Source organism: Coenobita brevimanus, chromosome 30 (genome assembly GCF_032717465.1).
Source record: "Coenobita brevimanus isolate Jiangsu-jjx chromosome 30, ASM3271746v2, whole genome shotgun sequence".
Lineage (NCBI taxonomy): Eukaryota > Metazoa > Arthropoda > Malacostraca > Decapoda > Coenobitidae > Coenobita > Coenobita brevimanus.
Genome location: NC_136983.1, coordinates 20,965,850 through 21,037,938, shown reverse-complemented (window position 1 = coordinate 21,037,938; position 72,089 = coordinate 20,965,850).

The window sequence follows — 72,089 nt, the reverse complement described above, 5'->3', positions numbered from 1 at the left end:
ATTATTGCTACATATATTCAGTAATATTTTTCATGGTCGTTGATCACATGTTCCATCACACTTCTGTATTCATACTCAGTACCGTCTCTGTCCATGAACCTCCCATTCTGGCACTGAAATCTCCCATTACAATCACCTTTCCTGATCCTAAGGTGTGAGGAACCAGATCACCATACGGTGAGTCATCTGGGGGCACATAGAAGCTGCCAAGTTTCAAGTTTGGCCACCAAGACATCTCTATTCAGGTCTGTCTTTCAGCATCAGTGTCTATACGAGAAATCTGTTCATTTAGCCTACAACTAACAAGCATCACAACTCGTCCTCTGTGCTGGGGCCTTCTTGATACGGTATGGTACACATTAAACCCAGGTACATAAGGTGGAAATATTTCTTTGTTTCTAATAACGAACACAGTATCGTAGTCAATAATAAATTTGAAGATCCTCTAACATGTCTTTCTGTCCACCGATATTTCATGACAGCGGTATGTTAGCCCCACTGAAGCAGTGATTTGTGACAATCCAGCTGTCAGCTTATGGAATGCCAAGTAACTTGTCATCCCCATATTGAGGAGAGCCAGACAGTAAAACTGCAAGAATTTCGGTTGATGAATATGGAGTGGAACTGCTTGTTTCTCTTAATAGCTTTCTGTCCCAGTGCTAACCGATACTTTGGAAGGATTCTCTTTAAACTCAGCAATGTGCTTCTCATTTAGATTGCATCGCACCATAATTCTGTTCCTACGAGTAGTATATGTTGATATGATAAAATCATTCAGATTAACACCACCATCTTTAGAAACAATGGCTATGGTTTGATTATCAGAAAGAGACAGTCTGTCAGCGATGGTAGGAAAATTTCCTCTCATTTCATGATCTTCGAAGAATTACGGTGGCATAGCACTTGGTTGTTTGAACGGAGGACTCACTGCTGGTAAAACCATCATCTGGTTGCAGTAGGAATACTTTAACATGGCTGGACATAGTGGCCTCATATTTTTTCCTGGCACTTCTTTTTTTTTTTTTTTTTTTTTAATCAGATGGCATGTTTTTTCTTCAAACACTTTGTCATGACCAGACATATGTGTTAATCTCTTACATTTCTGATCCTGATAATACCGAATGTCCTCATCTTTCTTTTCTTTGGATAACCTCCTATTTTCCTCAGTTTCTTCAATATCATCGGGGGCCACAGTATGAAAAAGCTCATTAATTTCTCTCTCAAAAGGAACTATTTTGCCATTGGTATCACTTTCTCTGGCTTTATTTCTAAACAGTTCTTTATGTCTATCATAAAGCTTCATGAAATGCAACATTGCATTTTGTCTTGTGAGTTTTTACCCTAGTCATTTGCCAAAATGGAAAGATTGCATCAACAGTTAAATATGCAAAGATATTGTTATCTTGACCTGAAAACTCAGTTCTCTGTGGTTGACATAGTGGCAGGGTGTGAGACTTTTACTTCTTATTTTTGTGTAGACGGCTGAGACAATGCCAGTTCAGGGCCCTCCACTGTCCTGCTACGATGTTCTCTTTTGGGCATGTTGTACACAAAACTGACACTATCTATCTATCTATAGCCCGACGCCCTAATCCCGCAAAGGGTGGCCGCAGACAAAACGCCTCCAAGTCGCTCTGTCACCCACCATTTGACTACCCTCCCCCCAACTCACCCCCCCCCTCCCTCATATATCTCTCAACTTCATCCCTCCACCTCATCCTCGGTCTACCTCTCCCTCTCCCTCCCTCCACCACACCTACATACACCCTCTTAGTCTTTCATTCTCCATTCTCTTCACATGTCCAAACCACCTCAGTGTATTTCTCCTAATCTTCTCAACCACATCCACATCCACATCCACCCCACATCGTTCCTTCACTTCTTCATTCGTCAACCTGTCCCTCCACGTCACTCCACATGCTCCTCTCAAGTAACTCATTTCCACTGCTCTCACTCTTGACTTGTTCCTCTCTTGCAAGGTCCATGCCTCGCTTCCATACGTCAGGGTAGGGATCACAATATTATCATGCAGTGACTTTTTAACTTCCATACGCACCTCCCTATTTCTCATCACTGCTCTCAGTATACCAACGACCTTCCTTCCCTGCAGTACCCTTTCACGTACTTCATCCCCCAAAGTTCCATCCTTACTCATCACACCACCCAAGTAATTGAATGCACTCACATTCTCCATATCCTCACCATCCAACCTCACTGCACACTCTGTGACTTCATTTCTCTCAAACACCATAACTTTACTTTTGTTTACATTAACTTTCAGATTCCTCCTCCTACACACTGTCCCAAATTCATTCACCAAACCTTGCAACTCCCATTCATCTTCACTCAAAAGTACTGTATCATCAGCAAACAGCAACACCGGAAGCTTCCAAATCTCACCCTCATTCATTAGAGCCACCCCCACATCCACTGCTCTACCCTGCACCTCCTTTACAACCCCATCCATGTATATATTAAACAGTCATGGAGACATCACACAACCCTGTTTCAGTCCCACATTGAGATCAAAGAACTCACTCAGCTCAACATCCACTCACACCGTAACCCTAGCTCCCTCGTACATACTCTTCACAGCACTCAACAATTTCCCCTCCACTCCATATATTCTTAATACCTTCCACATACCTTGCCTATCTATTCTGTCATAAGCTTTCTCCAAGTCCATGAAGGCAGCATACACTTTCCTTCCCTTCTCTAGATACTTCTCCACTAAACATCTTAGAACAAATATCTGATCTACACACCCTTTTCCCTTCCTAAATCCCCCTTGTTCTTCTCCAACTAGCTCCTCTGTCATATGCCTAACCCTATCAATGAGTATTCTACCATATATTTTACCAGTCACACTAAGTAGGCAAATACCCCAATGGTTACCACATACTTCTCTCTCTCTTTTTCCTTTGTATAAAGGAACAATTATACCTGATTTCCAGTCCTCTGGAACCCTTCCCTCTTCCCAAGCCAATCTACACAACTTCCATATCCACTTCACAACAATCTCACCCCCATACCTAAGCATTTCACCACACACTCCATCAATTCCTGGGGCCTTTCCCAACTTAATATTCTTCATCGCTTCCACTCCTTCCGCCCTACTGATCTCTTCCTCCCTCCTCTCATCTCTTCTTCTCCCAGCCATTCCCCAACCACTTATACTTGCACTGCTCTCACTCTCCACATTCAACAAATCCTCAAAGTGCTCCTTCCATCTCCTCAGTTTCTCTCTCTTCACCAACAATCTATTATTCCTATCTTTCACTCCCCTACTATTTCCCCTTTCACACTGCCTTACTTTCTTTACCTCCTTCCAAAACAATTTCTTACTCTGACACACACAAAAATATTAACATCAAACTATGGATGAGAGCACTACAAATGATCATATGCTCTTACCCTACAAACCTAAATGACCACATCCAACAAAAAGAAAAAAAGAAAGGAAAGAAAAGAAGAAAAGAGAAAAGAAAAAAAGGAAAGACCAATGTTTCAAGATAAAAGCATTTGCAGACCATAGGTTAACATGACCAGATCATGAGATAATACTAATTAGACAGAAAAATGAGTCCTGTCTTTTCAGTGCAAGGACTGAAAAGTAGGTCAAGAAGTTTGGACAGCTTGCCAATATAAATTATGTGGTAAATGCTGCCCTCTGGTGAGAGGATTATGGCTTGGTTTTTCTTTAAAATTTTATGAGCTATGTATTAATGTCAGTTCTCTTAAAGTAATTATTTTTATACACCATTCATTGTAGTTTTTTTTTTTTACCATACATTCGTAGTATGCATCGAAATGATCTAAGTTAAACTGGTGTTAATAATTTCTGTTGAATTAGACATGTATATATTAACAGGAATCCTATTTTGATCAGGAAATCTGTAAAATTTACACATAATCCTGATATTATTTGGTAATAGTATTAATATTTAAACAATATCTTTAAATCATGTGGCAGAAAATTTTATGAGAGTTTCAGTTATAAAATCCTAGCTAGAATTTAAGGAAGATATAGCCAAAATTGCAAGTCTATCTTTTACAAAAAATGCGATTTTAGTGATTTTCAGACACTAAAACTTCATGGCCTTTGAGGAAGGGTTTCCTTCATCTGAGATGAAATGGTTGTAATATTTGGCTTTTTCAGGTCAAAAGCCATGGGAATCAGTGAAGTAGGCTATAAATATCACACGAAACTATTGTCTTCTGAACAGGTTTAAACCGAGGTATTAGATTGAGAAGAACAATGAGGTTTTAGGAAAGGAAGAGGCCGCGTAGATCAGATGCTCATTCAATGATGCTTAGTGGAAAAGTGTCGAGAAAAAGAAAAGAAGTTGTATTCTGCCTTCATGGATCTGGAGAGAGCATATGACAGACTTGATAGGCAGGGAATGTGGAAAGTTTTAAAATATTCTCGTATGGAGTTGATGAGTTGTTGAAGGCTGTGAAGAGTATGAATGAGGGTGCTTGGGCTGCAGTGCATATGGATAATGAATTAAGTGCGATCTTTGATCTGAATGTTGGATTGCAGTAAAGGTGTATCATATCTCTAAAGTTGATCAGTTTGTATACAGATGAAATTATAAATGGGACACTTTGTAGGGCAGTGAGTGTTGGAATGCTCCTAATAAGGGAAGGTAGGGTATGGACACTTCCTGTACAATAATTCACTTACGTTATTGTATACTGTATTACGTGAAGATAAATGTGAGCTGCAAAACTAGGTGAACGAGTTTGGGAGTGTATGCAGGAAACATGATTTATAAGTTAATGAAGATAACATTAAATTATGCTTTTTGAGATAAGTGAAGTCGCAGCATCCACAGTGAGACTGGATGATGAGACAATCGGAAATGTGAGTACATTCAAACACTTATGTAGTGTGACGAGTATGGATGGAACTTAAGACGATAAAATACTAGAATGGGTACAGCAGGGTAGAAAGGTTGCTGATTCACTGAAAGCAGTGATATGGAACAGGGAAGCTAGCAGGGAAGTAAAAAAAAAAAAAGTTGTTGCGTGACAGTACTGTGATCTCCAATCTAACAATTAAAAGTGAAACTTGGACTCTGTTGGAAGGAAGTAAGGCAGAAGTGAAAGTAGTGGAAATAAGTTATCTGAAACGAGCGTAGATAGACTGATAAACAGATGAGGAAGTACCGGAGCGTTGTAGTCTAGACAAGAATGTGGCTGAAAGTGTTATGAGGCCTTGTGGAGAAGATGGAGGAGAAACTGACTAGAAAAGTGTATGCAAGTGAGGTGGAGGGGGAAAGGAGGGGAAAGCCAAGGATGAGATAAATAAATGAAATGGAGAGATGTATGAGACAAGGAGGTTTGAGCTGGAGAGAAAGCAGTCAAATGGCAGAAGATAGGGCGATGTGGAGGCGATTTGTTTATGGTCATCCCTTGCGGCCATGGTTCCCAACCACAGGGTCGCGACCCCAAATGCTGTCGTTCAGCGTTTTTTGGGAGTTGCCAAGCTTCCAAAATATCATAAATATTCAATCCCTGAATATGAGATGTTGCCAGCATATAGTTGTACGTTACTGGTACTACTAAAAACAAGAATTTGCTGGCTTGTTAGGTACGTAAATTCCTATGTAATATTTGTTGAGTAATTTGGAGATATGGTCAAATACTGATGGTAAGGTGGAATATTTGTGTTGGGTATTATTTTAGCGCAGTTATGAAAAACCGCCACCCCCGAATGAAACATGTCTCCGCTCACAGCCAGTCCGCCACTCGAGCTGCGTGAGTGGGTAGTGGTGTGAAACATACTCCACTAACTTGTTCATTTTCTGTTGGAAAGTTATTGTATATTAACCCATATATTCAATTTAGAATGTGCTGAAAATGATACTGTTAGGACTCCATATTATAAATACAATTAATTATAGAAAACATGATAGATAGATAGAAAGATAGATAGATAGATAGATAGACAGACAGATAGAGGCAGCAAGTCAGAGGTAGTGTGTCTGCAAGAATCGAGCAATGCTAAACATGCTTACACACTCTAACTCAAGGAATGCTTTGTAGGCACACGACAGCGCCTAGTGACCATACACACACATACGCACATACTCACACACAGGTTTCTAGAACATTCCAACAACAGTGTAACAAACGTGACACGACCCCTGCTACACCAGAATTTAGGAAGCAGAGCTCAGAAGGAGGCTAGCTATAGAACCGGCAGATAGTAGGGAGAAAGAGCCTAGCAACATGGAAGAGGAAGCGAGAGAGAGAGAGAGAGAGAGAGCGAGACAAGGAGGTAGCTCCCGGAACTCTACTTATACTTCACTCGTGTGTGAGAGACTTTGTTAATATTTCCAAGACAAATAAAAATAGTCCCATACTATTCTTTACCTCTCCTGTCATTGCATGACAAATGGAAGCTAAGATTATCTACTTACAAAACTACTCAAGTATAACAATCACTCGTCCACGAGTCTGATATATGTATAACTGATCTACAAAACATCACTACAAGAACCTACAAAGTTATTGTGAGATATGGCGGCAGCGAACGTACAAACCTCGTCTACGAATCAACAGTGAATTCCTACAAAATACGAGTCTACAAGCCTACCAGTCTAAAAGTCTACAAGCCTACAAGCCTACAAGCCTATGAGTCTACAAGCCTACGAATCAACGAGTGTACAGTTGATTCTGCATTATCAAGACTGAAAACAAAAAAATACCTCTTACAACCAACAACTCACAGCTAGCTCCTGACAGTATTCTCTCCAACCCCCTCTCCGTCTGCCTGATCATCACGTTGATGTAGTTTAACAAAATATTGATACAAACAATCTTGCAATTTCTACGACGAACCAACGAACTATAACAATCTACAATCAATTACAAGTAACAACTCTACGAGTCGTCTGTATAATCTTCTACACGCACCTACAAGTAGCAACAGTCTTCATTCCACAACGAGTAAATCACAAGAGAAAAGGACCGAGAATACATCGAAAAAGAAAAACAAAGCATACGAAGAGTGAGACACAACTCACAACTCACAACCACCAGACCTCACCCTCTTCTCTTTCCTACCGTCCACCCAACCTCCACCGCTGACGCTGGAGTGAAGAGGTCAAGACGACGAAGCAAATACCAAGTCCATATTCACAACTCATCTTACTCACTCATCTTCACTCAAGTTACTCATCGCTACTCATTTACTCACCACAGCTACCAGTGTGGGAAGTCGACGTCATCATGCGTGCTTGCTGAAAAGACGCCACGTCAATCAACTCACCACCTGCACCATCACTAACACCATTCCCACCACGGTAAAAATTAGTGAGTTACATAGTTAAGTCATTTATACAATACACAGTGATAGACAAAAAACTTCTGCACAAACATATAAAACGTGCCGTATAGTTACAAATTACGTACACATACTTACTTCAATTATCTGCATAACTCAAACACTAAATAATCACCAACAATAAGTATTCTACACTGTATATATTCAATCATTTATTATAGCATTTAATTACTACCAACGAGTGTTACCATTTATACCTACATAAAATACGTGTTTCATACATACAGCTATACATTATTACATCTACAAAATAATAAAGAAAATACACCATCACAGTTACTCAGTGAGTGATTAAAAGAACTGTATTAAACATTTCTTAATTAAAGCTACCTAGTGGAAACAGACAAGTTAAATTACAAGGAAAACCAGGAAAAGAAAAAAAAAATGGACAACACAAATGACGTCAGCAAGAATGAACATCTTCCACACAGTTTTGAAGACAAAGATTTCCACACAGTGCTGACACATATATTGCCCACAATAGGTACAAGTGAACAACAAGCCAGTGTATATAGTTAATACTGTATATAGGGTATATAGTTAATACTGTATATATATTTTTTATATAAAATAACAAAATATGGGGCTATATAATATCATTTTCAGTAATATCTGTGCAATATAAACTAAACCTTAAAAAAGGGTCCCAAGGGAATTAGCCAGCAATTATGCAACCTCGAACAACACCGAAAAGGCGTAGGCAAACGAAGAAAAACAATCTATAGAAAAGCAATACATACAAAAAAAGATAAAAAAAAGAAATACAGTAAGATCACATAACAAACAAATGAAAATAAGCGTACCGATAAGTGTTACTACGAATGCCAAAATACCACATGAACTCCTATAAGTGAAACAAAAAACAAATTGTTGTCTCCACAAGCAAGTGGCATGGCACATCATCACATAAACTCCTTCTATAAGTGAAACAAAAAACAAATTGTTGTCTCCACAAGCTAGTGGCATGGCACATCATCGACCGCAGCATGACCGGATTCGGTGTCAGGATTGCAATTATTACAATTATGTAACTACAAACGATATGTAACAATTATGTAACGACAAACGATTGCATTATATTACACTTGCTACAATTATATAACGACAAACGATATGTAACAGTTATGTAACGACAAACGATTGCATTATGTTACACTTGCTACAAATATGTAACTACAAACAATATGTAACAATTATTTAACGACAAACGATTGCATTATGTGACACTTGCTACAATTATGTAACTACAAACAATATGTAACAATTATGTAACGACAAACGATTGCATTATGTTACACTGGCTACAATTATGTAACTACAAACAATATGTAACAATTATGTAACGAAAAACGATTGCATTATGTTACTCTTGCTACAGTTATGTAACTACAAACAATATGTAACAATTAGGTAACAGTTGCATTAACATGATGTAACTTTTATGTAACTTTAACTACAATTATAAGGCCAACACAATTGTGTAACAGTTGCATTAACAAAATGTAACTACAATTATAAGGCCAACACAATTATGCATTACCACAATATTATGTAACAATTCATAAAATGTTACAAATATGTATTACCACAATGTTACTACAATGTAACAATTACAATACAATTATGTAACAATTCACAATGTTACAGTTATGTATTACCACAATGTTACTACAATATTATGTAAAATCACATAATTTTACTACAATTCTGTATTACCAGAATCATCATACAAGTTAGGTGAAATATTAGACATTACTAAAGGGATAACTCAATATGTAATGTAATAACCTAGTAGTACCGTATTACCATTGCACAATTATATGCGTATGTCTGTTATACATACACATCTTACAAAATGTCATACAACAACCATTGCATTTATTCCAATATGTATATAACTTGTATAGCATATAATATTACTGAACCATTACAATATTAACATGAATATTATATGTATACAATATTATAATCAATATTATGTACTAATAGATTAGCATATGTCAATGATTATTGCTGTTGGAGGACCTCCAGCGATGTGACCGAGAAATGTTAGGACTCCATATTATAAATATGATTAATTATAGAAAACATGATCGATGGATAGATAGACAGGCAGATAGAAGCAGTAAGTCAGAGGTATTGTGTCTGCGAGAATCGAGCAATGCTAAACATGCTTACACACTCTAACTCAAGGAATGCTTTGTAGGCACACGACAGTGCCAAGTGACCATACACACACATACACACATACTCACACACAGGTTTCTAGAACATTCCAACAACAGTGTAACAGACGTGACACGACCCCTGCTACATCAGAATTTAGGAAGCAGAGCTCAGAAGGAGGCTAACTATCGAACCGGCAGGTAGTTGGGAGAAAGAGCCTAGCAACATGGAAGAGGAAGAGAGAGAGAGAGAGAGAGAGCGAGACAAGGAGGTAGCTCCCGGAACTCTACTTATACTTCACTCGTGTGTGAGAAACTTTGATAATATTTCCAAGACAAATAAAAATAGTCCCATACTATTCTTTACCTCTCCTGTCATTGCATGACAAATGGGAACCAAGATTATCTACTTACAAAACTACTCAAGTATAACAACCGCTCGTCCACGAGTCTGATATACGTATCACTGATCAACAAAACATCACTACAAGAACCTACAAAGTTATTGTGAGAATGCAATCACTGTTTCCTTTCTTAAATGAATATATGTATGTATGTATATATATATATATATATATATATATATATATATATATATATATATATATATATATATATATATATTCATATATATTGTTACATAGCCTATGATTTCATCATCCTTTGTGTTATTTTAACGCACAGTATGATGCATGTTTGATCACGAGCGTGTTCTGCCTCAGTCCCCCCCTTCTACCGTTATAGTAGAGTAAGTCGTCCTTTCTGTTGTCCAGAGCGGGATTGTCAACTCTATGTCCCCATGGCTTCATTTGCGAGTCCTTCTTACAAGTTGTATCAAGCTCTGCCGACCCCTATATAATGAGCTCAGTCTCTGCATCATGGCCACTTAGATCTGCTCCTCATTTTGTTCACATCTCTGTCCTCCCCTGTACAGATATTATTATTGTGAGTGCTCAAGAAATCTCCAAACATCTAGCAGCTGTGTGTAATTTGAGTATCACTGTTGTTGCATTTTTTCTTGTACTGTGTAGCATATGGTTGATTCTTAGGCCTAGTGAGGTCTTTGTGATTAATGTAGAGTTTTATATCAGTCATTTTTGATAATAGTTTGTATCTGTAATAATTTATCTGGCATTCACCGAGTATTATCTGGTATCTCATTTTATCAGGGCTGACTTAGATAAATTTACTCTTGCTAATTTCGTGTTAATAGAGGCCATTGCAGTTAACCATATATTTAACCTGTTTATTTGCCATTACATTATCCTTATGAGTCCTGAATGTTTTGTTGTTAGTTTGAGCATTAAACTTTAACTTGTAATTTTACCTAACTCTTTTGTTTTGAACCTGGAACTTTACGGGACAGTAGTGATTTTCAGTATTCTCACTTAAAGTGTACATTATCTTTCTCTGTTCCATAACATAAATTTGGCGACCTCTTATCAGGATATTCAGGATATTATCATAAGGCTATTGCTTGATATTTTGTGACTGTTACTTATTAATTATGTCTACTATTACTACACTTGATGAAGCCAAAGATTTTTTGTCAAATGTGCAAATAGTGTGTGATATAGAAAACAAAACAAAGAATGAACTTAAGCTCGTTGCTCAACAACTGGGAATTGCTGTTCGCTCTCATCATTCTAAAGATCAAATTGTTGACATGATTAATGAAAGTTTGTTTAATGTAACTCCTCCAAATGAGCAAACGCAGATTGAATTAGCTAAGTTACAGCTAGCCCTGCAGGAGGCTAAGGCTAAGGAGGCGGAGTCTCGTGTCAAGGAGGCTGAATTTCAGGCAAATGCTCGTATTCAAGAGGCACAGGTACAGGCTCAGGCACAAATTGAACTTGCCAGGATTCAGGCAGACCATGAGTATCGCATGAAACAAGGTGGAACTGGATCATCTAGTTCTGATGATTTTGATGTGGCTAAAAATGTTAAACTTGTCCCTCCTTTTAATGAATCTGATTTAACAAAGTATTTGCAGTTGTTTGAGAGGGTAGCTACAGGTTTTAGTTGGCCCAAGGAGTATTGGCCAGTACTCCTTCAAACTGTTCTCACCGGTAAAGCTCAAGTAACTTATGCATCTTTGCCTCAGGATCAGTCTGATAATTATGATGTAGTTAAGAGCTTGATTCTTAAGGCCTATGAGCTTGTTCCTGAAGCCTATAGAGTAAAATTTAGGACAACTTACAAGCAAGATAAGCAATCCCCTGTTGAGTATGCAAAAATTAAAGAAGATCTGTTAGAGCAGTGGTTAAATTCTAAGAATGTGGATTCTTAATTTGGTAAATTTAAGCAGATGATTTTGCTGGAGGATTTCAAAAGGTGTATTAGTAAACATGTAAGCCTATATCTTGATGAGAAAAGAATAGATAATTTGTCTGATGCTGCAGTTTTAGCTGATGAGTATGTTCTCACTCACAAGAGATATTCTAGACAAAAAGGGAAAGCTGAGAGTAAGTACGTTGCCTCTACTCAGAATACAGGTAACAGGAAAGAGAATAAAGATGATGTTTCTCAGGAGGTAAATACCAGCTTCACCTCTAGATTTCAGAAAAGTAAATGTACTTATTGTAGTAAGCTTGGTCATACTACGGAGAGATGTTTCAGGAGACAGCGTGATGTGAACAAAAAGGAGTCTTTAAATATTCAGTCAATTGGTCTAGTGTCCACTCTTGAGAGTTCACAGAATTCTTTAACTGAGTTAACTGAACCTGCTTTGAGGGGTAACTTAAATTCTCATGATGGAGCTCCTCTTTTGAGCAGTAACGTGGGTGACACTCTCAAGAGTTCATGTGCTAATTTCCTGTCTGATGGTTTTGTCAGTCCTCTGGACAGGAATGACAGGAAATCAGTTAAAATATATCGTGATACAGGTGCTTGCCAATCCCTTATGCTGACCAGTGTTCTAGGCTCTAATGTTAATTCCTCTGATGAAACTGTAATCTTACAAGGTGTAGGGAATAATTACTTCTCTGTCCCTCTGTGCAGAGTGAATTTAGAGTCTGGTTTTGTTAATGGTTCCGTTATGGTTGGGTTGGTTGAGACACTCCCAATGTCAGGTGTAACTTTCTTACTTGGAATTGATATTGGTGGAAGTCAAGTGTGTCCAGCTCCTCAGTTGTCTAGTGAGCCAGTGGCTGCGTCCCAGGATTGTGATGTCCCTGATGTGTTCCCTGCATGTGCTGTCACTAGGGCTAAGTCCAAAGTTACTGGTGATTTAGAGGATAATGATGATGATGATGTTATCCTAGCTGACACTTTTCTTGCTAATTTGGACCACTCACCAGATGAGGCAGTACCCCGTAGTGTTGATAATTTGTCTCGTCAAGAGTTGGTTGAGTTGCAGGTTGCTGACCCTGAGTTGAAAGGTCTAGCTAACTCTGCTTACAGTGAAGAAGAGTCAGCCGGTGCTTCTACTTGTTATTATGTAAAGTCAGGAGTACTTATGAGGAAGTGGAGACCCCCAACAGCATCAGCCGACTGTGAATGGGAGGTTGTACATCAAGTTGTCATCCCTCGTGTTTGTAGGCAGGATATCATTCGAGTGGCTCATGATTCCAGTTTGGCAGGACACCTTGGAGTGAGGAAGACTGTGGCACGCATTTTGAAACACTTCTACTGGCCAGGTATCTTCAGGGATGTTTCCTGGTATTGTAAGTCTTGTCACACCTGTCAAGTTGTGGGGAAGTGTAATCAGACTGAAAAGGTTGCACCTCTAGTTCCCATTCCTCCTTTTGAGGCGCCTTTCACCCGTGTGTTGGTGGATATTGTGGGCCCTCTTCCTAAGACTTCTTCAGGATTTTCTTATGTGTTGACAATGATTGATATGGCTTCTCATTATCCTGAAGCCATTCCACTTAGAAACATCTCAGCAAAGAACGTGGTTAAGGAAATGTTAGGGTTCTTCACAAAGTTTGGTCTGCCCAAGGAGGTACAGTCAGACCGGGGAAGTAATTTCATGTCAAACGTTTTCAAGCAGTCTCTGAAAGAGTTGGGCATCACCCAGATCACGTCTTCAGCTTACCATCCCCAGACCCAAGGAGCGTTGGAGAGATATCATCAAACACTCAAATCGATGCTCAAGAAATACTGTTTGGAACATCAGAAAGACTGGGATAAAGGTCTTCCATTCGTTGTGTTTGCTGCAAGAGAATCTCCAAATGAATCACTGGGCTTCTCACCTTTTGAACGACTGTTTGGCCATGAAGTAAGAGGACCCCTTAAGTTACTCAAGGAATACTGGCTGTCGGAGGAAGATGACGTCAACCTGCTGGAGTATGTGATGAAGTTCAAAGAACGGCTGTCCACTGCTTTACAGCTGGCGAGAGAGAATTTAGGAGCTGCTCAGGAGAAGATGAAGACTTGGTATGACAAGAAGTCCAGGTTACGCCACTTTCAGCCAGGAGATCAGGTTTTGATTCTGCTACCAGTTCATGGGCAACCTCTTCAAGCCAAGTTTAGTGGCCCTTATTTCGTGGAGAAGAAACTCAGTGATGTCAGCTATGTCATCGCCACACCAGATCGTAGAAAGAGCAAGCAACTATGTCACATCAACATGCTAAAGTTATATCACAGGCGGGACAAAAATAATCCAGTCTGCACTGTAGCTGTTCCACCCGAGTCTGCAAGTGAAGCTCTCCCATGCAGTATGAGCCTGAGTGATAGTTTGGGGAAGAATCCTGATATCATGAATGATCTCCAGACTAAGCTTTCTCATCTACCTCCCAAGGAAAGGCAGGAGTTTTCGGCATTAGTGCAGGAGTACCCGCAAGTGTTCCGTGCTACTCCAGGAAGAACCACTGTGTTGATGCATGATGTCGATGTTGGAGACGCAAAGCCAATTAAATTGCCTCCTTACCGTGTGAACCCAGTGAAAGTTCCTCTCATCCAGAAGGAGCTTGGCTACCTGTTGGACCACAAGATGATTGAGCCCTGTCAGAGCGAGTGGAGTTCTCCTGTCACTCTGGTCCCTAAGCCGGGTGGGTCACAGCGGCTTTGCATCGACTACAGACGTGTTAATCAGATAACCAAAACAGACACTTACCCTCTCCCTCGCGTGGAAGATTGCATAGACAAGATCGGAAAGGCTAGGTACATAAGTAAGTTTGATTTGTTAAAGGGATACTGGCAAGTACCTATGACTGAACGTGCTAGGGAGATCTCATGTTTTGTAACACTAGGAAAGACTTTTGCATGTTCTGTAATGCCATATGGCATGAAGAATGCACCAGCCACATTTCAGAAGCTCATGAATGTTGTAACAGAGGGTTTGGCAGGGTGTGTTGTTTATATTGATGATGTATTAATCTTCAGTGACAACTGGAAAGATCACCTATGCCATGTCAGTAAATTTCTTGACCGTTTGGTTCATGCTAATCTTGTAGATAATTTATCAAAGTGTGAGTTTGGTCAAGCTAAAGTTCAGTACCTTGGGTATGTAATTGGTGATGGACATGTTGCACCACCAGGAGCTAAGGTTCAGGTTATAAGTGATCTTCCCAGACCTAAAAGTAGGAAGGAGCTACAAAGATTTTTGGGAATGGTAGGTTATTACAGGAGATTTGTTCTTAACTTTTCTATTCTTGTATCACCACTTACAGACCTACTGAAAAAGGGAGTTAAATTTGTCTGGACCGATAACTGTGAATCCTCTTTCAACAAACTTAAAGCTATTCTATTAAGTCAGCCAGTGCTTGCTACTCCAAATTTTGCTAAGCCTTTTAAGATGGCTGTTGATGCAAGTGATACAGGAGCTGGGGCTGTTTTGCTGCAAGACGATGATCAGGGTATTGAACACCCTGTATCTTACTACAGTAAGAAGTTCACTCCACCTCAAAAGTACTACTCCACTATTGAGAAAGAGCTTTTGGCCTTGATTTTGGGTTTACAGCATTTTTCATTTTATTTGTGTTCTGGTTTTGACCCCATAGTCATTTATACCGATCATAACCCACTGAAATTCCTTAGTAAGTTTAAAGATAAAAATCAGAGATTGACAAGATGGAGTCTACTTCTTCAGGAGTTTTCCTTAGACATACAACATGTCAAGGGGAAAGACAATGTTATTGCAGATTGCTTATCTAGACTTTAGACAAATTGTTTTAGAGTAATAAGAAATTTCCTTTGTAAATTTCTTTTTTCTTTGTGGGGAGGTGTTACATAGCCTATGATTTCATCATCCTTTGTGTAATTTTAACGCACAGTATGCTGCATGTTTGATCACGAGCGTGTTCTGCCTCAGTCCCCCCCTTCTACCGTTATAGTAGGGTAAGTCGTCCTTTCTGTTGTCCAGAGCGGGATTGTCAACTCTATGTCCCCATGGCTTCATTTGCGAGTCCTTTTTACAAGTTGTATCAAGCTCTGCCGGCCCCTATATAATGAGCTCAGTCTCTGCATCATGGCCACTTAGATCTGCTCCTCATTTTGTTCACATCTCTGTCCTCCCCTGTACAAATATTATTATTGTGAGTGCTCAAGAAATCTCCAAACATCTAGCAGCTGTGTGTAATTTGAGTATCACTGTTGTTGCCTTTTTTCTTGTACTGTGTAGCATATGGTTGATTCTTAGGCCTAGTGAGGTCTTTGTGATTAATGTAGAGTTTTATATCAGTCATTTTTGATAATAGTTTGTATCTGTAATAATTTATCTGGCATTCACTGAGTATTATCTGGTATCTCATTTTATCAGGGCTGACTTAGATAAATTTACTCTTGCTAATTTCGTGTTAATAGAGGCTATTGCAGTTAACCATATATTTAACCTGTTTATTTGCCATTACATTATCCTTATGAGTCCTGAATGTTTTGTTGTTAGTTTGAGCATTAAACTTTAACTTGTAATTTTACCTAACTCTTTTGTTTTGAACCTGGAACTTTACGGGACAGTAGTGATTTTCAGTATTCTCACTTAAAGTGTACATTATCTTTCTCTGTTCCGTAACAATATATATATATATATATATATATATATATATATATAATATATATATATATATATATATATATATATATAATGTGTCCGACTCTGGGCAAAGGCTTCAGCGCCTATTTCTCGGAGGCAGTGGTCTATCCTAAGGCCCAGTAGTCCTCCTACACTTCCACATGTCACCACTTAGGCGTTGACACCCACCGTCCATATTGAATACATGCTGTCTCATACAGGATTAGTGTATTGGTATTCGCGGGGTTACTTCTACGACATGACGGCGGATCTTCTGGTAGACCAGGAAAGTCTGATTTAATGAAATTCAAATCCTTAAAATGTTCCCTAACCTGGCCGAGATTCGAACATGAGTCCATTAGGAATGCAGGCCGCCTCTTTACCGATGTAATATCAGCAGCATCAGCATATCTCTTGCCGGCAAGGTATTGTATCACAATAAATCCGTGAAAATTTTGGCTGTTGCACAAGTTCATCATAATATCCAAGAGGAGATTATTGATGCACACCATCATGAAACTCTCCATTTCGACTTCCAGCGTCAGTCAATTGGTGTCTTGCTGACTGCAGTGAAGAAGAAACCAGTTCTTGGAAGCAAAAGCTATGAAAGTGTGTGTGTGTGTGTGTGTGTGTGTGTGTGTGTGTGTGTGTGTGTGTGTGTGTGTGTGTGTGTGTGTGTGTGTGTGTGTTTAAATAACAGAAGAAAGAAAAACAAATTACCGGAAAAAAAAACTCCATACACCAGATTACTGGAGTGGTACATTCAAATAATAATGTTACAGTTGACTTGGACAGTTGTAGGTTGAAATTTGGGGAGAAAGGACTCTGGGGAAACAAGTTTCAAAGAGATGCAGTTCAGGGAATAACAGAATTCTGGTAGGCAGATGTTCTCCAATATGTCTATGTGACAGTTCAGTCATGAGCGTTACCAGATGCCCGTGTGGTGCGGGGGAAAGCATGGAGAGGTGGCACAATGGATGTAACTTCATATGAGCATTTGCCATAAAAGTATCTGTAAAATAATGCAAGAGAAGCAACATTTCTTCTTACTTGCAGAGGAGGTAGTTTATTTGTTATGGCAGGGTTATTGACACAATGATGTAACTTCATTTGAGCATTTGCCATAAAAGTATCTGTAAAATAATGCATGAGGAGGAACATTCCTTCTTACTTGTAAGGGAGATAGTTTATTTGTTATAGCAGGGTTATAGATAATTCTAACAGCTTTGATCTGAATTTTGTCTGGTTATTTTAGTGCGACCTCTCCACATCTATTCCACAAGGGTGAGCAATATTCCAGCTGACAGCGTAAATGACTCATAAATTATAGCTAAGTGCTCGTCAGTGAAGAAGTTACGGACTCTGTACAATAACCCAATTTTCTTTGAGACAATATTAGCAAGTGATCTGATATGAGAGGTCGAGCTGAGGGCACTGTTAAGTGAAACACCGAGAATTTCAATACTTTTAGAGACAGGAATATTAGTAGCACTGAAAGTAATATAGAAAACTGCCATCATCTGTCAAGTAGTAAATTGTATATATGGTTTTACTGGCATTAAATTAGAAAGTGTTATTTTGTCCCCATTAAGTGATCTTAGATTAGTCTTGAAATACGGAGATGGCTGTATTGAGTTGAGATTTCTATCTATCTATCAATCTATATACAATAACTGCTTCCCCCAAAGAAAGGGAGGTAGCCGAGACAGGACGACACACTCCCAATTAACTCATCCACACAAACACATTGTTTCGCATCTTAGCCCCAAGGGAAGAACGGACAGATCCTTACAGCAGCACACCGCACGAGGGTCAACCGCACAGTGCAATCAGCAGCATCCACAGCAGGGCCTGACAGCAGAGCTGGTTTACTCCTGGCACATCATATATGGACCCATCCCCTTACCCGCACCTGACCTGATCAGCTGATCAGACCAAATGCGAGGGAATATCCCCTCAGGGGTGCACCATCATTTATTCATTCACATTTTCTCTCTATTCATTTCTATCACACGCAGCCATTCTTCCTTGCTTAACAGATATCCCCCTCACACATAACGCTCTCATCACACTGTCCATCCATCCTATCTATGGTCTTCCTCTCAGCCTTACACCTCTCACATCCGATCCAGTTATCTTTTTCACCAATGGCTCATTATCCATTCCCTCCATATATCTAGACCATCACAAGACCCTCTGCTCAACTTGATCAGCCATCTCCCACATAACTCCAGTTCTCCTTCGCACTTCATCATTTCTCACTCGATCCATATGCGTCACTCCACACATACTCCTCAGACACCTTATCTCCATTACATTCAAACTTTTCCTCTCTGTTACACCCATATTCCATGTTTCAGACCCATATAATGCAGTCGGTACCACAACACCTTCATACAGCCTTCTTTTTACATTCGTTCTGAGCAAACGACATCTAAACACCTTTTTCATTCCTCCCAGCACCTATCCTACTTCATTCATTCTGAACTTCACTCCTGCATCTATTCTTCCATCCTCGGCAACATGTGACCCTAAATACTTAAAATACTACCTCCTCAAGCAACCCACCATACAAAACTACATCCATCCTCCTACCATCTACCAAACACGTGCACTTCATCACTTTACTCTTATTCTCTTTTACGCTCGATTTCCTCCTTTCACACACCCTCCCAAACTCCTGTACCAACTGTCTCAATCTCTCTGAATCAGCCACCAGTGCAATATCATCCGTAAACAGCAGCTGATTCAGATTCCACTCTCTGCCATCAACATTCACCAGACTCAAAACTCCACCTAACACTCTTGCATTCATCTCCCTTACAACACCATCCATATAAATATTAACCAACCAAGGCGACATCATACATCCCTCCCGCAGCCCCACTCCCACGGGACACCACTCACAATATTTCCCTCTCTTACACACGCTCTACTATTTACATAAAAACTTTTCACCCTTTTTAGCAACATACCATCAAGTTCATACAATCTTAAAAACAGTCCACAATGCCTTGCTATTAGTTGCATCATACGCTTTCTCTAAATCCATAAACGCCCAAAACACATCCTTACCTTTTGCTAAATACTTTTCACACCCCTGTCTCACAGCAAACACTTGATCCACGCATCCCCTCCCTCTCCTAAAGCCACACTGCTCATCGCCAGTCACTCCCTGTGTACCCTCTCCAACTCTCTTAATTAACACTCTACCATACACCTTACCTACAACACTCAACAAACTTATGCCCCTAAAGCTAGTACATTCATACTTATCACCCTTACCTTTATACAACGGAACCACACAAGCACTTGCCCAGTCAACTGGCACCATATCTCTCACAAAACAAACATTCAACAATCTACTAAGCATTCAACAATAGTCGCTCCACCACTATTCAGGCATTCCACAGCACACCCATCCATACCTGCAGCTTTCCCTGTTTTCATCTCCTTTACTGCCTCCTTCACTTCCTCCTTCGTGATCAAAGAATCATTCAACTCTACCAACACATTTATTCCTTGCACACTTCCATCTGCCACAATCTCAGCCACCCTTTCCTCCTCTACATTTAACAATCTTTCAATATACTCTGCCCATCTCTTCCTTACTGCACCCATCTCAGTTAACATCCTTCCATCCTCTGCTTTTACTCGCTCTTCCTTCCCAGAATCTCCCTTTTGCATGCTTTTCACCTCCTTCCAAAACATTTTCTTATTCTGTTGAAAATTCTCAATCAACAGCCTACCCCACCTCTCATCTGCTGCCACTTTAGCAGCATGCACAGCCCTTCTCGCCCTATTCCTCTTTTCCTTACATCTCTCATATGACATCTCATCCTTTCCTCTGCAACCACACTTCATATGCACGTCTCTTCTCAGTCACAACCATACTTACTTCCTCGCACCACCATTCACTCCCCTAAACACGACCACCCACTCATCTCACACCACACACCTCTTCTGCATGCCCCACGACAGCACTCAAAGAACTGCCATTCCCCCTCCACACTGCCATTTTCCTGATCTTTCACTGTTTTCCACTCATCTTTCAATTTCTCTTGATACACTATCATTTTCTCTCTTTTACCCTACTTACTCACTTTCAAAACCTCCCTGTCACATCTAAGTCTCGTAGCTCTCACCCATCTCTTACCTGCTCTCAACTTTCCCTCCACCAGGTAATGATCATACATACCTCCACTCTCCCCTCTCAAAACTCTCACATCCAACAATCTTCCCTCCCTTACATTCCTGGACACAACCACATAGTCTATCAATACTCTATCAACAACCCTTCCACCCTGCTGTCTCACCCACGTATACTTATAAATATCTTTTTTCTTATACAAGGTGTTTCCAATCACCATCTCTCGCGCAACACACATCCCTATCATTCGTTTCCCATTTTCATTTCTTCCAGGCACACCATGCATACCAAGTACACCCTCAACCGCTTCATTTCCCACTCTAGCATCCGGATTTCCTATCATTACCACATTCACTTTCGCTCCAAACTCTGCAGACACTCATCAACATCATTCTAGAAAGACTCCCTCTCTTCTGCATCCCTTTCGCTAATATTAAATTATAAGAATGGGTGTTTAACCCCTTAACCGCGGGGCGTCACTTGGGAGCAAGGGATCATACTGCGGGGTGTCGCATTTGTGATTCTGTGTTATTTTGAATTCACACAAGTGGGGGCTTGTATCATCTATCAGTACTGCCAATGTCCAACACTAGTCAGCACTCCTAATCTCATCTGTACTCCCATCCATTGTTGACAATTTAGCCATTTCTCCCCGTTCTTGACTCCCCTCCCTACCCCCCCTCCATTACCCTATCCTCTCGCCTGCCCGGCCATGCTACTCTAAGTAAATCTTCCCTGGAATTTTTCAATGATTTCATCCATTGAAATAAGCCCTATGTCCTATTCTTATACCAAATAATATATACAAGAAAGAAATAAGGTAAGTGAGAGTGCCATACACCTGGAATTGGCTAATTATCACCTGACAACACTTCACGTGCACTCGTTCGCTAATTTTCGCTGTTTTTTTCCCCTTGAAATATGCCGTATAATCTATTTTCGTAATAAATATACATGTAAGGAGGGAAGGGAGAAGCCTAAGTGATATTTACATTCACCTGGAACTACCTAATTTATAATGTATTGTCTAGATTTCCTGCCAATCAGTTCAGTGCTAGACAAAGCTGTTTCAAGAGCTAACATTGGTAGCTCTGAATATCTCCTAAGTAGGCCTCTAATCTATTTTCGTAATAAATATACATGTAAGGAGGGAAGGGAGAAGCCTAAGTGATATTTACATTCACCTGGAACTACCTAATTTATAATGTATTGTCTAGATTTCCTGCCAATCATTTCAGTGAAATACATAGCTGTTTCAAGAGCTAACATTGGTAACTCTGAATAACCCCTAAGCAGGCCTCCACCCCGGCCCTCCGTTATCAGTTTACTCTCATCTTCCGAAGCGAGGGTACGTATGTTTCTTCTTGCTGACTTCAAGGCCTTTTTTCACCCCCATGCAAAGGGCCCTGTGACCTTTACCCCCTACTAAACCTCGTATGGAAAGAGGTAAAGGGCTGACAATTGATAAAAGAGTGACTACGATCTTTCTATTGAGTAAAACAGTGCAAGTGGAATTGTAAACAATGTGTAAATAATGTGTAAACAGCAAGTGAAAGTAATGAATGTAAATATACGTGAACAATGGAAAATAGTTTTATAAGTTACTTCAAGTGACAGTGCATAACACAGTGTAAATAAAATAGAAATGTAAATAACGTAAATAAAATAGAGAACGTAAATAGAAATGTAAATGAGTAGTATTATAAGAATACGAGTATATACCCTAGGAGTAATGAAAGTGAAAGTTTCACTCTAGCATGTCTGAATGCTATGAGTTATGAGAGTGAAGATGAAAGTGACATTCACTCTCAATGCCAGTATACAAGATGAGAAAGTGAATGCTACGTATTTTACTGAAAGAAATTGAATCCCTACAGTGACAATAAACTAATACTACTGAAGGAAACTTGACTGTAGATATATATAAGTGTTATATAGTAATAGAAATATAAAGTGTGAGGGGTTTTATGAATAATAAATGACAGAGTACCAAGAGCGAACTAGTGCCAGTGCGACGATCAGACGCGCTCGTAATTTCCATTGCTTTCACAGTGTTTTTTTTTTTTTTTAGTATGGATCCCAAACTACTTGAAAATTGTAGAATAGTGTTTATAGTGTTTGTATCTGGCTGTGGTAATCATATTACGGGTTGTCGGGAAGTGTAAAGTGGAGACTTCGTTACCCTACTTCAGAGGTCTCCACAAGTCCTACGGTAACCGACGAAGGCTCAACAATCATTCCAGTAGAAAGCTGAAGGTATGTGCCATAAGCATATGTAATTTTATTATTCTAGGACTAATAACTGATTTTTGGCAAATATTTTTTGAGAGTCTGTCGGAGCCCAAATAACCCCGCGGGACACGCAAGCCATTGGTAAACAAGCCTGCGGTGTAGGGGTTAAGAATGTATGAACTGTGAAGTGTTGAGTCATCTGCATATGAATAGATGGGATTATGGGTGACAGATAAGAGATCATTAATATGAAATAGGAATAGGGCTGGAGCCAACAGCTATTACTGCTTATCTGTGCAAATCTAATTTCTCCGACCTACTATGGGTTTTCGGCAAAAACTTGTCATCAAAGCATTGGATTACGATGATATTTTACTAGAGTATGTTTCAGACCCCGACCTAACTGGCGTCAATATGGATTATTACCAACTGTGGAGACTTAAGGCACTTATAAGAGTAAAATAAGCATGGGAGGCGACAAAAAGAGCCATCACTCGTGCGAGGCTAGCGTGACGTATAGTTATGACGTTATAGGCACCGCCCACCGAGATACTGCAAATAATACGATACTAGTAAGGCAGGACTGTCCGAAAACGTCATTTCATGGCCTTGGTTATAAGTCACACTGACTCGAACAGGAAATGAATCAAGGTATGGAATAATGCATTGCTTCGGAGTGAGAATGAAACGCCATAGCAACGCCGAAAATACAAGGATACGAACACATTCGGAAAATCAACCATTGTGAATTTTTGGGTATCCAGCCCCTGGGCGAGGTAACCACGTAAACACTGACAGGGGAAAGGTTATTCGTGGCCGGGGCTCGAGCGGTAAGAGGAATGGCAACATCGTCAGCGATGACGATGACGGGGATGACGATCTATTCCTAGAGTGACAGTGATTAAAAGTTACTGTGTGCTATGTTGTTTACTTCATTTGTACACGTATCATAATATATCCACATTCTGTCTCCGGGTACTGCAATGCATGCCTCATTATTACATGCATATTCCATGTATCATTCTATCAATGGCTGTAGGTTTCATGTAAATGCTTTGTAGTTATATTATTACTGACTTTTCTTGACAGTTCATATTCAGGTAACCTTATTTAATAGGTGTCTTTTTACCCTCCGCTGAACTATATATTCCACTGTGACGGTAACAGGCAACATGTCATGTGTGCAATGTAAGGCTATCATGTTACTTATATATGACACGATTCGTCACTTACACACATTTGTAATGTTGGAAGTGTACTTCAGTCAGGGGATACAGAGAGTTGTACACATAAGTGGATGGTATTTCCATATATGATGATAACATTACAGTAATTCACATGCCTGCATTAAAAATAGATAACTTCCTTGTAGGCCTATATGAAAATACCAGGCTTATTTCTCAAATATAGGCAACATTTTCCATCTACCAAAGCAGACACCCACCCTTTCCAATATTTCACCCATACGATGGTTAGGGGGCGGTGTCTATATGGACAACGTCAAAGTGACGTCACGTTATAAGTGAGGGGACGGGGCATTTCCCTGCTGGCCTCGCTCTAGCAATGGGTAAAACAGTCGCCTCGCATGCTTATTTTCCTCTTATACGTGCCTTAAGTCTCCACATGTGGTAATAAACCATACCGACGCCAGTCAGTACACTGGTAACATATCATCGTAATCCAACTCTTTGATAAAAAGTTATTGCCGAAAGACACTGTTCCACTACCTCTGGAATCCTCAAAACCAAAAGTAGGAATCAGTTGCAACCTGAACACGATTTCTGAGTAGAACTTTCCACGACTGACCCACGACTGGAGAAACTTGCCAGCCAGATCCAGTCTCAAGGCTCCCAGTGGATGGGACTATCCAACTATGATTTCAAGGTTTCTCAGAGACATTTTCATTACTATTTACGCTTTGTAGGATATGACAAAACAATATTATTTCATATAAACATTGAAGTAAAGCGGTAAAAATTCCGTTAAAAATCAAGCTACTTTAAAGTTCGTCTGAATGCGAATTTAAATGAAAAATTATAACCTTGTTTACTAGAATAAAATTGAATGGTGTAATTTGGCTTCTTAATCATCCTTACACTACATTTTAAATACTGTAAATTTGTAAAATAAATGATAGCTATCTAATAATACCATCCTTTACTTTTTTTTTTATGCAAGGAAGAAGGAACCAAAGGCCAAAAGGTCATAGACAGTTGGGAAATACAGAGGAAGACAGTTCAAGAGTTGACCTGTTGCATACATATGAACTAGGAATAAAAGTTAACTCCTGAATTAGTAATGGACAGAAAAGAGATCAGAATTTGTTGCTTGTTGGGTACACTGTGCCTGCAATAGTGGTGGAGGGATGAACGCAGACAGTTCAGAGGAGCAGTGACCAAAGAAGCGGCGATAGAAAAAAGGAAAAATATGCAATAGTGCAGCGAAGATACAGAGATTAAAAGGAGCAATAGTCGTAGTGCACGACTCTGAGGTTGTCATTATCGTACCCTGGCAACCTACCATTCAAAAGTGCGTCCAATTTTGTATCATATTATACACCGACCATATTATTGTGCAAGAATATATTATACACGAATATTAATATACACGAACATATTATACACGAGTCACATGCATTGCATATTATACACGAAATCAGACGCACTTTTGAATGGTAGGTTCCCAGGGCACGATAATAACAACCTCAGAGTCGCGTGCCGTGACTATAGTAAGAGGAGAGTTAATGAGACAAAAAGAATTTAATTATGTGTGATATATATATATATATATATATATATATATATATATATATATATATATATATATATATATACTGCTTCGCACGTCCACGGGTGGTGGATAAAGGATATACAAGATACTGTCTTGGACGGTGCAGACCATGGATCCCCCTATTAATATACGAGGCTCCAATGAATAAACTCTAGTAAGGTTACACAAAAAATTATATCTCACCAGAAACTATGGCATGGAAGTGAGATTATTTGCCAGAATTCACCCGATTAAACCTGAAATTCTACTGTTAACGATTTCACGGGCGTTCTTGTTGGATCATCATCTACTAATGGTCCAACTCCACTGCCTCCTGTGCTTACGAGCAGTGTGTCACCGAATGTGAGTAGGCTCTGTCTCAGCAGATCAAGGGCGGGGACATTAAGCAAACTGAAATCTATGAAGATCTACATATACAGTGTAAGAAACCTCCCGGAAAATTACAAACTTATTACCTTAATAACAGAATTAGAAATCATATGTTGGGATATTGCATGTTTGAATGAGATCCACAGAATCGAAGAAAACTTAATTCAGCTCCAAGACAGCAACTACATATTATGCCACAGAGGAAGGAAAAATGAAAGAGTTAGTAGTGTAGGATTTCTAATTAACAGAAATCTTGCAAAGATCATTGTAAATTTTTACACCCTGATAATGATACCAGTATATGCACCGACTTCTCAATGCTCAGATGAAGAAAGAAACATTCTGTGATGACATCTCCCTGATTAAGGAAGAAGAAATGACAAATATACTTTATGCATGGGAGATTTCAATGCAAAAGTTGGAAAATCGAGAAAAGAGAAGCATGTATGTGTATATTCGGAGTGAGAGAAAGAAATGACAGGAGAAATGGTGGTAAATTTTTGTGGAATGAGTAACATGAGAATAATGAACACGTTTTTTCACAAAAGAACACTGAGAAAATGGATCTGGAGAAGTCCAATGAAGAAACAAAAAATAAATTCAACTTCATTATAGTACATACGAATAATACGATCATGAATGTCATGGTTTATCAACAACATAAATATAACGTGACCACAAAATGGTGGATGCACGACCAGATTTAGTTTCAGAGGTGAATGAAAGAAGCTGATTAAAAATGAAATGATAAATAAAAGTAAGTGAAATGAAAGCAGCCTTTCAGTTAGAAAAAAAAAAAAAAAATCAGGGTCTAAGTTATGCTGAGTGTGACACTGATACGTTGAATGACAGGCTGACAAAAGCCCTAATGGAATCAGCAGAGGTAGTAGGGAAACCTAAAACAACCTAAGTCAGCAAAATTAAAATGATCTTCGGAGTCGTGAAAAGAAGAAAGGAGACGATAATAAAAACAAAGATGAAACAGGAAGGGATTAAATCAGTTTATCAAGAGGAGACAGTGCGAAGAAGAAAGAAAGAGAAACATGGTTCAGATCAAAGACACCATCAAAAAAGCAAAAAGTCTGAAACATGTCCGAAGTAAAATGGGACTTGTAAATCAACAAATTATATCCCTGGAAGACAAAAACGGTGAAATCATTAAATACAGAGATAAGATGGCGAAGAGAGCTGAAGAATTCTACAAAGAACTGTTTGCATCAAAAAACAATAATACCAACAGCTAGCCATTCAGTTGACACAAATGAAATACCAGAGGTAATACCGGTCAAAGTAAACACTTCTCTTAAAAATATGAAAAGAGGGAAGGCCCCATGAGAATATGGAATAGTAGCAGATGTACTGTCGGATGCAGGAGTAGAAGTAGAAAACGCACTCGCCCACATATTTATTCAGTGTATAAGAAAAAAAATCCCAACACATGGTGTAATGCACTAGTTATTTTGCTTTACAAGAAACGGGGCTCAAAAGATCTCAGTAACTACCAACCCACTAGCTTCTTACCAGTTACTTACAAACTCTTCAATAAAGTCCTCATGAACAGAATAAAAAAAAAAAATAGGAAGAACAACCTCGTGAGCAGGCAGGAAACCAAAGCGGGTATTTAACTCCTGATCATTGCCACGCAATGAATCAGTCAATTGAGAAAACCACAAAATATAATAAACCATAGTGCTTAGGTTTTGTTGATTACGAAAAGGCTTTTGACTCAGTGGAGCACATAGCAAGTAATATGCATGTAGTACCAGAAGGTCGTAAGCAACTTTTTTTTTTTTTTTTTTTTTTAATGGGAGACGAAGGCCTATAGTTTAACTTTTGTCACGTAAAAGCTAATAAAGATATCAACTTTTTTTTTTTTTCATTTTGAAGCCAATACAAGTAGTAGTGCACATACACAGATGCATAAAATGTGCATAATCTGTGAAAATTGGTACGTATTGGGTTTTTGGGAGAGTATATATACATGCATTTAAAACAGCGTTACTCCATAACTAAATTTATTTTTGTGTGTGTCCGACTCTGAGCTAGGCTTCACAGCGTATTCCCCAGGTCCAGTAGTCCTCCTACACACCACACACCTCTACATGTCTCCACTTCGGTGCTAACATCCACCGTTCATACTGAATACATACTAGGGCTGTCTCATACAGGATTGCTGTATTGGTATTAGAGGGGGTATTTTTACGACACGTCGGTGGGTCTTCTGGAAGATCAGTAAGTCTGATTATGACACTTAAATCCTTAAACTGTTCCCTGCCCCAGCGGGGATTTGAACCTAGTTCCGGTAGGACTGCTCTACCGATTGAGACACCGCCTATCTAGGTGGGGATTGTTTAATTTTGAAGAGGAGTTCCTAGGAAATGCTTTTGCATGCCAATCAGCATAATTGGAGGGCACACACACACGCATAAATATATCAAACATCAGTAACATGTTATGAAATACCACCTAAAACAGATAAAAGAGTAATAATAACAACACCAAAGAGCGTCATCAGAATAAGCAAGGACATTCTTGACGAAGTCAAAGAGGACAATTACTTGGGACAAATACTAAAACTGACGAAAGACCATGATAACAAAAGAAAAAGATTCATTACAATTAGGTGGAAAGACATCATGAAAGGTAGAAATAGAGACATCACGAAAGGTAGCTTGCCAATATGTATGAAATGAAAATTATATAATGAACGTATAATCCCAGCTATGACATGCTGTTATTAGACCTGGAATCTGACAAAATCGATGGATAGTCAACTCATAAGCTCTCAAAGAGTAATGGAAAGGTCAATGTTGGGAATATCTTTAACGTAAGAACAGTATCGTTGGGTCTCTCAGACCTGACGACGCCTGACATTTCTCAGTTTTATGGGGTTGCGTTGGTAGTATTATCATCCCGTTCTGTCTACCTTCAGTTTCCATTGAGACATTGCCAAGGGTGAGTTTGCAACTCAGTGCTCTAATTCTATCATTGTGTGTTTATGGTGTCTGTGTTAGACCCAACGATCCCAGTTGGAGGGGAGATACATAAATTTCACGAACCACTAGTGATATCGGAAATTGATATAATAACTTTGAATTACGTGAAATATAAGTATCAGTGTGTGTTGGTGTAGGACTAGGCTTTGTGAAGCAGCCATTGTTACTGAGAGGTGTCATGACATCTGTTATTTATTGCTCTTACATATAGTAATGTATATACTATACTGCCTTATAAATTATCTTCATACCCTCTTATGTAATTAGAACCAGTAAGTATCATTTAGTAGTCATTATACAGTGTTTACTGCACTGGATATATGAATAGGTGAAAAAAAAAAATCATTTTTGATCCCCAAAAGTTATGTCATACAGATCATGGTACTGAAGGGAGGCTGTTAATTAGTCACCAGGCAGTAAGTGGTAAGTATGATTGATGATGGAAATATAAGCCACTTGTTTTAAATAGTTTTTACAGCATAATTGTCTGTGATTATTTTTTTAATTTGAATATATATATATATATATATATATATATATATATATATATATATATATATATATATATATATATATATATATATATATATTATAGAGAGATGTTCCCTTTTCCTTTTCTCTCTCTCTCTCTCTCTCTCTCTCTCTCTCTCTCTCTCTCTCTCTCTCTCTCTCTCTCTCTCTCTCTCTCTCTCTCTCTCTCTCTTCCGTTTGAATAGGTTACTCTGTAAGTTAACTTTAATGTGTATTTTTATTATCAATAAATTATCATAGGAAATAAATTCCTATTATTTTTTCCTTCTGGGTCTGACCCAACAACCAGAATTGGTACAGAAAGCTGATGGGACTCTTCTACGGTTAAGAGACAGGAAAATATCACGTTGGGTAAGACAGCAGACTAAAGTCAAAGACATTATAGAAGTTACAAAAGAACAGAAATGGAGGCAGGCAGGTCGTGTAGCAAAAATAAGGGATAATCGAGGGAGCAAGAGGCTGACTGACTGGACTCCATGAGATTGTAAGCGTGGCAGGAAAAGGCCAGACAGGGGGTAGGGAGATGAGATAGAGAAGTTTGCAGCCAAAACGTGGCAGAGATTGGCTCAGTTTGTTGAAAAGGTTGGAGGAGGCCTTTGTTCAGCAGTGGATTTCCAGTGCCTAATGATATATATATATATATATATATATATATATATATATATATATATATATATATATATATATATATATATATATTGTTACGGAACAGAGAAAGATAATGTACACTTTAAGTGAGAATACTAAAAAATCACTACTGTCCCGTAAAGTTCCAGGTTCAAAACAAAAGAGTTAGGTAAAATTACAAGTTAAAGTTTAATGTTCAAACTAACAACAAAACATTCAGGACTCATAAGGATAATGTAATGGCAAAAACAGGTTAAATATATGGTTAACTGCAATAGCCTCTATTAACACGAAATTAGCATGAGTAAATTTATCTAAGTCAACCCTGATGAAATGAAAAACACTGGGTAATGCTCAGTTAATGCAAGATAAATAATTACAGATACAAACTATTATTACCACTGGCTGACAAAATGAATTCTACGCAATTTACAAAAACTTTCCAGGCCTAAGAATTAACCTTATGCTATACAGTACAAGAACAAAATGCAATAACACTTATACTCAAATCACACAGCTGCTAGATGGTTGGAGACTTCCTAAGTACTCACAATAATAACTGTACAGGGGACGACAGAGATGTGAACAAAATGAGGAGCAGATCTATGTGGCAATGATGCAGAGACTGAGCTCATTATATAGGGGCCAGCAGAGCTTGATAGAACTTGTAAGAAGGACGCGCAAATGAAGCCATGGGGACAAAGAGATGAAAATCCCGCACTGAACAACAGAAAGGACGACTTACTCTACTATAACGGTAGAAGGGGGAGACTGAGGCAGAACACGCTCGTGATCAAACAAGCAGCATACTGTGCGTTAAAATTACACAAAGGATGATGAAATCATAGGCTATGTAACACCTCCCCAGAAAGAAAAAAGAAATTTACAAAGGAAATTTCTTATTACTCTAAAACAATCTGTATATGGCATTACAGAACATGCAAAAGCCTTTCCTAATGTTACAAAACATGAGATCTCCCTAGCACGTTCAGTCATAGGTACTTGCCAGTATCCCTTTAACAAATCAAACTTACTTATGTACCTAGCCTTTCCGATCTTGTCCATGCAATCTTCCACACGAGGGAGAGGGTAAGTGTCTGTTTTGGTTATCTGATTAACACGTCTGTAGTCAATGCAAAGCCGCTGTGACCCACCTGGCTTAGGGACTAGAGTGACAGGAGAACTCCACTCGCTCTGACAGGGCTCAATCATCTTGTGGTCCAACAGGTAGCCAAGCTCCTTCTGGATGAGAGGAACTTTCACTGGGTTCAGACGGTAAGGAGGCAGTTTAATTGGCTTTGCGTCTCCAACATCGACATCATGCATCAACACAGCAGTTCTTCCTGGAGTGGCACGGAACACTTGCGGGTACTCCTGCAGTAATGCCGAAAACTCCTGCCTTTCTTCGGGAGGTAGATGAGAAAGCTTAGTCTGGAGATCATTAATGATATCAGGATTCTTCCCCAAACTATCACTCAGGCTCATACTGCATGGGAGAGCTTCACTTGCAGACTCGGGTGGAACAGCTACAGTGCAGACTGGATTATTTTCGTCCTGCCTGTGATATAACTTTAGCATGTTGATGTGACATAGTTGCTTGTTCTTTCTATGATCTGGTGTGGCGATGACATAGTTGACATCACTGAGTTTCTTCTCCACGAAATAAGGACCACTAAACTTGGCTTGAAGAGGTTGCCCATGTACTGGTAGCAGAATCAAAACTTGATCTCCTGGCTGAAAGTGGCGTAACCTGGACTCCTTATCATACCAAGTCTTCATCTTCTCCTGAGCAGCTCCTAAATTCTCTCTCGCCAGCTGTAAAGCAGTGGACAGCCGTTCTTTGAACTTCATCACATACTCCAGCAGGTTGACGTCATCTTCCTCCGACAGCCAGCATTCCTTGAGTAGCTTAAGGGGTCCTCTTACTTCATGGCCAAACAGTAGTTCAAAAGGTGAGAAGCCCAGTGATTCATTTGGAGATTCTCTTGCGGCAAACACAACGAATGGAAGACCTTTATCCCAGTCTTTCTGATGTTCCAAACAGTATTTCTTGAGCATCGATTTGAGTGTTTGATAATATCTCTCCAACGCTCCTTGGGTCTGGGGATGGTAAGCTGAAGACGTGATCTGGGTGATGCCCAACTCTTTCAGAGACTGCTTGAAAACATTTGACATGAAATTACTTCCCCGGTCTGACTGTACCTCCTTGGGCAGACCAAACTTGGTGAAGAACCCTAGCATTTCCTTAACCACGTTCTTTGCTGAGATATTTCTAAGTGGAATGGCTTCAGGATAACGAGTAGCCATATCAATCAGGGTCAACACATAAGAAAATCCTGAAGAAGTCTTAGGAAGAGGGCCCACAATATCCACCAACACAGAGGTGAATGGCGCCTCAAAAGGAGGAATGGGAACTATAGGTGCAACCTTTTCGGTCTGATTACACTTCCCCACAACTTGACAGGTGTGACAAGACTTACAATACCAGGAAACATCCCTGAAGATACCTGGCCAGTAGAAGTGTTTCAAAATGCGTGCCACAGTCTTCCTCACTCCATACATAATAACATAATAACAAGTAGAAGCACCGGCTGACTCTTCTTCACTGTAAGCAGAGTTAGCTAGACCTTTCAACTCAGGGTCAGCAACCTGCAACTCAACCAACTCTTGATGAGACAAATTATCAACACTACGGGGTACTGCCTCATCTGGTGAGTGGTCCAAATTAGCAAGAAAAGTGTCAGCTAGGATAACATCATCATCATCATTATCCTCTAAATCACCAGTAACTTTAGACTTAGCCCTAGTGACAGCACATGCAGGGAACACATCAGGGACACCACAATCCTGGGTCGCAGCCACTGGCTCACCAGACAACTGAGGAGCTGGACACACTTGACTTCCATCAATATCATTTCCAAGTAAGAAAGTTACACCTGACATTGGAAGTGTCTCAACCAACCCAACCATAACAGAACCATTAACAAAACCAGACTCTAAATTCACTCTGCACGGAGGGACAGAGAAGTAATTATTCCCAACACCTTGTAAGATTACAGTTTCATCAGAGGAATTAACATTAGAGCCTAGAACACTGGTCAGCATAAGGGATTGGCAAGCACCTGTGTCACGATATATTTTAACTGATTTCCTGTCATTACTGTCCAGAGGACTGACAAAACCATCAGACAGGAAATTAGCACATGAACTCTTGAGAGTGTGACCCACGTTACAGCTCAAAAGAGGAGCTCCATCATGAGAATTTAAGTTACCCCTCAAAGCAGGTTCAGTTAAGTCAGTTAAAGAATTCTGGGAACTCTCAAGGGTGGACACTAGACCAATTGACTGAATATTTAAAGACTCCTTTTTGTTCACATCACGCTGTCTCCTGAAACATTTCTCCGTAGTATGACCAAGCTTACTACAATAAGTACATTTACTTTTCAGAAATCTAGAGGTGAAGCTGGTATTTACTTCCTGAGAAACATCATCTTTATTCTCTTTCCTGTTACCTGTACTCTGAGTAGAGGCAACGTACTTACTCTCAGCTTTCCCTTTTTCTTTAGAATATCTCTTGTGAGTGAGAACATATTCATCAGCTAAAACTGCAGCATCAGACAAATTATCTATTCTTTTCTCATCAAGATATAGGCTTACATCTTTATAAATACACCTCTTGAAGTCCTCCAGCAAAATCATCTGCTTAAATTTACCAAAATCAGAATCCACATTCTTAGAATTTAACCACTGCTCTAACAGATCTTCTTTGATTTTTGCATACTCAACATGGGATTGCTTATCTTGCTTGTAAGTTGTCCTAAATTTTACTCTATAGGCTTCAGGAACAAGCTCATAGGCTTTAAGAATCAAGCTCATAACTACATCATAATTATCAGATTGATCCTGAGGCAAAGATGCATAAGTTACTTGAGCTTTACCGGTGAGAACAGTTTGAAGGAGTACTGGCCAATACTCCTTGGGCCAATTAAAACCTGTAGCTACCCTCTCAAACAACTGAAAATACTTTGTTAAATCAGATTCATTAAAAGGAGGGACAAGTTTAACATTTTTAGCCACATCAAAATCATCAGAGCTAGATGATCCAGTTCCACCTTGTTTCATGCGATACTCATGGTCTGCCTGAATCCTAGCAAGTTCAATTTGTGCCTGAGCCTGTACCTGTGCCTCTTGAATACGAGCATTTGCCTCCTTAACATCAGCCTCCTTAGCACGTGCTTGAAATTCAGCTTCCTTCACACGAGCCTCCAGCAGGGCTAGCTGTAACTTAGCTAATTCAATCTGCGTTTGCTCATTTGGAGGAGTTACATTAAACAAGCTTTCATTAATCATGTCAACAATTTGATCTTTAGAATGATGAGAGCGAACAGCAATTCCCAATTGTTGAGCAACGAGCTTAAGTTCATTCTTTGTTCTGTTTTCTACATCACACACTGCACATTTGACAAAAAATCTTTGGCTTCATCAAGTGTAGAAATAGTAGACATCATGAATAAATCACAGTCACAAAATATCAAGCAATATCCTTATGAAAATATCCTGAATATTCAGATAAGAGGTCGCCAAATTTATGTTACGGAACAGAGAAAGATAATGTACACTTTAAGTGAAAATACTAAAAGATCACTACTGTCCCGTAAAGTTCCACGTTCAAAACAAAAGAGTTAGGTAAAATTACAAGTTAAAGTTTAATGTTCAAACTAACAACAAAACATTCAGGACTCATAAGGATAATGTAATGGCAAAAACAGGTTACATATATGGTTAACTGCAATAGCCTCTATTAACACGAAATTAGCATGAGTAAATTTATCTAAGTCAACCCTGATGAAATGAAAAACACTGGGTAATGCTCAGTTAATGCAAGATAAATAATTACAGATACAAACTATTATTACCACTGGCTGACAAAATGAATTCTACGCAATTTACAAAAACTTTCCAGGCCTAAGAATTAACCTTATGCTATACAGTACAAGAACAAAATGCAATAACACTTATACTCAAATCACACAGCTGTTAGATGGTTGGAGACTTCCTGAGTACTCACAATAATAACTGTAAAGGGGAGGACAGAGATGTGAACAAAATGAGGAGCAGATCTAAGTGGCAATGATGCAGAGACTGAGCTCATTATATAGGGGCCAGCAGAGCTTGATACAACTTGTAAGAAGGACGCGCAAATGAAGCCATGGGGACAAAGAGATGAAAATCCCGCACTGAACAACAGAAAGGACGACTTACTCTACTATAACGGTAGAAGGGGGGGACTGAGGCAGAACACGCTCGTGATCAAACATGCAGCATACTGTGCGTTAAAATTACACAAAGGATGATGAAATCATACGCTCTGTAACTATATATATATCTATATATATATATATATATATATATATATCTCTCTCTCTCTCTCTCTCTCTCTCTCTCTCTCTATATATATATATATATATATATATATATATATATATATATATATATATATATATATACATATATATAAATATATATATATATATATTGTTACATAGCCTATGATTTCATCATCCTTTGTTTAATTCTAACCTACAGTATGCTGCATGTTTGATCACGATTCGCCTTGTGGCTTCCATAGTGATCAGGCTTGCGTGTTCTACCTCACTCCCCCATTTTTCCCCTTATAATAGAGTAAGTCGTTCTTTCTGTTGTTCAGAGCATGATTGTCAACTCTTTGTCTTCTATGGCTTCATTTGCGCATCCTTCTTACAATTTGTATCAAGCTCTCCCGGCCCCTATATAATGAGCTCAGTCTCTGCATTAATTGCCACTTAGATCTACTCCTCATTTTGTTCACATCTCTGTCCTCCCTTGTATAGTGTATTATTACTGTGAGTGCTCAGGAAGTCTCCAGCCATCTAGCTGCTGTATAATTTGAGTATAAGTGTTATTACCATTTTTCTTGTACTGTATAGCCTAAGGCGTTAATTCGCAGACCTGGTAAGGTTTTCGTGATTCATGTAAAGCTTTTAATGTCAGCCAGGATTAGTAATATTTTGTATCTGTAATAATATTATATCTTACTTTAACTGAGGATTATTCGGTTCTCTCATTTATCAGGGCTGACTTAGATTTATTCTTGCTGAATTCGTGTTAATAGAGGCTATTGCAGTTAACCATACATTTGACCTGTTTTTGCCATTGCATTATCCTTATGAGTCCTGAATGTTTAGTTGTTAGTTTGAGCATTAAACTTTAACTTGTAATTTTACCTAACTCTTTTCTTTTGAACCTGGAACTTTGCGGGACAGTAGTGATTTTAGTATTCTCACTGGAAGTGTTCATTATCTCTCTTTGTTCCGTAACATAAATTTGGCGACCTCTTATCAGGATATTCAGGATATTTTCATAAGGATATTGCTTGATATTTTGTGACTGTGATTTATTCATGATGTCTACTATTACAACTCTTGATGAAGCCAAAGAATTCTTGTCAAATGTGCAAACAGTTTGTGATGTAGAAAACAGAACAAAGAATGAACTTAAGCTTGTTGCTCAACAATTGGGAATTGCTGTTCGCTCTCATCATTCTAAAGATCAAATTGTTGATATGATTAATAAGAGCTTGTTTAATGTAACTCCTCCAGATGAGCAAACGCAGATTGAAATAGCTAAATTACAACTAGCCCTGCAGGAGGCTCGTGCTAAGTAGGCTGAGTTTCAGGCTCGTGCTAAGGAGACTCAGTTTCAGGCTCGTGCTAAGGAGGCTGAGTTTCAGGCAAATGCTAAGGACACAGAGTTTCAGGCTCGTATTCAGGAGGCACAGGCACAGGCTCAGGCACAAATTGAACTTGCTAGGATTCAGGCAGACCATGAGTATCGCATGAAACAAGGTGGAACTAGATCATCTAGCTCTGATGATTTTGATGTGGCTAAAAATGTTAAACTTGTCCCTCCTTTTAAAGAATCTGATTTAACAAAGTATTTTCAGTTGTTTGAGAGGGTAGCTACAGATCTTAATTGGCCCAAAAAGTATTGGCCAATACTCCTTCAGAGTGTTCTCACCGGTAAAGCTCAAGTAACTTATGCATCTTTGCCTCAGGATCAATCTGATAATTATGATGTAGTTATGAGCTTGATTCTTAAGGCCTATGAGCTTGTTCCTGAAGCCTATAGAGTAAAATTAAGGACAACTTATAAACAAGATAAGAAATCCCATGTTGAGTATTCAAAAATCAAAGAAGATCTGTTAGAGCAGTTGTTAAATTCTAAGAATGTAAATTCCGATTTTGATAAATTTAAGCAGATGATTTTGCTGGAGGACTTCAAAAGGTGTATTGATAAAGATGAAAGCCTATATCTTGATGAGAAAAGAATAGATAATTTGTCTGATGCTGCAGTTTTAGCTGATGAATATGTTCTCATTCACAAGAGATATTCTAAAGAAAAAAAGGAAAGCTGAGAGTAAGTACGTTGCCTCTACTCAGAGTACAGGTAACAGGAAAGAGAACAAAGATGATGTTTCTCAGGAAGTAAATACCAGCTCCAACTCTAGATTTCAGAAAAGTAAATGTACTTATTGTAGTAAGCTTGGTCATACTACGGAGAAATGTTTCAGGAGACAGCATGATGTGAACAAAAAGGAATCTTTAAAATTCAGTCAGTTGGTCTAGTGTCCACCCTTGAGAGTTCCCAGAATTCTTTAACTGACTTAACTGAACCTGCTTTGAGGGGTAAATTAAATTCTCATGATGAAGCTCCTCTTTTGAGCAGTAACGTGGGTGACACTCTCAAGAGTTCATGTGCTAATTTCCTGTCCGATGGTTTTGTCAGTCCTCTAGACAGTAATGACAGGAAATCAGTTAAAATATATCGTGATACAGGTGCTTGCCAATCCCTTATGCTGACCAGTGTTCTAGGCTCTAATGTTAATTCCTCTGATGAGACTGTAATCTTACAAGGTGTAGGGAATAATTACTTCTCTGTCCCTCTGTGCAGAGTGAATTTAGAGTCTGGATTTGTTAATGGTTCCGTTATGGTTGGGTTGGTTGAGACACTCCCAATGTCAGGTGTAACTTTCTTACTTGGAAATGATATTGGTGGAAGTCAAGTGTGTCCAGCTCCTCACTTGTCTAGTGAACCAGTGACTGCGACCCAGGATTGTGATATCCCTGAGGTGTTCTCTGCATGTGCTGTCACTAGGGCTAAGTCTAAAGTTACTGGTGACTTAGAGGATAATGATGATGATGATGTTATCCTAGCTGACACTTTTCTTGCTAATTTGGACCACTCACCAGATGAGGCAGTACCCCGGAGCGTTGATAATTTGTCTCGTCAAGAGTTGGTTGAGTTGCAGGTTGCTGACTCTGAGTTGAAAGGTCTAGCTAACTCTGCTTGCAGTGAGGAAGAGTCAGCTGGTGCTTCTACTTGTTATTATATAAAGTCAGGAGTACTTATGAGAAAGTGGAGACCCCCAACAGCATCAGCCGACTGTGAATGGAAGGTTGTACATCAAGTTGTCATCCCTCGTGTTTGTAGGCAGGAAATCATGATTCCAGTTTGGCAGGACACCTTGGAGTGAGGAAGACTGTGTCAAGCATTTTGAAACACTTCTACTGGCCAGGTAACTTCAGAGATGTTTCCTGGTATTGTAAGTCTTGTCTCACCTGTCAAGTTGTGGGGAAGTGTAATCAGACGAAAAAGATTGCACCTCTAGTTCCCATTCCTCCTTTTGAGGCGCCATTCACCCGTGTGTTGGTGGATATTGTGTGCCCTCTTCCTAAGACTTCTTCAGGATTTTCTTATGTGTTGACCCGGATTGATATGGCTACTCGTTATCCTGAAACCGTTCCACTTAGAAATATCTCAGCAAAGAACGTCGTTAAGGAAATGCTAGGGTTCTTCACCAAGTTTGGTCTGCCCAAGGAGGTACAGTCAGACCAGGGAAGTAATTTCATGTCAAATGTTTTCAAGCAGTCTCTGAAAGAGTTGGGCATCACCCAGATCACGTCTTCAGCTTACCATCCCCAGACCCAAGGAGCGTTGGAGAGATATCATCAAAGACTCAAATCGATGCTCAAGAAATACTGTTTGGAACATCAGAAAGACTGGGATAAAGGTCTTCCATTCGTTGTATTTGCCGCAAGAGAATCTCCAAATGAATCACTGGGCTTCTCACCCTTTGAACTACTGTTTGGCCATGAAGTAAGAGGACCCCTTAAGCTACTCAAGGAATGCTGGCTGTCGGAGGAACATGACGTCAACCTGCTGGAGTATGTGATGAAGTTCAAAGAACGGCTGTCCACTGCTTTACAGCTGGCGAGAGAGAATTTAGGAGCTCCTCAGGAGAACATAAAGACTTGGTATGATAAGAAGTCCAGGTTACGCCACTTTCAGCCAGATCAGGTTTTGATTCTGCTACTGGTGCATGGGCAACCTCTTCAAGCAAAGTTTAGTGGTCCTTATTTCGTGGAGAAGAAACTCAGTGATGTCAACTATGTCATCGCCACACCAGATTGTAGAAAGAACAAGTAACTTTGTCACATCAACATGCTAAAGTTATACCACAGGCGGAACGAAAATAACCCAGTCTGCACTGTAGCTGTTCCACCCGAGTCTGCAAGTGAAGTTCTCCCATTCAGTATGAGCCTGAGTGATAGTTTGGGGAAGAGTCCTGATATCATGAATGATCTCCAGACTAAGCTTTCTCATCTAGCTCCCGAGGAAAGGCAGGAGTTTTCGGCATTACTGCAGGAGTACCCGCAAGTGTTCCGTGCTACTCCAGGAAGAACCACTGTGTTGATGCATGATGTCGATGTTGGAGTCGCAAAGCCAATTAAACTGCCTCCTTACCGTCTGAATCCAGTGAAAGTTCCTCTCATCCAGAAGGAGCTAGGCTACCTGTTGGACCACAAGATAATTGAGCCCTGTCAGAGCGAGTAGAGTTCTCCTGTCACTCTAGTCCCTAAGCCAGGTGCGTCACAGCGGCTTTGCGTCGACTACAGACGTGTTAATCAGATAACCAAAACAGACACTTACCCTCTCCCTCGCGTGGAAGATTGCATGGACAAGATCGGAAAGGCTAGGTACGTAAGTAAGTTTGATTTGTTAAAGGGATACTGGCAAGTACCTATGACTGAACGTGCTAGGGAGATCTCATATTTTGTAACACTAGGAAAGACTTTTGCATGTTCTCTAATGCCACATGGTATGAAGAATGCACCAGCCACTTTTCAGAAGCTCATGAATGTTGTAACAGAGGGTTTGGCCGGATGTGTTGTTTATATTGATGATGTATTAATCTTCAGTGACAACTGGAAAGATCACCTATGCCATGTTAGTAAATTTCTTGAGCATTTGGTTCAGGCTAATCTTGTAGCTAATTTATCAAAGTGTGAGTTTGGTCAAGCTAAAGTTCAGTACCTTGGGTACATAATTGGCGATGGACACGTTGCACCACCAGGAGCTAGGGTTCACTTTATAAGTGATCTTCCCAGACCTAAAAGTAGGAATGAGCTACAAAGATTTTTGGGAATGGTAGGTTATTACAGGAGATTTGTTCTTAACTTTTCAATTCTTGTATCACCACTTACAGACCTACTGAAAAAGGGAGTTAAATTTGTCTGGACCGATAACTGTGAATCCTTTTTCAGTAAACTTAAAGCTATCCTATTAAGTCAGCCAGTGCTCACTACTCCAAATTTTGCTAATCCTTTTAAGATGGCTGTTGACGCAAGTGATACAGGAGCTCGGGCTGTTTTGCTGCAAGAGGATGATCAAGGTGTTGAACACCCTGTATCTTATTAATGTTAGAAGTTCACTCCACCTCAAAAGAACTACTCAACTATTGAGAAAGAGCTTTTGGCCTTGATTTTGGGTTTACAGCATTTTTCATTTTATTTGTGTTCTGGTTTTGACCTCATAGTCATTTATACCGATTATAACCCACTGAAATTCTTTAGTAAGTTTAAAGATAACAATCAGAGATTGACAAGATGGAGTCTACTTCTTCAGGAGTATTCATTAGACATACAACATGTCAAGGGGAAAGAAACTGTTATTGCAGATTGCTTATCTAGACTTTAGACAGATTGTTTTAGAGTAATAAGAAATTTCCTTTGTAAATTTCTTTTTCTTTGTGGGGAGGTATTACATAGCCTATGATTTCATCATCCTTTGTGTAATTCTAATGTACAGTATGCTGTGGCTTCCATAGTGACCAGGCTTGTGTGTTCTACCTCACTCCCCCCTTTTTCCCCTTATAGTAAAGTCGTTCTTTCTGTTGTTCAGAGCAGGATTGTCAACTATTTGTCCCCTATGGCTTCATTTGCACGTCCATCTTACAAGTTGTATCAAGCTCTGCCGGCCCCTATATAATGAGCTCAGTCTCTGCATTAATTGCCACTTAGATCTACTCCTCATTTTGTTCACATCTCTGTCCTCCCCTTTATAGTGTATTATTATTGTGAGTGCTCAGGAAGTCTCCAGCCATCTAGCTGCTGTATAGTTTGAGTATAAGTGTTATCACCATTTTTCTTGTATGTATAGCCTGAGGCGTTAATTCACAGGCCTGGTAAGGTTTTTGTGATTCATGTAAAGCCTTTAATGTCAGCCAGTATTAGTAATATTTTGTATCTGTAATAATATTATATCTTACTTTAACTGAGCATTATTCGGTTCTCTCATTTATCAGGGCTGACTTAGATAAATTTGTTCTTGCTAAATTCGTGTTAATAGAGGCTGTTGCAGTTAACCATATATTTAACCTGTTTTTGCCATTACATTATCCTTATGAGTCCTGAATGTTTAGTTGTTAGTTTGAGCATTAAACTTTAACTTGTAATTTTACCTAAATCTTTTATTTTGAACCTGGAACTTTGCGGGACAGTAGTGATTTTAGTATTCTCACTGGAAGTGTTCATTATCTCTGTTCCGTAACAATATATATATATATATATATATATATATATATATATATATATATATATATATATATATATATATATATATTGGTGATGAGTTACTGCTATTGACACAGTAAAAACTCACAGGCTTCTATGACTGATTAATCTACAATTCAAAAAAAAAAAAAAAAAAACTTCCACAGTGACATAAATTCTTGATATCACTGGATGATTCTCTTAACTTAGGACAGACCTCTAGCAGCGAAGACCCAAAAAAAAAGTTTATGTCTAATTTATGGGATCAGAAACGTCTCCCTAGCGATGAATTATTCGTTTAGGGGTAGGAAGCACACTTAAAGGCACTGCAAGGAATTGAAGGCATTTCATTCTGGTCATATATTGTGACTATGGAGATGTCTTTTAACCTATTGTTTACTGTTTATTCTACACATTGACGATACATTATCTCTTTTATGCTCTGTATGAAAATGATATACCATAGATAACATATAATATCAAGTTAAGGTGCAGCAGCGAGTGGAATGCACGATAGTATCTACAGTACAAAATATCTCAAGCATTGAAAGAGGTGGTTGTTCCAACTCCTTGCAAAACTTGGCAACCCTATGGATCCCTGTTGCCATAATATCGCAATATGTATTTGTGTTGTTTCATCTCTAGCTCCATAAAAACCACATAGGCTAAAAGGCTTCAGTCAAAAAAAAAAAAAAAAAAAAGTGTCACAGGGTATTTTGCCCAGTTTGCCAGTTTGAACTGATTGGGTTAAGAAATAAAGGAATGAACAAACTGAAACGTGACTGGAAGGAAAAAGAGAGAGAGAGAGAGAAGCTGAGCACATAAAACAACGTCTGATCCATAACGTGTATACAGTAAATAAGCAAAATGGGTCACTAAAGAGGAGGTGTTAAGAGGTCTCCTGTTTAATGATCGTTGATGAAATATACGTCGATGATGATGCAACATCAACAGTATTCAAGATAGAGCTAATGCGTAATATGCATGGTAAATATTAAAAGGATGAAGTGCTTTAAAGTTCCCTATGCCACAGAGAACACGACTACCCTTACGAATACTAAGCTTGGACTCCAGTGATAGAATCTAACATCATTTGGTGTGGCAATAGAGACGGCTCATTCATTATTTAAACAAATACCGTGGGATATAACGTATGAGAGAGAGAGAGATTTCTACAAATGGGAGTGCTCCATCAATTTGGGACAGAAAAAGGCCCATTCCGCCTCCACTGGCAACGCATTCATATTTATGGTCTTTGGAGAGACGGGACGAGGAGGAGAGGGGAACCGAGAACGAGGCGAGAGAGAGTGACATATTGTCTAGGAAAGTATATGAGATAAAGATATCTGGGGAAAATGGAAGATGAAAATCGAGAACGAGATCGGTGAGCATGTGGAAAGTGAGAACCTGGCTCCAGCTACGGTTTGTCATTTTTAAACTCTCTACAGTATTTGCTTTTTTCCCATCACAGAAAGGACGCAGGACCCTCCTAGCTACACACGCTTACTCCATTGCTGTTTAGCTCACTAAGTCAAAAGTTGACTGCTACTTTCAGTCTCTTATGAAATGATCAAACGCTGGAACTGTCCTCTCTACAGCCTACGATCACTTGTCTTTTAAAGGCGCAGTGTCCAGGCATCTCCAACTAAATGGACTTTAAATTTGGCTTGCGTTTTTACGTGTTCAGGAAGCCTTACGCTTGCAGGCCCTAATCTATGATTTCCTCTTCAGTGTAATTTTTATATATATATATATATATATATATATATATATATATATATATATATATACAAAGAGAGTGAGAAATTATATATATATACAAAGAGAGAGAGTGAGAAATATGAAACCAGCCCAAATTATACTGTATTTTACAGATTAACGCCTTGATCCTACGCATTATCAAGGAGGCAAAAATTCATCGACAACCTCCTTCCGGCACAGTATTTTCGTCCCTTATGGAACTTCAAAGAGAGAACTTCCTCCTCATACTGTTCTGTGCTTCATATTGCTATGACAGAGTGTATCTTTGTCTCTCATGCCCTGTTCTTGATTGATTTATGTTGCTATCATATAGAATATCGTTCTTTCTCACAATTTTTGTTGTTTCGCATTGCCATCGCATAGCCATATAGTAACCTTCCGTCTCATACTTCTTTGCAGTCTGTACATTGCTGTCACCTACAGTACGGCCCTCATCCTTCTCATACTCTTTTTCTTTGTTCATTATTTTTCTTCATATCACTGTCAGACAGACTTTCTTCCCTTCTCATACTCTTTTGTTGTATGGTTTATATTTGTATGGCATAGGGTATTCTAATCCTATTATTCTTTTTGTTGTATGCATTATATTACTGTGACAAAAATTTTCACAACATACTTTCTTATCCATCAGAGAGTATCCCTCCTTATCATACTCTTTTACTCCATGGTTTCATATGCCTACCACATTAAAAATATATATATATATATTTTTTTTTATGCGAGGAAGAAGGAACCAAAGGCCATGAGCCCGCAGTAACAGTTCCCTCCAAGAGAAAAACAAAATACAATAGAGAGCCAAATTCAAGATCCGATCATTTTGAGATGCCTGGACACACTACGTTTGAAAGACTGAGATCATAGGCAGCAGGAAATACAGACAGAGGGAGACAGTTCCAGAGCTGACCTGTTGCATAAATGAAAGACTGGGAGTAACGGTTAACTCTTGCATTAGAGAGTTGGACAGAAAAGGGATGAGAGTTTGCTGCCAGACGGGTGCTACGCGCCCGTCGTAGAGGTGGAGGAATGCAAGCAGACAGTTCAGAGGAGCAGTGACCATTAAAGTAGCGATAGAAAAGAGATAAAGATGCAACAGTGCGGCGAAGAGACAGAGGTTGAAGGGAGTCAGTAAGAGGAGGAGAGTTAATGAGACGAAAAGCCTTTGACTCCACCCTATTGAGAAGAGCTGTATGTGGGGAGCCTCCCCACACATGAGAATTGTACTCCACACAGGGGCGGATAAAACCCCTGTATAGAGTCAACAATTGTGCAGGGGTAAAGAAAAAGCGGAGTCGGCTTAAGACACCCAATCTCTTGGAAGCAGATTTTACAAGAGATGTAATATGATCTTTCCAAGATAAGTCCCGAGTAAATGAAACCCCAAGCATGTTCAAGGATGATGCAGGATTAATCTGAATATTATTAAACATTAGTGGGTATACCTGTGGAAGATTTTGTCGGGTTGATAGGTGTAAGAACTGAGTCTTAGATGCATTAAAGACAACCATATTATTTTTACCCCAGTCAGAGATATGAGCCAAGTCAGACATTAGGTGTGCCATAGCCTCATCCCTTGTTTCTTGAAGTAACTGTTGAGATGGGCGTTGCGGGAACCGAATGGAAAGATGAAGGGTGGAGTCATCAGCGTATGAGTGGATAGGGTTAGATGTACAGCTTAGAAGATCATTGATGAATAAAAGGAAGAGAGTTGGTGATAGGACAGAGCCCTGAGGAACACCACTGTTGATAGATCTAGGAGAAGAACGATGGCCGTCTACGACAGCGGCTATAGAACGACCAGAAAGGAAGCTAGCGATGAAGGCACAGATAGAAGGATAGAAACCGTAGGAGGGCAGTTTGGAAATTAAAGATTTATGCCAGACTCGATCGAAAGCCTTTGAGATGTCAAGTGCAATGGCAAAGCTTTCGCCAAAGTCCCGAAAGGAGGATGACCAGGAGTCTGAAAGGTAGGTGAGAAGATCGCCAGTGGAGCGTCCCTGACGGAACCCATACTGACGATCGGAAAGAAGGTTGTGATAGGAAAGATGCCTTAAAATTTTTTTATTAAGAATTGACTCGAAAACTTTTTGAAATACAGGACGTTAAAGCAATTGGACGATAGTTGGAGGGTTGGGAGTGGTCACCCTTCTTTGGGACTGGCTGAATGAAAGCAAACTTCCAGCAAGAAGGAAAGGTACAAGTTGACAGACAAAGGCGAAATAGTTTGCCTAGGCAGGGTGTAAGCACAGAAGCACAGTTTTTGAGAACAACAGGAGGGACTCCATCAGGCCCATATGCCTTGTTAGTACTGAGGTCAGTAATGGCAGAAAATACATCAACTGAAGAAATTTTAATGTCAGCCATGAGGAAGTCAGAGGGGGGAAGTGATGGAGGAACAGCACCGGAATCGTCTAAGGTGGAATTGGAGGAGAAAGTCTGTGCGAAGAGATCTGCTTTATCAGTAGAAGAAATAGCTACAGAACCATCAGAGTAGAAAAGAGGAGGGAAGGATGATGAGGTAAAGTTGTTAGAAAGATTTTTGGCAAGGTGCCAGAAGGAGCGAGAAGAATTCGAGTTGGAGAGTTGAGAGCATTTAGTATGGATGAAATTATTTTTTGTAGAGCGAAGAACAGACTTAGCACGATTCCGGGCAGAAACGTAAAGATTTTGTGATTCAGGGGTGGGTTGGCTCCGGTACCTTTTGTAGGCCCTCTCCTTGTTGCGGACAGCATTAGAACAAGCGTGATTAAACCAAGGCTTTCTTGCATTAGTCAAAGGATATGAGAAAGGAATGTATGCTTCCATGCCTGAGAGAATAACCTCCGTAATGCGCAAGGCACACTCAGATGGCTCACGGCCATGGAAGCAATAATCATTCCAGGGAAAATCAAAGAAGTACTGCCTGAGGGCCTCCCAGTCCGCAGCTCCAAAATGCCAGAGACGACGTTTCCCTGGAGGGTCCGCAGGCCGTACTGGAGCGATAGGACAGGTTAAGGTAATAAGGTTGTGATCGGAGGAGCCCAACGGAGAGAAAAGATTAACAGAGTAAGCAGAAGGATTGGTTGTGAGGAAGAGGTCAAGTATGTTGGAGCTCTCTCCAAGGCGGTCAGGGATACGGGTAGGGTGCTGTACAAGCTGCTCTAGGTCATTAAGGATAGAAAAGATGTAGGCTTGTTCACCAGGTGGATCCGTGAAAGGAGAGGAGAGCCAAAGGTGGTGGTGAACATTGAAATCTCCAAGAATGGAGATTTCAGAGAAAGGAGAAATGGACAGAATGTGTTCCATCGTAGAAGTAAGATAGTCGAAGAATTTTTGATAGTAGAATTAGGGGATAAGTAAACAGCACAGATATATTTAGTCAGAGAATGACAGGAAAGCCGAAGCCAGAGAGTGGAGAATTCAGAAGAATCAAGTTCAGGAACACGAGAGCAAGATAAGTCGTTGCGTATGTATACACAACAGCCACCTTTGGCTTTGAAATGAGTATAGAGAAAGTAGGAGGATACAGAAAAGGGTTTGCTGTCAGTTGCCACAGACAGCTGAGTCTCCGTTAGAAAAAGAAGGTGAGGTTTAGAGGAGGAGAGGTGGTGCTCAACAGAGCGAAAGTTAGATGAAAGGCCGCGAATGTTGCAGAAATGAAGAAGAAGAGAGTCAGACAGTAGTTGGTACAATAAGCAGGGAAGTGTCGGTGAACTTCTAATCGTGATAGCACCTGGCCCATGCTGTACAGAAAAAATAAAAGAGAAACATGCCTTGTTAGCTCTGGCGCTGTAAGTTTAGGTAGTATAGCCAAAAATACTGTATCAAGGCCGAGGCTGTGACACGGAGAGACAAAATACGACATACGATTCAGTCCCAGGTGAATATTATCATTTCGCGTTGGCTGGAATATAATAGTAGAGCTCTCAGGACATGAGGCTGTTCATGGTGACATGGTATGAATGGTGACAGTTAACTCAGGCTTCAGTAACTCATTTTGGCCAGAATATAACCATCTGGCTCTAACTGAAATATAATATTAGAGCTGCAACAATATGTAGCCTGTTAACCCGTAAGCTTCGAAACACCCATATCTGGACATTCCTGAGTGCGTGCGATACACCCACATCTGGCCCGGACCTAATTCCCAAAGTGGGACAGATTGTAGGTCACAGCGACACCTGTCAACCCCTTCTCACCGTGACCGTCTGGTCAGTCACCTGCAAGTCACGATGGAGGGTGGATGTAGTGAGCAGTGACGGGAGTCTTTAACCTCCAACCATACTATAGTAGTAGTAGCAGTTGTTCCCTAGGCAGTCTGGCCGAACAGCCCCGAGTCCCTTAGGAAGGCCATGGCCGAGACCGGGCTTTCCCACAGAGCTCTCAAAGAGTGTATGCTGTGTTGTTGGCGTAGGTGATTGTGTGCAATGCAGTCTTCCATAATGTGCTTAATAGTATGGGGTGCTGCGTTGCATCCTGGACAGACATCAGCGACGGAGTCATCCAGCCTCTTCTGGTAGCTCAAGAGGGCTGGATGGTGCCTACATCTCATCCTGGCCAGGTGGACCCTGTCCTCAAGAGGAAGATAGGATTCAGAAGGGTGGATGTCAGGAGACCGTGCATGCAGCTGTGCATTGTCTTTAAGTGACTGAATGGAGCAGCGAGTGATCTGAGTGTGGATATGCTTCTGGAAGCTGGTCTGAGGTGGGCAAAGGGGGAGAGATGACAGTATTTGTGTATGGTATCGTGTGCTGGGTGTTGTTTTGATGTTCCTTGGTGTGAGTGGATGTGCTGCCATGTACTGTAGTGGATGTTGTGGGTTTGTGGAGGCTGCGGCAAGAAACTGGGTGCCTCTCATGTCTAGGTGATCCTTGACTTTGAGGACTTTGGTTTCTTGATGTAGGTGGTCTGTGGGTGTAGTAGCTGTGCAGCCTGTTTTTATTTTTAGGGCCTTGTTCTGTATGGTCTGTAGAGGGTTGTAGTGTGCTTTGGCCAGGTTAGAAGCCCAGGCAGGGCTTGCATAATTCATCACTGAACGTATGTATTGTTTGTATACTGTGGTGGTGGTTTCTTTGTTGTGTCCAAATGTTGTATGGGCAAGTGACCTCAAAGCATTGAGTCTTGGTGTTATTTTATTTTTAATGTTTGTGATGTGTTGTTTAAATGACATTGATATATTGTATGTTACACCAAGGATTTTGTGTGTGTGTGTGTGTGTGTGTGTGTGTGTGTGTGTGTGGTAGGGGAGTGTTGTTTATGGTGAGGTGTGGGATGTGACTGTGTTCTGCTGTCCAGTTTGTGAGAAGAGTCACTGTAGATTTGGCTGGGTCTATTTTGAGCCTGTTTGTGGTGAACCATTCGTGTAATGTGTTGAGGTAAGGTTGAATGATGTGTGCAGCTGTGTTTGCGTTTTGGTGCATACATGTAAGTGTTATATCATCTGCTTAGGAAGCTATGTGTAACTGTGGTGTGTGGGGTGTGGGTACGTCGTGCATGTATAGGTTAAAGAGTGTAGGGGGCAAAACAGATCCTTGGGGGACGCCGTTCGTGAAGTTTCTGATGTTAGAAGACTGACAGGCAAATGTTACGTGTGCACATCTGCCTGCTAAGTAGTTTGCCAGCCATCGTTTTGTGTTATTGTGCATGTAGTATTTTGTTTGTGAGGTTGTGGCGGGGGATGGCATCAAAAGCTTTGCTAAGGTCAAGGGTGACTAGGAGTGTTCTGTGTGGTGGCCTAGCTGAATTCATGCCATCGAAAACTCTCAGTGTAAGGTCTGTAAGAAGGGTGTTTGTGGAGTGTAGTGGCCTAAAGCCATGTTGTGACTAGTTGTAGTACCAGTCGTTCAGTGACTTTAGAGGGGGTGCAGAGGAGTGTGATGAGCCGATGTGAGGAGGGTAACGTGGGGTCTTTGTTGGGTTTAGGGATAGTGATGATATTCCCATGCTTCCAGATGTTGGGTATTGTGTTGTGTGAGTAGCTGTAGTTTGATATGTTGGTGAGTGCTTGTATGCCTTGTGGTCCTAGGTGTTTAAGGTGAATGTTGCTTATGTTGTCTGGTCCACAGGCAGATGAGTGCTTGAGGTTGTTAATGATGTGCTTCGTCTGGTTGTAAGTGAAAGGTGCGTAGTCTGGGTCTGTGGGGAACTGTCTCTTACGTCGGATGATACGTCGGTCTTCGGGATGGGGGTTTAGATGGCTGACTTGTGAAAAATGATTGATGAGAGTGTTTGCTTCTTGTCTGTCTGAGGGTATGGTGTCTGTTGTTGTGATGGCAGCGTGTGACTGTGTGGTGTTGCTGTTGGAAAGTGTGATGCTGTTTAGTGATTTGTAGAGTTTGCTGATGTTTGTTTTGTGGTCAAGTGTTTGGAGGTAATTTTTCCAGTTTAGTGTTTGCTGTGCACAGCGGTGTTGATGTTTGTGATGGGTGTACTGTTTAGTGTTTCGAAATGTTGTTCTGTTTCAGTTACAAAGGCCTCCCGCTTGGCTCTCTTATAATTAGTGTATGTGTGTTTGTGGCCAGCTGGGGTGATTCTGGTTTTGGTAGTGATGATGATTGGGAGGTGATCAGAACCTAGAGTTTTGACCACTCTCCATGATGTAGTGGGGGCGAGGTTTGGGAAGAAGAAGTTTGATGTCTGGAGATGATGGGAGGAAGAGGGCTTGGTGTGGGATATGGGTATGTTGGTCTAGACTGTTTAGTATGAAAAGATGATCTGTCTGGGATTGTAGTACCAGCCCTTTGTCTGTGTCAGGGTTGTTGACATGCCGGGCCGACGACTTAGCGTTGAAATCATCACCCAGGATGATGTCGGGTGTGTTAGTGATGTGGTGTATCTCTGGAGAGTAACTGTGTGGTACTGTGGGGGACGATTGGGGGGGAATGTATGTGTTAGTGATTGTTATGTGTGATTTGTTACCAGTGCGTATTTTAATTGATTGTATTTCTGTTGTGGTGACATGTGAGGGAAGAAGTAACTTTGTGTGTGCACTGGTATCTGCAAAGTTGATGGATTTGTGTACCAGAGTGATGAGTCCACCGCCACCGCCGTCAGCCCGGTCTTGTCGAATGGTGGTGAAGTTATGAAATGTTGGTGTTTTCTGTGCTCTATGTAGTTTTGTTTCTTGTAAGATGGCAATGTGTATGTTCTGTTGTTTGATGAATTGTGTGAGTTCATGTATTTTGGTGTTTATGCCATCTATATTTAACTGAAGGATGTTTATGTTGTGTGTGCGATGTGTGTTGGCTGCTGCACCAACCATACTGTTGCAATACATGCTGTGTTCTATGTTATATTTTTATGGCTAGGAGAGTCTGAATGTATAAAAAATAAAGAACAACTAAGAAAATATATATATATATATATATATATATATATATATATATATATATATATATATATATATATATATATATATATATATATATATATATATATATATATATATATATATATATATATATATATAAATATACATATATATATATATATATATATATATATATATATATATATATATATATATATATATATATATATATATATATATATATATATATATATATATATATATATATATATATATATATACAGTATATATATATAAAACATTTCAGGTTCTTCAAACTAGTGTAATTTTCCCGAGGAAAATGAACTCGTGTCATTTTCCTCAGGTAAATGACACGAGTTTGTAAAAAAAAAAAAAAAAGATATCAATCATAAAACAAAATGATAAAAAAAAAAAAACTCGATGCACCCCTATGACCAACCACCTCTCTTTGTCATCATTCAGTCGTTTACCACTGAGCTACCACTGCCCTTGGAAATGAAAGACATTCAAACCATAGTTTCCAATATGCCTTTCAGTAAAAAAAAAAAAAAAAAAAAAGTATAATAGGACTCTTCAACCATTTCGCGATTTGCAGCTAGCTATTATCCCATGTACAGTTATGTGTCTATATGACTTGACCACAACCCTGCAATCCATATCCATGCTCATTACATTCAGTACTGTACAGTTTCAAATGAATGTGAGGAAGGCAGGATAATTTACATGAATCTTGACCCCGCTTTATTGACACCACCCTTATATAAGCCACCACAGTATAATAATGACAGCATTTTAGCCAGCTGTTATCCCATCCATATGTATGTGTGCCTATATGACTTAAACATAACTCTTTCATCCATATCCATGTCTTCCGTACTATACAATGTCAAAGGCATGCGAGGAACGCAGGAAATCTGAAACTTAATCCAGCTAAAGTGACAACCCCAATACATCACCCACAATATTTGAACATTAGGCTTCTTCGACCTCATCCGACAACAGATTGTTAGTCATCTATAATCACATATCATGAGTATGGAAATAGATTTATTACACGAAGGAAATAGGTGCAATTCACTCTGCACACTTGATTTCCGGCAGCCCCGCCTTCGTCCGTTAATCCCTTACCCTCACCTGCCCTGTGGTGACCTGAGTGAGCCCCGTCTTTGCTATCTCCCACCGGTGTTCTCTCTCTCTCTCTCTCTCTCTCTCTCTCTCTCTCTCTCTCTCTCTCTCTCTCTCTCTCTCTCTCTCTCTCTCTCTCTCTCTCTTTTCATCAATACACCCCTTTTTTCCCCTTTGATGTGTTTCCATACCCATATCCACGTATTTTGTGTGTGTGTGTGTGTGTGTTCTTACCTAATTCTTACCTAATTGTATCTTTACAGGAATGAGTCAAGCTCGTACTGTCCCGTGTCTTAAACCATATTTATCGTACATATCCTTAAATTTGTGAATTGTTTTGGCACACACTATTTCATTCGGTAGTGCATTCCATTGATCAATTGCTCTGTTTGGGAAACTGAATTTCCTTACGTCTTTATCACCTCTCTTCTTATGCAGTTTTTTGCAGTGTCCTCTTGCTGATGCTTCTCCATATGTTAAGTAATCATTTATGTCTATTTTCTCCTTCCCTGATATGCACTTATATACCATTATCATGTCACCTCTTTTCCTTCTCTCCTTTAGTGTTGGTAGATTCAGTTTATTTAGTCTTTCTTCGTAGCTTAGGTCCCTTAAGCTTGGTATCCATCGTATAGCGGCCCTTTGAACTTTTTCAATCTTGTCTATATGCTTTTTGAGATGAGGACTCCAGACTACTGATGTATATTCCAGGGTTGGTCTAATGAATGATATTATTATCCTTCTTAGCATGTCTTCATTTATGTATGTGAATGCTATTCACATATTTGCAAGCAGTGTATACATGTTCCGTACCTTCTCGCTGATGTGGTCAGCCAGAGATAGTCTGTTATTGATAATCACACCTAGGTCTTTCTCTCTTTCTGATGTGTATAGGGTTTTATTTCCTAACTTATAATCCCAATCAGGTCTTTTTCCACATTTACCAAACTTGATTACATGACACTTGTCCACACTGAATTCCATTTGCCATGTACTACTCCATTCATGAAGTTTATTTAATTCTTCTTGTAGCTCCCTACAAGAGTCTGTGCTAGTAATTCTCCTTTGTATTTTTGCATCATCTGCAAACATATTCAGATAGCTCTCATTTCCAGTGTTACTGTTTATATCATTTATATACACTAAAAACATGATTAGTGCCAGCACTGAACCCTGTGGTACTCCACTAGTCACTTCTTTCCATGATGAGTAGTTTCCTCTTAGTACTGTCCTCATTTCTCTTTTTATGAGAAAGTCTTGCATCCAACAAAACAGTTTGCCTCGAATTCCTCCTTGATGGTACAGTTTCCATAAAAGTCTTTGGTGTGGTACTGTGTCAAAAGCTTTCTTGAAATCTAAATAGATACTATCCACCCATCCTTCCCTTTCCTGTATTCTGTTTGTTACTCTGTCATAGTAGCTCAACAGATTAGTAACACATGATTTTCCTTTTCTGAAACCAAACTGTCTTTCTGTTATCATACTGTGTTCTTCTAGATGATTTACCCAAGCTTTTCTTTTAAGCTTTTCTAATACCTTGCTTACAACACTGGTCAGTGATACTGGTCGGTAGTTGAGTGGATTTTGTCTATTTCCTTTCTTGAATAAGGGGACAATATTTGCTTTTTTCCAAATATCAGGTAGTTTACCTTGACTTAAGGATTTCTTGAAAATTAAAAATAATGGTTTACTTAACTCCTTTGCGCATTCTCGTAATACACAACATGAAATTTCATCAGGACCACTTGCTTTTCCTCTGTCTAATCTACTAAACTCCTCCTGTATTACTTTTTCTGCTATTTGTATATCTGGTAGTATGTGTTGTTACAAAGCCTATGATTTCATCATCCTTTGTATAATTCTGACGTACAGTATGCTGCATGTTTGATCACGAGCGTGTTCTACCTCACTCCCCCCTTCTCCCCTTATAGTAGAGTAAGTCGTTCTTTCTGTTGTTCAGAGCAGGAGTGTCAACTCTTTGTCCCCTATGGCTTCATTTGAGCGTCCTTCTTACAATTTGTATGAAGCTCTGCCGGCCCCTATATAATGAGCTCAGTCTCTACATTAATTGCCACTTAGATCTACTCCTCATTTTGTTCACATCTCTGTCCTCCCCTGTACAGTTGTTATTATTGTGCGTGCTCAGGAAGTCTCCAACCATCTAGCTGCTGTGTAATTTGAGTATGACTGATATTACATTTTTTCTTGTACTGTATAGCATAAGGTGTTAATTCGTGGGCCTGGTGAGGTTTTTGTGATTAATGTAGAGTTTTTGCTGTCAGCCAGTAGTAATAATATTTTGTATCTGTAATAATATATCTTGCATTCACTGACCATTATCCGGTTTTCTCATTTTATCAGGGCTGACTTAGATAAATTTACACTTGCTAATTTCGTGTTAATAGAGGCTATTGCAGTTAACCATATATTTAACCTGTTTTTTGCCATTACATTATCCTTATCAGTCCTGAATATTTAGTTGTTAGTTTGAGCATTAAACTTTAACATGTAATTTTACTTAACTCTTTTGTTTTGAACCTGGAACTTTGCGGAACAGTTTTCTCTGTTCCGTAACATAAATTTGGCGACCTCTTATCAGGATATTCAGGATATTATCATAAGAATATCGCTTGATATTTTATGACTGTGATTATTCATGATGTCTACTATTACTACGCTTGATGAAGCCAAAGATTTTTTGTCAAATGTGCAAACAGTGTGTAATGTAGAAAAAAGAACAAAGAATGAACTTAAGCTTGTTGCTCAACAATTGGGAATTGCTGTTCGCTCTCATCATTCTAAAGATCAAATTGTTGACATGATTAATGAAAGCTTGTTTAATGTAACTCCTCCAAATGAGCAAACGCAGATTGAAATAGCTAAGTTACAGCTAGCCCTGCAGGAGGCTCGTGCTAAGGAGGCTGAGTTTCAGGCAAAAGCTAAGGAGGCTGAGTTTCAGGCTCGTGCTAAGGAGGCTGAGGCACAAGTTGAAATTAGTAGGATTCAGGCAGACCATGAGTATCCCATGAAACAAGGTGGAACTGGATCATCTAGCTCTGATGATTTTGATGTGGCTAAAAATGTTAAACTTGTCCCTCCTTTTAATGAATCTGATTTAACTAAGTATTTTCAGTTGTTTGAGAGGGTAGCTACAGGTTTTAATTGGCCCAAAAAGTATTGGCCAGTACTCCTTCAACCTGTTCTCACCAGTAAAGCTCAAGTAACTTATGCATCTTTGCCTCAGGATCAATCTGATAATTACGATGTAGTTAAGAGCTTGATTCTTAAGGCCTATAAGCTTGTTCCTAAAGCCTACAGAGTAAAATTTAGGACAACTTATAAGCAAGATAAGCAATCCCATGTTGAGTATGAAAAAATCAAAGAAGATCTGTCAGAGCAGTGGTTAAATTCTAAGAATGTGGATTCTGATTTTGATAAATTTAAGCAGATGATTTTGCTGGAGGACTTCAAAAGGTGTATTAATAAAGATGTAAGCCTATATCTTGATGAGAAAAGAATAGATAATTTCTCTGATGCTGCAGTTTTAGCTGAAGAATATGTTCTCACTCACAAGAGATATTCTAAAACCAGCTTCACCTCTAGATTTCAGAAAAGTAAATGTACTTATTATAGTAAGCTTGGTCATACTACGGAGAAATGTTTCAGAAGACAGTGTGATGTGAACAAAATGGAGTCTTTAAATATTCAGTCAATTGGTCTAGTGTCCACCCTTGAGAGTTCCCAGAATTCTTTAACCGAGCTAACTGAACCTGCTTTGAGGGGTAAATTAAATTCTCATGATGGAGCTCCTCTTTTGAGCAGTAACGTGGGTGACACTCTCAAGAGTTCATGTGCTAATTTCCTGTCTGATGGTTTTGTCAGTCCTCGGGACAGTAATGACAGGAAATCAGTTAAAATATATCGTGATACAGGTGCTTGCCAATCCCTTATGCTGACCAGTGTTCTAGGCTCTAATGTTAATTCCTCTGATGAAACTGTAATCTTACAAGGTGTAGGAATAATTACTTCTCTGTCCCTCTGTGCATGTGAATTTAGAGTCTGGTTTTGTTAATGGTTCCGTTATGGTTCGGTTGGTTGAGACACTCCCAATGTCAGGTGTAACTTTCTTACTTGGAAATGATATTGGTGGAAGTCAAGTGTGTCCAGCTCCTCAGTTGTCTAGTGAGCCAGTGGCTGCGGCCCAGGATTGTGATGTCCCTGATGTGTTCCCTGCATGTGCTGTCACTAGGGCTAAGTCTAAAGTTACTGGTGACTTAGAGGATAATGATGATGATGATGTTATCCTAGCTGACACTTTTCTTGCTAATTTGGACCACTCACCAGATGAGGCAGTACCCCGTAGTGTTCATAATTTGTCTCGTCAAGAGTTGGTTGAGTTGCGGGTTGTTGACCCTGAGTTGAAAGGTCTAGCTAACTCTGCTTGCAGTGAGGAAGAATCAGCTGGTGCTTCTACTTGTTATTATATAAAGTCAGGAGTACTTATGAGGAAGTGGAGACCCCCAACAGCATCAGCCGACTGTGAATGGGAGGTTGTACATCAAGTTGTCATCCCTCGTGTTTGTAGGCAGGATATCATTAGAGTGGCTCATGATTCCAGTTTGGCAGGACACCTTGGAGTGAGGAAGACTGTGGCACCCATTTTGAAACACTTCTACTGGCCAGGTATCTTCAGGGATGTTTCCTGGTATTGTAAGTCTTGTCTCACCTGTCAAGTTGTGGGGAAGTGTAATCAGACCGAAAAGGTTGCACCTATAATTCCCATTCCTCCTTTTGAGGCGCCATTCACCCGGGTGTTGGTGGATATTGTGGGCCCTCTTCCTAAGACTTCTTTAGGATTTTCTTATGTGTTGACCCTGATTGATATGGCTACTCGTTATCCTGAAGCCATTCCGCTTAGAAATATCTCAGCAAAGAACGTGGTTAAGGAAATGCTAGGGTTCTTCACCAAATTTGGTCTGCCCAAAAAGGTACAGTCAGACCAGGGAAGTAATTTCATGTCAAACGTTTTCAAGCAGTCTCTGAAAGAGTTGGGCATCACCCAGATCACGTCTTCAGCTTACCATCCCCAGACCCAAGGAGCGTTGGAGAGATATCATCAAACACTCAAATCGATGCTCAAGAAATACTGTTTGGAACATCAGAAAGATTGGGATAAAGGTCTTCCATTCGTTGTATTTGCCGCAAGAGAATCTCCAAATGAATCATTGGGCTTCTCACCCTTTGAACTACTGTTTGGCCATGAAGTAAAAGGACCCCTTAAGCTACTCAAGGAATGCTGGCTGTCGGAGGAAGATGACGTCAACCTGCTGGAGTATGTGATGAAGTTCAAAGAACGGCTGTCCACTGCTTTACAGCTGGCGAGAGAGAATTTAGGAGCTGCTCAGAAGATGAAGACTTGGTATGATAAGAAGTCCAGGTTACGCCACTTTCAGCCAGGAGATCAGGTTTTGATTCTGCTACCGGTGCATGGGCAACCTCTTCAAGCCAAGTTTAGTGGTCCTTATTTTGTGGAGAAGAAACTCAGTGATGTCAACTATGTCATCGCCACACCAGATCGTAGAAAGAACAAGCAACTTTGTCACATCAACATGCTAAAGTTATATCACAGGCGAGACGAAAGTAACCCAGTCTGCACTGTAGCTGTTCCACCTGACTCTGCAAGTGAAGCTCACCCATGCAGCATGAGCCTGAGTGATAGTTTGGGGAAAAATCCTGGTATCATGAATGATCTCCAGACTAAGCTTTCTCATCTACCTCCCGAGGAAAGGCAGGAGTTTTCGGCATTACTGCAGGAGTACCCGCAAGTGTTCCATGCCACTCCAGGAAGAACCACTGTGTTGATGCATGATGTCGATGTTGGAGACGCATAGCCAATTAAACTGCCTCCTTACCGTGTGAACCCAGTGAAAGTTCCTCTCATCCAGAAGGAGCTTGGCTACCTGTTGGACCACAAGATGATTGAGCCCTGTCAGAGCGAGTGGAGTTCTCCTGTCACCCTAGTCCCTAAGCCAGGTGGGTCAAAGCGGCTTTGCATCGACTACACATGTGTTAATCAGATAACCAAAACAGACACTTACCCTCTCCCTTGCATGGAAGATTGCATAGACAAGATCGGAAAGGCTAGGTACATAAGTAAGTTTGATTTGTTAAAGGGATACTGGGAAGTACCTATGACTGAACGTGCTAGGGAGATCTCATGTTTTATAACACTAGGAAAGACTTTTGCATGTTCTGTAATGCCATATGGTATGAAGAATGCACCAGCCACATTTCAGAAGCTCATGAATGTTGTAACAGAGGGTTTGGCAGGGTGTGTTGTTTATATTGATGATGTATTAATCTTCAGTGACAACTGGAAAGATCACCTATGCCATGTCAGTAAATTTCTTGAGCGTTTGGTTCAGGCTAATCTTGTAGCTAAATTATCAAAGTGTGAGTTTGGTCAAGCTAAAGTTCAGTACCTTGGGTACGTAATTGGTGATGGACATGTTGCACCACCAGCAGCTAAGGTTCAGGTTATAAGTGATCTTCCCAGACCTAAAAGTAGGAAAGAGCTACAAAGATTTTTGGGAATGGTAGGTTATTACAGGAGATTTGTTCTTAACTTTTCAATTCTTGTATCACCACTTACAGACCTACTGAAAAAGGGAGTTAAATTTGTCTGGACCGATAACTGTGAATCCTCTTTCAGCAAACTTAAAGCTATCCTATTAGGTCAGCCAGTGCTCGCTACTCCAAATTTTGCTGAGCCTTTTAAGATGGCTGTTGACGCAAGTGATACAGGAGCTGGGGCTGGTTTGCTGCAAGAGAATGATCAGGGTATTGAACACCCTGTATCTTATTACAGTAAGAAGTTCACTCCACCTCAAAAGAACTACTCAACTATTGAGAAAGAGCTTTTGGCCTTGATTTTGGGTTTACAGCATTTTTCATTTTATTTGTGTTCTGGTTTTGACCCCATAGTCATTTATACCGATCATAACCCACTGAAATTCCTTAGTAAGTTTAAAGATAAAAATCAGAGATTGACAAGATGGAGTCTACTTCTTCAGGAGTATTCATTAGACATACAACATATCAAGGGGAAAGAAAATGTTATTGCAGATTGCTTATCTAGACTTTAGACAAATTGTTTTAGAGTAATAAGAAATTTCCTTTGTAAATTTCTTTTTCTTTGTGGGGAGGTGTTACAAAGCCTATGATTTCATCATCCTTTGTATAATTCTAACGTACAGTATGCTGCATGTTTGATCACGAGCGTGTTCTACCTCACTCCCCCCTTCTCCCCTTATACTAGAGTAAGTCGTTCTTTATGTTGTTCAGAGCAGGAGTGTCAACTCTTTGTCCCCTATGGCTTCATTTGCGAGTCCTTCTTACAAGTTGTATCAAGCTCTGCTGGCCCCTATATAATAAGCCTAGTCTCTACATTAATTGCCACTTAGATCTACTCCTCATTTTGTTCACAACTCTGTCCTCCCCTGTACAGTTGTTGTTATTGTGAGTGCTCAGGAAGTCTCCAACCATCTAGCTGCTGTGTAATTTGAGTATGACTATTATTACAATTTTTCTTGTACTGTATAGCATAAGGTGTTAATTCGTGGGCCAGGTGAGGTTTTTGTGATTAATGTAGAGTTTTTACTGTCAGCCAGTAGTAATAATGTTTTGTATCTGTAATAATATATCATGCATTCACTGAGCATTATCCGGTTTTCTCATTTTATCAGGGCTGACTTAGATAAATTTACACTTGCTAATTTCGTGTTAATAGAGGCTATTGCAGTTAACCATATATTTAACCTGTTTTTGCCATTACATTATCCTTATGAGTCCTGAATGTTTAGTTGTTAGTTTGAGCATTAAACTTTAACTTGTAATTTTACCTGACTCTTTTGTTTTGAACCTGGAACTTTGTGGGACAGTTTTCTCCTTTCCGTAACAGTGTGGACATGCGTGTTCCACACAGTCCCTCTCAAAATTTTTTTCTTCTGTAAAAACTAATTGGAAATTCTTATTTAGTGCTTCACAAATATCTTTCTCTTGTGTATAAGTGATTCCCTCGTCCGTAATGGATTGTATTATATCTTTTCCTTTGGTTTTGCTTCTGATATAGCTGTAAAACAGCTTTGGTTTATCACTACTTTTATTTATTATATCCTCCTCAAACTGTTTTTGGGCTTCCCTCCTTATTCCTGTATAGTCGTTTCTTGCCTGTTTGTAATTATTATACGCCCTTTCACTATTCTGTCTTCTGTATCTATTCCACAACAAATCTCTTCTCTCTTTTGATTTTTTACATTCTGTATTGAACCATTTCTGTATTTTCTTATCTGCTTCTTTGTGCTGTGGGATGTACTTCTGGACTCCTATTTCATAAAATTCACATAATTTTTTATATACAGCATTTAAATCTTGTCCTCTAAGCTCATTTTCCCAATCAACTTCTAAGAAATACTTCTTTAGGTCTTGATAATTTCCCTTTTTATAGTTTAGGCTCTTTTTGTAACTGTCATTGTTGTTTACTATGTCATATGCTATCCTGAAGTTATAATTTAGTACTGCATGGTCGCTTTTGCCGAGTGGAGGGTGATATATTAAACTGTCAATATCATTTTCTTGCCTAGTAAATATTAGATCTAGCACTGAAGGTACATCAAGTCCTCTTTTTCTGGTGGTTTCCCTCACATGTTGCGTTAGGAAAATCTCTTGTACTAGATCCAGAAGCTTTTGGTCCCAACAGCTTTCTTGGCTAATTATATCTAGAGTATTCCAATTTATATTTTTATTGAAATCCCCAGTTAGTATAATTCTTTCCAATTTCTCTTCCATTTTATGTAGTAATGATCTTATACTTTGAATTGCACTCTCTGCCAGGTCTTCATATTCGTCTCTTTCCCATGTGTTTGATCTGGGTTGCATGTACAAATTGGCTACAATTACTTTACCTTCAGATGTTTTGATCTCTACTGCAATCAGTTCTCACTTGTGATGGTATATCTAGGATTATTTCCTTGACTTTTAGATTTTTCTTAGTTAATATTATAATTCCTCCTCCTTTTTTTAAATTTCTGTCTCTTCTCCTTATATTGTATTCCTCTAAGTTTAGTATGTCATTGGATATCCTTGGTGTTAATTTTGTTTCAGTTAGGCATATTATTTGTGGTTCATTTTCTCTGACATAATAATTCATCTCTAGTAATTTTGATACCATTCCATCCACATTTGAGTACATCAACTTTATCATTTTGTTTATATACTTGTCATGACATGGTTCTACTACCTTCCTCCTTTTTCTTCCATCCTGTTTGTGTACCACTTTCGTACCTGCAATCCTATTACTTTGTAAAAAAAAAAAATTCTTCTTCTCCTCTTCTGATCTTCCCTCATGTTTTGTTTTTGCTTCCTCCCTTTTCTCTTTCAGTAATTCCAGTTCCTCTTGTGTTAGGCATCTTTTTATCCATACATTTTTGAACTCCTCATTTTCCATAAGATTCTTTGCATTTTTTTGTATCTCTTCCACAGTGTTTACACTCTGGAAAGTCACCTTTAGAGGTCTTGTTTTGCTCTTCTCGTATTTCCCTATCCTTTTGTGTTCTTCTATGTCTTTACTACAGATTTCCTCTGATACTTTTTTCAGTAAGCTCATTACATTTGCCATCTCCTTTTTGTCTCTTGTGATCTTGTTTTTTACGTCTTCCTCTTCTATACCAGTGATTACTATAGATTTGTTTATCTCTCCTGAATCTCTGACTAACTTTGGATTGTTTTGGATTATTCTTTTCACTTCCTTTTTAATGCTTTTTTCCTCCACCCTTGTTTCTAAGTCTTTTTTTACTTTCACCATTTCACCATACGTGGTTTCTACATCATTTTTGTAGCTTTGCACAGCTTCATTCACCTGTGTTATCTTCTCCTCAATATCACTGCTCTGGTCCATAAGACTACTTGCTTGCCTAATTGTCTCTGTGACATTTTTTAACTCTTCCATAACACTCTCGTGATTGACTACTGTACTTGCCATTTCACTCACTTTCTTCCTAAGCGTACTCATTTCCACTGTTAGTTCACTGATGGTTGTGTCTTTCTTATTGGCCTCCCTTCTTAGTTTTTCTATCTCTTCCATTTGCAAGTGCATTTGCTTCTTTATTTCATCAATTTCATTTTTGAAAGCCATTTCTAGTTTGTGTACACGTTCAACCAGTCTGTTGTGAGTCTCCATTTCAACCAGTTCTTGGTAGAAATCGTCATTTTGCTTTTTACTTTTATCCCTTTTCTTTTCCAAATTTGTTTTACTAAAGTATGTATCCATTTCGCAATAATAAAAGAACAGAGTATGTACTTACAGAGCATGTACACTTTCCCCGCGTTGCTGTAGTCTAAACAAACCCAGCTGACTCAGCGCATTTTTTTCCTCGTGGTTCTCTTTTCTGTTTGAGCAAGTCTTGTTTAAACTTTTTTTTTTCTTTTAATAATGAAAAATCATTTAGTCTAACCTGGTACAGAGCTTGACTCATACAAAGATACTAATTTAGGTAATGCCACTGGCCGTGTTGGTTTGGTACGGAGCGCCGATGTCGGACGTGTGTGTGTGTGTGTGTGTGTGTGTGTGTGTGTGTGTGTGTGTGTGTGTGTGTGTGTCAGACCACGGGCATCTTGCATGAGAGGTGTGGTGTAGCCAGTGGGCTTTTTTCTTGTTTTTCACAGTACACATGAGCTTTTTCATCAGCACTCCCCCTTTTCCCCCAATGGTTTGTGTTTGCACCGACTTACACACTTTAGAGGCTGGTCAGGACACACACACACACACACACACACACACACACACACACACACACACACACACCACATATAATATGCCTAACTGAAACATAATTAACACCAAGGATATCAAATGACATACTAAACTTAGAGGAATACAATATGTGGAGACGAGACAGAAACTTAAAAAAAATGAGGAGGAATTATAATATTAACTAAGAAAAATCTAAAAGTCAATGACATAAAACTAGATATACCCTCACAAGTAGAACTGATTGCAGTAGAGATAAACACATCTGAAGGGAAAGTAATTGTAGCCAATTTGTACATGCAACCCAGATCAAACACATGGGAAAGAGACGAATATGAGGACCTGGAAGAGAGTACAGTTCAGAGTTTAAGATCATTACTACATAAAATGGAAGAGAAATCGGAAAGATTTATACTAACTGGAGATTTTAATACAAATATAAATTGGAATACTCTAGATATAATTAGCCAAGAAAGCTGTTGAGACCAAAAGCTCCTGGATCTCGTGCAAGAGTTTTTCCTAACGCAACATGTGAGGGAAACCACCAGAAAAAGAGGACTCGATGTACCTTCAATGCTAGATCTGATATTTACTAGGCATGAAAATAATATTGACAGTTTAATATATCACCCTCCACTCGGCAAAAGTGATCATGCAGTACTAAATTACAACTTCAGGATAGCATATGATATAGTTAACAGCAATGAAAGTTACAAAAAGAGCCTAAACTATAAAAAGGGAAATTATCAAGACCTAAAGAAGTATTTCTTAGAAGTTGATTGGGAAAATGAGCTTAGAGGACAAGATTTAAATGCTGTATATAAAAAATTCTGTGAATTTCATGAAATAAAAGTCCAGAAGTACATCCCACAGCACAAAGAAGCAGATAAGAAAATACAGAAATGGTTCAATGCAGAATCTAAAAAATCAAAAGAAAGAAGAGATTTGCTGTGGAATAGATACAGAAGACACAATAGTGAAAGGGCATATAATAATTACAAACATGCAAGAAACGATTATACAAGAATAAGGAGGGAAGCCCAAAAACAGTTTGAGGAGGATATAATAAATAAAAGTAGTGATCAACCAAAGCTATTTTACAGCTACATCAGAAGCAAAACCAAAGAAAAAGATATAATACAATCCATTACGGACGAAGGAATCACCTATACACAAGAGAAAGATATTTGTTAAGCGCTAAATAAGAATTTCCAATTAGTTTTTACAGAAGAAAAAAATTTTGAGAGGGACTATGTGGAACATGCATGTCCACACAGTACCAGATATACAAATATCAGAAAAAGTAATACAGGAGAAGTTAAGTAAATTAGACAGAGGAAAAGCAAGTGGTCCTGATGAAATTTCATGTTGGATACTACGAGAATGTGCAAATGAGTTAGGTAAACAATTATTTTTAATTTACAAGAAATCCTTGAGTCAAGGAAAACTACCTGATATTTGGAAGAAAGCAAATATTGTCCCCTTATTCAAGAAAGGGAATAGACAAAACCCACTCAGCTACCGACCAGTATCACTGACCAGTGTTGTAAGCAAGGTATTAGAAAAACTTATAAGAAAAGCTTGGGTAAATCATCTAGAAGAACACAGTATGACAGAAAGACAGTTTGGTTTCAAAAAAGGAAAATCATGGGTTACTAATCTGTTGAGCTACTATGACAGAGTAACAGACATTACAGGAAAGAGAAGGATGGGTGGACAGTATCTATTTAGATTTCAAGAAAGCATTTGACACAGTATCACAGTAAAGACTTTTATGGAAACTGTACCATCAAGGAGGAATTCGAGGCAAACTGTTTTGTTGGATGCAAGACTTTCTCATAAAAAGAGAAATGAGAACAGTACTAAGAGGAAACTACTCATCATGAAAAGAAGTGACTAGTGGAGTAGCACAGGGTTCAGTGCTGGCACCAATCATGTTTTTAGTGTATATAAATGATATAAACAGTAACACTGGAAATGAAAGCTATCTAAATATGTTTGCAGATAATGCAAAAGTACAAAGGAGAATTACTAACACAGACTCTTGTAAAGAGCTACAAGAAGAATTAAATAAACTTCATAAATGGAGTAATACATGGCAAATGGAATTCAATGTGGACAAGTGTCATGTAATCAAGTTTGGTAAAAGTGGAAAAAGACCTGATTGGGATTACATGTTAGGAAATAAAACCCTATACACATCAGAAAAAGAGAAGGACCTAGGTGTGATTATCAATAACAGACTATCTCCGGCTGACCACATCAGCGAGAAGGTACGGAACATGTATACACTGCTTGCAAATATGAAAATAGCATTCACATGCATAAATGAAGACATGCTAAGAAGGATAATAACATCATTCATTAGACCAACCCTGGAGTATGCATCAGTAGTCTGGAGTCCTCATCTCAAAAAACACATAGACAAGATTGAAAAAGTTCAAAGGGCCGCTACAAGATGGATATCAAGCTTAAGGGATCCAAGCTACGAAGAAAGACTAAATAAACTGAATCTACCAACACTACAGGAGAGAAGGAAAAGAGGTGACATGATAATGCTATATAAATGCATATCAGGGAAGGAGAAAATAGACATAAATGATTACATAACATATGGGGAAGCATCAGCAAGAGGACACTGCAAAAAACTGAGTAAGAAGAGAGGTGATAAAGACGTAAGGAAATTCAGTTTCCCAAACAGAGCAATTGATCAATGGAATGCACTACCGAATGAAATAGTGTGTGCCAAAACAATTCACAAATTTAAGGATATGTACGATAAATATGGTTTAAGATACGGGACAATACGAGTTTGACTCATTCCTGTAAAGATACAATTAGGTAAGAACAAGTAGGTAAGGTAAGAACACACACACACGAAAGATTCTTAGTGTCACTAACTAGCTAACTTGTGAACATACCAGGGCATTTTAGCGAGCTGTTATGGTGTACAGTTATGTCGATGTGTCGGTGTGACTAGAACATCACCCTATCACTCATATCCATGCCATATCCATATCCACATATTGTTCTTATATTCCACGGTCCACATCAGCCACGTATCAGTACACCCATTTCCCCATGTGGTTTACTTTTGTATCGATGTATTCAGTTTATTTTAGGGTCCTCTCTGATGCTCCATTTTCCCTCACACTCGGTAAATGTAGGATGCTTTATGTCACCAACTTCTCTAACTTCTGTTCACAACTTCGCCATTACCACGGCGTTTTAGAACAAAAAATATATATATATTTACCGGAGGATACACAGATATATGGCAAGTACACTGATATATATTTCATGTTTTGCGAGAGCTCAGTTTTGGCTAGATAGCCGCACAGGCAAAGGGTCCCTTTCAACTAAATACCGCAGCCAACGGGTTAATGATGACACTATCAACTCACGTTACGATAACTAACTCTCAGCTTAACACAATTGTCTTACTTTGGCGTGGAGAGAATATGAACTTCAGAACATACTGTGAGAAGAGAGGATAACTCCTGTAGGCCAGTTGACCTATGCTCGGCAGCTCCTACGAGTGTGTATTTATTATAATCATATTATTGTGCATGGTAACAATGGTGACATTATTATCTCAGGCATTTATACTCACTCTCCGCCCCTCTCCCGGTGACGACTCAATCAGTTGCCTGGAACCATTGTTTGACTCACTTCTTCATTTCTGCAACATTCGTGGCCTTTCCTTTAACTTTCTCTTTGTTGAGCACCACCTCTCCTCCTCTAAGCCTCACCTTCTCTTCTTAAATGAGACTCACGTCTGAGGCAACTGACAGCAAACCTTTCTCCGTATCTTCCTACTTTCTCTATACTCATTTCAGAGCCAAAGGTGGCTGTTCTGTATAGGCTATGTATGAAAAGATTATCTTGCTCTCGTGTTCCTGAACTTGATTCGTCTGAATACTCTACTCTCTGGCTTCGGCTTTCCTGTCATTCTTTGACTAAATACTCATATACCTGCGCTGTTTACCTATCCCCTGATTCTACTATGAAAAATTCTTGGGCTATCTTACTTCGACAATGGAACACATTCTATCCATTTCTCTCTTCTCTGAAATCTGCATTCTAGGAGATTTCAATGTTCACCATCACCTTTGGCTCTCCTCTCCTTTCACTGATCCACCTGGTGAACAAGCTTACATCTTTTCCATCCTTAATGACCTAGTGCAGCTTGTACAGCACCCTACCCGTATCACTGACTGCCTTGGAGAGAGATCCAACATACTTGACCTCTTTTTTACAACTAATCCTTCTGCTTACGCTTTTAATCTTTCCTCTCTGCTGGGCTCCTCCGATCACAACCTTATTACTTTAACCTATACTATCGCTCCAGTACGGCCTGTGGACCCTCCAAAGGAACGTCTGTTGTGAAACTTTGGAGCTACTTACTGGAAGGCCCTCAGGCAGCACTTCTTTGATATTCCTTGGCATGATTATTGTTTTCATGGCCGGGAGCCATCTGAGTGTACCTTGCGCATTACGGAAGTTGTTTTGTATGATATGGAAGTATACATTCCTTTCTCAAATCCTTTCACTAATGCCTTGCTTTAATCCGCCGTGTGCTGGCAGACTTTGGATCCTCATGGAGCCGTGGTGCCGGCCAATTTTTGACCTTATTTTTGCTAGATAGGTTAGAAATGATAAAATGGAGAACAACCGTAAAAGTACTCACAGAAGCCATTAAGGTCAATTTTGAGGTCAATTCTCCGTGAGCAGGCAGCTGAAAACTTTGGAGTAATGCCAGTAGGCTTCACTGTCCAGCGCCGCCACAGAGCGAGAGGAGGCAGAAGCTCTGCATTTTCTTCATCGGTAACTATGCTATTCGAGCCAAGGACACTCTTGTAGGGTATATAGATAATATGGGAAGTGTCCCCAAGCATAGTTATGTACATTGGCGCATTATGACAAGCGAGTGAGTGAGTTGGATTGCCCATATAATGTTCGTAATAGTTCTTATTCAACGTTTTGAGGAAGAAAGTCTGTGCCCACACATATTATACTGTACGTTATATTTGTTTTCCACATAACTTATAATTCTTTTCATAGTTTACGCATTCTTGGTGTTTTTTCTCACACACTTAATGCACTACCGTTCTCTTTTCTCGCACAACAAGATATTCGCACCGTGTCATATCATTTAGTATATTTTCTCGCATACTCAATGTACTACCGTTCTCTTTTCTCACATGGCAAGATATTCTCGCCGTGCCCTTTCCCTTAGTAGATTTTCTCTCACACACACACATAGACCTATGTAACTTATTTTAATTCACCTACTATCATAATATCACTAACACTAGTTTCTTTTCATATTACACATACTTATGAGATAATTATCATTACATATTATTTACAATTATATAAATTTCACTTACATCTTTTATCGCACAGACTACGTAGTTCAAAAGTGGAGTAGGGTGTGGTATTCTCTGAAGCAGGGTGTAGGGCACAGCCCCACATCACACTCCACACACTTGCAACGCGTGTCCTCTCACTGTTATCTGGGCCGTACTGTGCTGTGTTGGCACATGTGACACCTGCATTGGGGATTCCTCTTCGCACCTGGCGCCGTCAATACCTCTAGGAAAAGATTTTCTGTGAGGTGAAGGGGATTTTTCTCACCAACTGCATGTTTTCTTGGGGCACAATCACAGCTATGGGTGCCAATCAGCTCCCTGCACAGCTCCTTTATGAAGTCCTCGAAAGTGTCGCTGGATCCTGTGGTGTGGGCTTGGAGGAGGTGAGCAGCCAAAACTGTTACATCCAGCAGGTGAAAGAACAGTTTCTTGTACCACTTCATCGTGGGCCTGGCACACTTAACGCTCAATATCGTGGCATCCGACTGGTCTACCTGACGCATATTAATATTGTCATCAATCACAGCCTCAGGCTTCCAGATGTGCACACGTTTTTCACTGTGGTAATCGATGGTCTTTGTGATATGCATCAGGGGGCGATGAACCATCGAGAGGAGGTTTATCTTGCGGTTGTGGTGCCAGATAGTGGTGAGGATATTATTAGCTTGAAAAAATACTACCTCCTTCCTTTCCAGTTTCCTGCCCATCTGTACATGTGCCGTCTGGTTTTCTTCACTGTACCGTAGATGCCAGTCTCTTGCTACTGCAAATACCGAGCAAGAAGTGGGCTAGTGTACCAGTTGTCCAGGTACAGGACGTGCCCACGATAAAGGTACAGCTGCATCATTGTTTTCATAACTGCATCAGACAAACAGATAGTCCTATCCTTTGTAAATTCCGTCTGTGCACCGGTGTACAGGACTCTGTCCTGTACATACCCAGTCCTGCAGTCACACATGATGAAAATTTTGAACACAAAATGATGCCTTTTGCTTGGGATATATTGCCTGAAGGCAATGTTCCCCCTCCATTACACGAGACTCTCGTCTATGACCAGGTCTCTGTAAGGAGAGAAAGAGGATGAGAATCGGGTGCTCAGGTAATCAAACACTAGGCAAATTCTGTGCATCCTGTCAGTGTTGTCTATGTTGCTGGGGTCTTCATTATCATAATAATGGAGCCGGCTGAGAATGTACTGGAATCTGTTTCTCGCCATAACTCTTCCAAATAAGGGTGTCGACATAATGGGGTCCACAGTCCAGTATGAAGGTAACTGATTCTTTTTTTATCACTCTCATCAATAGGACTAACACCAGGAACAGGTACAACTCATCAACAGATATGTCAACATCAAACAGCCGACTATGGGGTGTTTGTGGGGCTGTGCCACAGCAGAATGCTGCATATGTGTTCGAAAGTATGCAGATTCTGAGAATCAGCTCATTAGTGAAGAAGTTTTTGAAGAACTCAATCCTCCTAGAGGATTGATTCAACTCGGGAACAGTACAGCCATCTGTGTTCCCATGTGTAAATGGTTGGTGAATGGGAACAAAATTGCTCCCATCCTCCCACTCCCTCGAAACTTCATCCTCTGCTTCACCATCTCCACCATCACCAAGGTGGAAAGCTGATGACAGGGAGGGCTGGAGCTCCCGTTTCATCAGACCTCAGGACTAGGTCCAGACCATCCCCCTTTGCTGAACTTTTTCAGTGTCTCAGTAACACAGAGAGTAGGCCAGCATGCTCTCCAATACAAGTTTCTCTGACTGTCAACACCAAACTTCATGCACAGTACACACTACACTTCCTTTTCCAAAATTAAAAAAAAAAAAAAAATCATGGCAGCGCAACACGTGGCCTTGGAGTCCCGGAGGGGGGGGGACAATAAATGCCCCCACCTTCATCTCCTCTCTCAGTGACGACTCAAGCTGCCTGGAATCACTGTTTGATTCTCTTCTTCATTTCTGCAACATTCGCGGCCTTTCCTCTAACTTTCGCTCTGTTGAGCACAACCTCTCCTTCTCTAAACCTCACCTTGTTTTTCTATTTGAGACTCAGCTGTCTGTGGCAACTGACAGCAGACCCTTTTCTGTATCCTACTTTCTTTATACTCATTTCAAAGCCAAAGGTGGCTGTTGTGTATATATATGCAACGACTTATCTTCCTCTTGTGTTCCCGAACTCGATTCTTCTGAATTCTCTACACTCTGGCTTCGGCTTTCCTATCATTCTCTGACTAAATATGTCTGTGCTGTTTACTGATCTCCTAAATCTACTGACTATCAAAAATTCTTTGACTATCTCACTTCTACGATGGAGCACATTCTATCTGCTTCTCCTTTCTCTGAAATCTCCATTCTAGGAGATTTCAGTGTTCACCATCACCTTTGGCTCTCCTCTCCTTTCACTGATCCACCTGGTGAACAAGCTTACACCTTTTCTATCCTTAATGACCTAGAGCAGCTTGTACAGCACCCTACCTGTATCCCTGACAGCCTTGGAAAGAGCTCCAACAGACTTGACCTCTTCCTTACAACTAATCCTTCTGCTTACACTGTTAATCTTTTCTCTCCGTTGGGCTCCTCCGATCACAACCTTATCACCTTAACCTGTCCTATCACTCCAGTACAGCCTGTGGACCCTCCAAAGAAACGTCGTCTGTGTCACTTTGGAGCTGTGGACTGGGAGGTCCTCAGGCAGTACTTCTTTGATTTTCCGTGGAATGATTATCGCTTCCATGGTCGGGAGGCATCTGAGTGTGCCTTGCGCATTACGGAGGTTATTCTTTCGGGCATGGAAGCATACATTCCTTTCTCATTTCCTTTGACTAATGCAAGAAAACCTTGGTTTAATCACGCTTGATCTAATGCTGTCCGCAACAAGGAGAGGGCCTACAAGAGGTACCGGAGCCAACCCACCCCTGAATCACATCCTTTATACTTTTCTGCCCAGAAGAGTGCTAAGTCTGTTCTTTGCCCTGCTAAAAATAATTTCATCCTTACTAAATGCTGTCAGCTCTCCAACTCGAATTCTTTCCTCTCCTTCTGGCACCTTGCCATAAACCTTTCTAACAACTTTACGTCATCATCATTCCCTCCTCTTTTCGTACTCTGACGGCTCTGTAGCTATTTCTTCTACTGATAAAGCAGACCTCTTTGCCAAGACTTTCTCCTCCAATTCCACCTTAGACGATTCCAGTGCTGTTCACCCATCACTTCCCCCCTATGACTTCCTCATGGCTGACATTAAAATTTCTTCAGCTGATGTATTTTCTGCCATCACTGGCCTTGATACTAACAAGGCACATGGGCCTGATGGAGTCCCTCCTGTTGTCCTCAAGAACTGAGCTTCTGTGCTTACACCCTACCTAGGCAAACTCTTTCACCTTTGTCTATCAACTTGTACCTTTCCTTCTAGCTGGAAGTTTGCTCTCATTCAGCCAGTCCCAAAGAAGGGTGACCATTCCCAACCCTCTAACTATCGTCTAATTGCTTTAATCCTGTATCTCAAAAGTTTTTGAGTCAATTCTTAATAGAAAAAAATTAAAGCATCTTTCCTATCACAACCTTCTTTCTGATCGTCAGTATGGATTCCGTCAGGGACGCTCCACTGGCGATCT